The sequence below is a fragment of the Argiope bruennichi genome, chromosome 10 (assembly GCF_947563725.1).
Source record: "Argiope bruennichi chromosome 10, qqArgBrue1.1, whole genome shotgun sequence".
Taxonomy (NCBI): domain Eukaryota; kingdom Metazoa; phylum Arthropoda; class Arachnida; order Araneae; family Araneidae; genus Argiope; species Argiope bruennichi.
Genome location: NC_079160.1, coordinates 85,061,289 through 85,112,821, shown reverse-complemented (window position 1 = coordinate 85,112,821; position 51,533 = coordinate 85,061,289). Strand labels below are relative to the sequence as shown.

Here is a 51,533-nt window from a genome sequence, read left to right as displayed (position 1 = left end):
CTTCTGTAAAAAGAAATGTAAAAATAATGGATATTCAATGTGTTAAATAGCAGTTAAAATGCACTAAATGGCAATAGTTGAATAAAGCTGAAACTAATGCTCAGGGCTTTCATAACCTTACATCACCCATCTTCATTGACCATTCACCTTGGTTTCTGTAGAAAGAAATGGATATTCAATGTGTTAAATGGCAGTTAAAATAAATTGAATGAATGGAAACAGCTGAAATTAGTTGAGTAAGCCCGAAACTAATGCTTAGGACTTTCATAGCCTTACAACACCTAACTTTCTTTCGTCGATCACCTTGGTTTCTATAGAAAAAAATGGGAAAATGGCGAATATTCAATATTAAATTGCAATTAAAATGTACTAAATGACAGGAACCAATTGAAATTAATTGAGTGAGGCTGAAGCTAATTCTCAGGTCTTTCATAACCTTAGATCACCCAGCGTCTTAGGTTATTCACCCAGTTTTTGTAGAGAGAAAGAAAAAAATAATGGACATTCAATGTATTAAATGGCAGTTGAAATGCACTGGCTGACAGGAAGCAGCTGAAATTAGTTGAATAAGGCTAAAACTTTCAGAGCTTTCATAACCTTACATCATGCGGGGTCTTGAGTCATTCACCCCGGTTTCTTTGAAAGAAAGATGAAAACTATGAATATTCAATGCGTTAAATGACAGTTAAAATATACTAAATGACAGGAAATAGCTGAAATTAATTGTGTAAGGCTACTTTTCGGGGACGATCTGTGTTTATTTGTGTTTATGCGTGTGTATGAGTGTGAGAAAAAGACAATAACACTTTGCTTATGTTTTCTTGTGAACACGATGACTAGTGTCATTTTGGATCCGCTTTGAAGTGGCATGCATACATTTCAGAGAGAGTGAAAAACTAGGCTCAAATCTTAGATGAATTGTCAAACTATGATAGGAATTGAAGATTTCATTCCTCCATATTTTCTTTTTGATTGAAGATAGTCCCACGGAGAGGGGGGGCCTCGTAATTGAGGATGAGAAGCTTCTGGCATTGTGGATAGTTCTCGCCACCCTTGTAGGTACACGAAAAAGTGAGGGGGGGGGGTCTGGATTCTCAAATAGATGGCGGGCATACTTTCTTAAGGAAGTGTTGTACCGTAGTTGGTGAAGTCCCTTAGGTCTCAACCACACTTCCCGCCATTGTTGCTGTTGCGGCGGTCAGCTCATTCAAGTTTTTCCGTTTGCCTTCCGGCTGGTCGGAGTAGCCAGTGGTTGTGGTTATGTTTGAAGATACAGAAAAAAATTAAATTTGGTAAATTTGGTTTTATTATAAAGAAAAATTCTTAATCTGAGCCCGAGTGAAACTTTCACACATTCAGCCTCCCCAATCCCCTGTGTTTTGTTGAAATGAAATATCTATACATAATTTTGCGCAGTGAAATGTGTGCTCAAAATAATAAAAACTATTTATTAAAGTAAATACTTTTTCCCATTTACAATACCTCATTGTTTACAGTAATTATATCAAAATCATCTACAGTATTTTTACTAGTCACTTTCGGTAAATGATGTAAACATTTCTTTAGATATAATGGTTCCTGGGAAGACTAGATAAGTCATGCGGTTTAAACAAGTTGAAGCAAAAAGGAATTGTGGGTTTGCTGTGTAATTCCGTGTAATTCTATCTATTCCAATTATGAAAAGGACTAAGGGGAAATTTTTCACGCAAAATAGCAAATTTTATTATTAATACTCATTTTCAGAATACCTCCAACAAACAGCACTGATTGCATAATAGCTACTTTCAAATTCACCATAACGGAAGCTCTTGTTGGTTTCAAAACATGATTCCATTGTTTGCCAACGGATTCTAAAATCTTCCGCTCTTTTGCGCATGCATTGGGATGAATTTAATTCAAAAAATAGGGGTGAGAGGAAATGTTTACATTTAGCAATAAAATAAATTCCTGAAATGCTTACATCTTTCCACGTCTCACTCCTTAGTGAGATAGAACCGTCAAAAAGTGGTCGCCTCAGGACAGGGCTGGCCATCTGGGGGGTGCGGTGAATGCTATGCACCGGAGTCCCGCGATTGAGGGTCCCCGCTGTGATCAAGAATTAAAATAGAGTTCTGAACAATAATAGCGTTTACACATACTGAAAGTATACGTTAGTTTCTACGTGGCTGGCTGAGTTTCGACATACGCTGTTATTGGGCAACGATCGCAGTGATACCTATAAAAAAGGGGGGAGTTCATTTATGAATAAAGAGATCCCATTCGGACATGTTAAGACAGAGTGGCGCGACTTCTCGGAGCATGCGGCTTCGAGAAGTCGAGGATGGGGTTGGGTTCGAATGGACTTGAAAATCATCAACTATCTACTTTCTTTTTACATCTAATGTAATATATTGTATGTGTGCATCTGTGCATATTTCTTTATATTAAGTTGTTGAAACAAAAAGTAAAACGAAGATAAATTAAACGATCAAATCCTAGCAATGCATACTGCAATACTTCTTCATCGGACACGACCGGAATGAGAAGAATCAAGGAAGAAGTTTAAACGGAGCAGTCGACGGATTTGGAAATATGCGAAGTTTACAGTATATATTATAGTCTAGTTCAAGTGTGCAAAACATTATTAATATTGAAATGTTCACAAAAGACACCAAGCATAGCTCAGCAAAAAAAAGTCACGCAACGATCAGTTGCAAAAAGAGAAATGATTCTTAACAGAGCAGCAGAAGATGGATTCATTGTTTCATCTATTATATTGTTTGTATTTTGTGCCTTTGTTTAACATTAAACAGTAATATTTCTGCTAACAACAATAATAAGAGTGATTGTTGAAACCTTCTGCATCCAATAACAACTGAAATACAACCAATGATTAGTACTAAGTTAACAATGGAATAAATCTAATAATCAAGCAGAGAATACTAGAGGGGGGTAAAGAGGGGGTTTATATTTAATTAAATTATGTGGGTTTTAATTCGAATGTTAACTAGATTTTTCATGAGGGATTTAAAACGAATACTATAGATCGAGATTGAAATGGATTAAAATTTGTAAACAATGTGTTGAGTAAAATTTGAGAACAAATTTCCTTTTTACTTAATATTTTAAGAAATAAGCTTCCGCCCTGTGCTGTATTTGAGGTAAATTGCCATCTCATATTAGTGTAGTAATTAGTTAAACAAAGGAAGTGGAAGATAAAAGAAAAGTGAAAGAAAAAGAGAAGAAACGCGCAAAAATATGCTGAAAAATAAAATTCATGCAAAACTAATGCAGAAAAAAAAAACATCAATTCAAGAAGCATCAATTTTCAAAATCCCTTTAATGAGCGTTTAGTGCTTCGTAGAATAATAAAGAAAACTAAATATGCATTTTGGACGCTCATGTGTCAACCAAATGAAATTCAAAATTCCATACCAAACTATTTTAATGATGTAGTCAATTATCAGATTAAGTAGCTGTAACTACATTTACACGCTTGTGAACGAGCAGATCGACAGGCGGTCATTCCAAATTTGAAATACTTTAGATGTTAAATCACCGGCATGCTGGCCTAGGGGTAGCTCTTCTTCCCCGTGATCTGGGCGTCCCGGGCTCGGGCATGGTTGTTTCCCCCCTTGTGTTCTATCTGTGAGGTGTGTGAAAGAGCCCCCATGTAAAAAAGGGTTGTGCAAGCGAGTGTTTAACGTCATCTTTATATGAGCTGGAAGTTACACTTCTGCCCTCATGTGTTCAGGGGCCATTTCCCTCAGAAGCTACTGGACTCCTCTTTCCGTTGTAACGCAAACACGATATCATCAAATGTTAAATCTGAACATCAAATATTACTCATTTAGCGTTCTTCGTTTTGTTGCTATCATGTTAAATTATTTACGGACCACCGAATTGGCAAATTTCCTCTGAATGCACTTCGTTCAAAATTTGATAGAAATTTAGAAATCTGAAGAAGAGACCATGTACAAAATTTCATCCATCAAGCTGAAAACGCTTTTGAATAATTGTTCATAGGCGTGAATAATTGTTCACTCATAGGCGTGATTTTATTTTTAAAAAATGAGATTCTGGGAGATCTAAGACGTGCTGATTCGACAAAATATGGAGTTCAAATTTTTTTAAAACTATTATAGGTGCAAACTATAAAACTATACTTAAACTATTATGTATAAACTATATTTTTTAACTATTATAAATCCTGGCTAGGCACACCGTCAACCCATTCTTATCTGATTGACTGTTGACGAGTTTTCAGAAAGTTGGCACGATTTTGTCATGTTTTGCAAGTAACTGGACATTAATCTTAAGTCTTACCGAACCTTTAATTACTGTGTTTCCAGAAACTGAATTGAAGCTTCAAGTGGCACAAATAATGCTCAAAACCTGGAAAGTGAAATGCAATCATTCATTTTGTTAAAATTTTATAATATGGAATGTATTAAATATGATTAGTATTTTGTAGCTATTTTTATTTTCTGTTAAACTCATCTTTAATTTGGAATCTGTTTTATTCATGAAAAAACTTAATATTTTGAAAAATGATGATATAAATAATTTATATACCTTCTTCTTACATTTACATACTTTAAGCTTTATACATGATTTCAGTATTAAACCTTTAGAAACCACAAAGACGCTAGAAAAATTGAAATTTATTCTTAGTGAGAGATTAAGAGCTATTGAAAGGGTTTGCGTAGCTGTTGTCACGCTTTGTCACAAGACACAAAATATGAATTAGAAAAATGTTCTAAAAAACTTGTAAAGTTTTATACCATCCAAGAAATTTGTTTGTTACGGGATTTGATTTTGAATGAAAGAGATGTAAATAACGCACAAGACATATTGCGAAAGAGATGTAAATAACGCACAAGACATATTGCGAAAGAGATGTAAATAACGCACAAGACATATTGCAATGCATACTAAATAGTTATTATAATGAGTTACTTTTCAATGTATTAACTGTGTTAAAACTTTTCTTTACGTTGCCAGTTACTATAGCAAGTGTCGAGCGCTCTTTCAGCAAATTAAAATTAATAAAGAATTATCTTCGCTAAAAATGCATTTGTGCAAATTGCGAAAAAATTATATTTTTTCTGAAATAATCGATGTAATAGCAAAAAAAAAAAAAAAATCATGCATTAAACAAATATGCATTAATAATATATGTTCAAATTTGTTTTGTTTTTTTTCTTTCAGAAATAATTAGGGTCCCAAATGACTTCTTGCACCCAGGCCCCTTTGAAGAGAAGGCCGTCTCTGTCTCAGGATATGGAAACGAACAGCAATTAACATTGAGAAAGCATGCTTTGATGATGCATGTTTGTATCCTAAAATTTGCTCATTATTACATTTACGATTCATTCCATTATCTTTCATAATTTAATTGTTCTTTAAACTTAAATTAAAATTTAAAAATGCGTTCTAATGCAAATTGAATATAATGTGTCAAAAATCGTAAATACTGATATCTGACTATCTGCTACGAAATTTGCAGTAGTTGAACAAATCAGTGGGAGGATCTCCCCAAAGCGTTCTCATATACTCTCCAATAAAGATGTTATTCCAGAGAACGCCTGGTATGGCATTGGCGCACAATAGTTACGAAATATTAACTTTTTATGTGAAGTTAGCATTTTTACTGAATATTTCGTCCGATCATTGGCGAGTTTTTTGGCGATTTATTCCTGGCTTGAAGCGAACAGTATCCGAAAATGAAATTTTTATTTTACACACGTTTTTCCCAACCGACTGAAACAAAATGTCAAAAAAATGACATACCAAATTTTATACATTTAAGTCATGGCGATTTTGAGTTATCGCGTTTACATGCTTCTGAGCGTACAGACAGACAGACAGACAGCCAACCTCCTCTTGTTTTTGACTCAAAATTTGGTGTCTACACAAGACATGTTAAATCTGTATACCGAATTTTATCTATTCAACTCTCTTCGTTTTGTAGTTATCTTATATTCGAACAGCCGAACAAAAAGACTTCCTCTGAATATATTTTGCACAAAATTTCGTAGAAATATACAAATTTGGTGTAAAAACCAATATATCAAATTTCATCCATTTAGATCAAAACGTTTTTAAGTTATTTTTGTCCCGGGCAGACGGACGGACATTTTCAAAAAAATATGGAGATTCGTCGAAGTCTCGAGTTCGATTGTTTTGATCATTACTGTACTTTTCCCATACTATGTATGCGAGGAAGTTAAAGATAATATTAGGAGAATTGTATGCACAAGTATGCGTGCCTTGGCCCTTGGCAAGTCGAACCATTTGATTAGAGTTACCAAAATTCGTATAGATATATTTTGAAAGATGAAAATGTGCATCGTAGAACAATTTTTCCCAAAATCAATTAAAAATCAAGCGACAATTTAGCCTTCTGCTGCGATACTTTTCGAAAATAGTATAATGCAACAAGTAACAAGTTTTATATAAAACAAAATTTTTTAAGTCAATTCCTATTTAGGTCAACAAATTGTTTTTATTTTAGTTACTTTTTATTAAATAATTACAAAATTTGTAACAAACTTGGCGACTTTGGCGACCAAATAAAAATTACTGGACAAATTTAATTAATTAATTAATATTTGAAAGAAAACTGTATTTACATCAAGTGTCATCCATTACAAGTTTAAAAAATGTATTTGAACTTGAGTGGATGAATAATAAGTATTTTATTAACGATTTCAAATTTGTACAAGATATATATAGAGAGAGAGTGAGTGAGCTAATAATAGGAATTGAATAATTTTTATCTTATAATAAATATTTTGAAACGATATCTTTTTAATGATATAAATATAATTCGCGTGTAATTTATTTCTGAATTTGGCAGTTTTTAGAAAATATCTTTTGCATAATTTTCAACAATATATTTCATAGTTACAGTGAAATTCAACTCAATTCATTGTAATATGGAATATATATTATCGCGTGATTTTCTTTCATTGCTGAAAGAGAATTGTGCTTATCATTTGTGAAGTTTATATGAAGAATAAAATGAAGTTACAGAACTTTGGAGAAATGATGTGCGTTTAGAAAATAGTTTATTCGAGCAGTTATGCTTTTAATAGCACTGTGATGTCATGGAATGTAATTCCATTAGAAAAAAATTATTTATACCATTTAGAGGTCTATAACAAAAGTCGAGAGTATTATATATATCAAAGTTATGAATAAGAGATTTAAAAGAACATCAAACACAATTAAGTATTTCGGCGAACTAGCAAGTATGTAAAGTCATCTAGTATCAAAAATTATGGCTATGCTGATAATGTTTTTGATATCATTGGCCTAATTTAATTGTCATTGTTTTGATTTAACTTATAAGCAAAAAATATGCTTTAAATATGTATATTGTTAACAATGTCATAAAACAGTTTTAAATAAAAAGAAAAGTTATTTAAAGCACTTTATCGATCGTCTCGATGAAGATACTCAATCAGACCCAGAGTTTCCTAAAACTGATTTGCCTGTAAAATAATTATGTTCTGTAAGTGTAAAATCCAAGATTTCATAATTCGGTCAGATTTTATTACAGAAGTTATAAATTTTTAAATTTGAAAGTTGGTACTTCAAGAATGTTTCCCAGAATATGCTTTCTTAGGACCAAAGGATAGTATAAAATTTAGACTTCATAATTTTTGAGGAATATTTATTAATCGAAACAAAATAGCTTTTTATTTACGTCATTTAATCTTTTTGAAAATAAAATTAAGAGTTTAATTTTATGATGAATCAAAGAAATTTTTATTGAATAATTCTATGAGATATTGCATAAATTATGAAAATTATTCTGTAGTGCACATAGGATTTCAATGCCAAACTCTTTTGTTTTGTGCTGCCATATTTTTAAAAAAAATTCAGCAAAAATTGTTTTTATATTAATTAAAGTTTAATTACTTGTATTTTAATTTAAAGTTCAAATTTTACGGCAGCTGACAGAAATTGCTTGTTACAGTGAGTAGAACGTCTTAAAATTTCTATGGGAGTACGAGTCATATGGCTATCAAAATTTGAAGCCCAAAAATATTTTGCTGGTGGAGCCATTAAACGACAAAATTACAGGAAATACTTTATTGAAAATTTTAGCGAAAATTGAACCCTGCGAATCAGCTGGTCGCTAAATCGTATAGTAAATAATAAGAGCAAGAAAATGGCATGTAGGTTAGGGTTTTATATTTATAGTTACTTTTTCCACATGGAATCTTTCAATGAAAGGGTAACTCTATACCGTCTTCTGTTCTTTCTGAGTGTCCATTGATTTTGAGAAACACAGAAATCACACTAAGGCTGAACAATGGATTATATACAACATTTCTGTGATGGATTTACTATTACTTCTATATCTCAAAACTTGGCACTTTTTTTAAAAAATTTCTTAAGATTTTCCTCGATTTGTTATTAAAAGTATGGAAAATGCAAGTAGTTTAACAGCAAGTAGTAATTTCACAAAATAAATAGCAAGTAGAGTTGTGTTACATAATAAGTAGTTTTTAAACAAGAAAATCTAACACTTTACCTTTATCTTTAGCATGATCTCCCCCCCCCAACAAAAGCAACAAAGTTCAACAGGTGCTCTTCAGCATTCCTACAAACTGAAAATTTATGTGAACGGAAAAATAATTTTTAGAATTTTAAGATATGTAAAAGTTATTATCTTATGTTACAATAATAATTTTATATATTGTTTCCTAAAGAAACAGTGAAATTCTGTTTATTTTTTAACTAATTAAAATTCCACTTAATGTTTCGAAATAATATCTTTATGTTGGATATTCGCATACTCTAAAGTACATTTGTTCGTATTTTGATAACTTTAAAGTTAACTCTTTGACCATTGGTTTTATAATAGGCTTACAGACAGAAAAACACACATATGTTCCCTTTTAATTTTATTATAAGAAATTCCACTTAATGTTTCGAAATAATATCTTTATGTTGGATATTCGCATACTCTAAAGTACATTTGTTCGTATTTTGATAACTTTAAACTCTTTGACCATTGGTTCTATAAAGGGCTTACAGACAGAAAAACACACATATGTTCACTTTTAATTTTATTATAAGAAGTGACTGCACAGTAAAAATTGAACATAAAATAAAATTTTAAAAAAAGCAATTGGTTATTTTATCTATAAAGCAATATTAAGATATTTCAGAAAAATGCTTTAAAAACAAATATTATAAAATCGTTTCGAAGGATTTTAACCTAAATAGAAATTTTATGAAAGTGTTGATAAATTTGCTTAAAAAATTTGGTCTTTTTTTAAAAATTATTTGAAGTTATCCTTAATTTTAAAAGGTATCTAAAAATTTGGCCTGTTGCTAAATCACCACGAGGAAATGAAACTGTCATTTAAAAAGCATTAATTGTTGGTTCATTTGCCAGTCCTACTATTAACTGCTTTGTTCTTAAGAACAAATAATTTTTAGGGTGATTATAATTAATTATTTCCGTACATTGTTCTACTATTTGTTTTAGAATTTACTTCTATCACTTTTGGACGCTAAGGCTGATACATTGTGTTACTATTTATTTCACAATCAATGCCTATCATGTTTGAACGATTGGGTTGATACATTTTGCTGCTATTTGTTTCAGAATCTATGCCTATCACTTTTGTATAATTCGACTGATACATAGTGAGTAAGAAGAATTATTTTATGGAGTTCTTTTTTTAAGCTACTTTTCTTTTCGCTGACGATGTTGATTTCCATTTCGTCTTTGAATTGAATTATTTTGTTTTCATTGGAAACTGTGCAAAGTTTCTAAATACCAGTTGATAAAAGAAAAATATCTCCTAAATCAATCAAGTATGTGTCATCTCATCCTATTAAGAGGAAACTGAAACCAAATGGTGCCTATACAAAAGCACGGATTGTTTTCATTTTTGAAAACAGATAATTGTTGTTATTTGTTTTATCTATTTTCAGCATGGTACTAAAAAAATTTTTCATTCTTTATAATGACATAATGTATTTTTTCCCCTATCATCTAGTAAATAATGAGTCTATTAATGTTTTTAAAAGTTTTTATTTATCTCGATTTTTTTTCCATATTTGTTAAAGCGAGTCTATTGTATTATCTGTATATTGATCATATTCTATCTTTGATTGAATCTTTAGTTGATCTATCTTCTAAGAATCATTGGTTCCACAATGAAAAAAATAGTAATTAAAAAAAGAATCGAAATAAAATGAAAATTCATGCTTTTAAATCTCCTTTTTTTCCCCAAATTATAGAATATGAAGGTCCAAACTTTTACAGCAGTAAATTGACTAGCATTGAATCATCAATTATTTTAGTGAATATTTCTTATTATTTTTTAAAATTCAATCTAATGTTCTAAAATATCCTGAAATTAAGTTTCTTTTTTCCTAAATCCTATTTATCTGGGAAAATACATAAAATGACTCAGAGGAATTATGGATAATACATAAAATTTCGCAATGTTTAGTAAAAAAAAATAATACATTTCATCTTTTCCCAATACGAAGTTGTAATAGAACAAAAATTTCGAATGATCAATGAAATATTTTATTACGTCTGATTTCAGAATGATATTATGATTCTTTATTCTATGTACAAAGCAAAAAATTCCTCCATAAAATCCAAATAATCCGAAAAAATCATTTCCAAATTATACAGAATACTCAGTTTGTAAAAATAGTGGTAGCTTATCTTTCAAAAAGGAACAGGTTTTCCATGTTGATCTACAAAAGCTCCATGCTGCGAATCATTAAGTTGTTGCAGCGTTTTCAGCATTTCGGAAATGCCATCTGAGAGGGTTCGTTCGCCTTTATTTGACGCCAAACTATGTTCCATTCGGCCGGCCCAAATGTTTACCACCAGAATTCCATGGCCCTTGATTGTCACAGCAATCAATCGCATGGCCATATTTAAAGCAGCCTGAAAAATAATAAGGAGATATAACTTAAAGTTCGATATAGAATTCAAAATTTAAACTGTTTCCATCAACTTCTTAGTTAAGCAATGAGCGTCTTAATTAAGCTGCATTTCGATTAATTTAACCAGTAGTTTTTACTTTTTAAAAAATATCACAAATTCTATTGCGTTACAGTACAACATTTTTGTCTATGTTAGAAAGGTTTTCTAAAATTATTTCGTACTGTTCTTCCATGCTTTGCTTAAATTAAGGCAATAATTCAAGCAAATATATATTATTTTGTATCAGGTTGTTTTGTAATGAATCGAACTATATATTATGTTTTTGTAATAGTGAAATTTAACTATTTAACACTTCAAAATTGTGGCATAAATATTAGAGGAAAGATATTAATCATGATCGTCGTAAAAGTTAATATATTCAATGAATTTCTTTAAACTTTCAGTACAAAAAATTGTGTTGTCGATTAGTTTCTTCAATTTCTGAAAATGGTAGCATGCTGTAAATCAATGTGAAAATTTCAAAATCAAAATATACATAAGCATTTTGTATACTATAACAAGAAAGGCTATGATTTCTGAATCATATGATCCAAGGAGACAGAAAAATGGATATCGAGTGAATTTGAGTAAAATTAATAATCAGTGGAGTGATGCTACTTATCTTTCATTCCCAAAGTATCCACAAGAACAACACTTTCAAATAAAAAGACAATTATAATAGCTCATTTTTAAAAGAGCAATAATTTACAAAGTTCATATAAGGAGAAATAATATTAAAAGTTTCGAAGCGCAATCTATTGGTAATATGCAGGACCAAAAAACACAAATTCTAAAGAAAGTATAATTAAAGGAAATGATTTTTTTTAAATTTTAATTTAAAAAAAACATTTTACCTATATTTAAAAAGATTGTTTTAAAGCTAATGTGTGTTTGAAACAGAAGTTATGTGTGACAAAATATTTAAAAATAAGAATAGCAAAAATATTTGTAATAAAAAAAACATTTTTAGACATCTCTATTCAGTCCATTTGAATTATATTTTAACACATAAAAACATAACAATAATTTTATTAGTTTAAGTTATTGAGTTGGCTACTTAAAACAGATCTCCAATTTTTATAACGAAATTTGAGTATGGTAAATGTTTCCATCAAAATTTCTCATAAGTCTCTCTAAATTTTAAACTAAATATATCTCTACAAATTTTGTAAATAGAAGAATAATATAAAGAAGAATGCAAATGAAATTGTGAATGCATTCACAATAATACATGTGTGTTTATTCTATATTTACTAAATGATATTTTTACTATATAGGGCAGTTAAAAAAATTTAATTATTAAAATACAACTTCTACAGAAGCCAAAAAAGTTTCAGGTAATTATTTAATCTGTTTGTTACCGTAATTTTAACTGTTTGACTATCTGACATTGTCATTCCTTATCTAGTTAACTAAGTCTTAAAGAAATGAAGCTGGGTCAGATATTCCAAAAGAAATTTTAAGTTTTGAGAGCATATAAACCTAGCCATATCATTATAAGTGCATCTTTTTGTTTTCAATCTCTCAACAATAAGTATGTCATTTTTTTTTTTCATAATAGCTCGACTACAGTAACTCAAAATCATGTAGAAGTGGAAAATTTCTAGTGAACTGCTAAAAACAAATGAGAAAAAAAAAATGTGATTCACTTGTAGACTCTCCTCCTTATTTACCATGATTATTATATCAAAATTTCACGTATATATTTATCAAAATTTTGAGTATTTTACTAAATAAGATCATGATATCATAATGAATAATCGCAACTTAGCAATGGGAAACAAAATGTAAGCATGATGAAACTTCAGTAATTCTTGAAATTTTCAAAATTATATTACATATACTTTTTTATTCACTTTCAAACGCACAAAAAGATATAATTTTCCCAAAAGTGTTTTACTGACTCGGATAGCTCTGAAATGTGGAGATTCGACAAAATAAAGGTTACACTATTTTCTCTTTGTACGAGGGGTGATCCAAAAAAAAGTTTACAAGGCAAAGGAAAAGTGCTTTATTAACAATAGACACAGGATATAAATGGTAATTAAGAGACATATGTGGTGGTCACTTCTCTATATAATCGTCAAACTGCTGAGGCGTTTATCACACCGCTGGACCAATTTGTTTAAATCGTCGTGATAATAATCAGGTCCTGGCTGTTGAAAAAGTTCTCGGCACTTCTTTGAACATCACCATTTGATATGAACTTTGTTTCGGATAAGTGTTTCTTCAATACCGGGAAAAAGAAATAGTCACTGGGAGCCAAATAGGGGCTGTACGGGGGGGGGGGGCTCCAGACCTTCCACTTAAACGTTTCCAGAAATCTCTCTGCCGGCTTCAAAAGAACGACACCATTTCGCCACCTGTTGTCTACTCATTGCTTCGTCCCCGTACACTTCAACGATTTGTCTGTGAATGTCCGATGGGGACACATTCTTGGCCCATAGAACTCGTATCACGGCTCACACCTCTGTGCGAGACCACTTCTCTAGACGTCTGGTCATTACTGCGATTGTTTCAGGTCTCAATACTAACACTATCTGCTCGAACGACCGGTCTAAGAGAACTAGCGCCATCTGTCTCCACTCTGGGTAACAATATTCCCATCAACAATTTCTACTTTCCAAATACTGCTGCTTGTAAACTTTTTTTTGGATCACCCCTCGTATATTTCGTCTAAGAGAAAATAAAATCGAATATACAATACTTTCACAAGTTTATTAAAATAAAGAAAATATTAAGCTAAAACAAATAATTAATTGTTTTTTTAAAAAATGTTGACCTATGAAAGTAAACTGATCAGCTTGTTAAAAGAAGGACTTGATAATGTGAAATGCCTAAAATTACAAGATGTCTAAATTCACCATTCGCTCACTTGAATTCGACAAGACACCTTTTTAATATTCACTGATTGTTACTTCATTTAAAAAATGTTGGTATTTCGCTTCCTACAATATGGGAGAGAGGAGACGAAAATAAGAAATGCAACCGTAAACTGACCTTGCTGATTCTATAACCCATTGCATCTAAAAACCTTCTTGAAAATAAGTTTGACTGCTCAGTCAATCCAGCAATGGAGCCACCACCCGATGCTATGTTGACAACAGCGGCCCTGGAAATTTTCATCCCATTAATATTTCGATCAGCAGATTTCTTCAACAAAGGAAGAATTTCCTGAAAAATAATTTCAAGTGCATAAGGGAACACATAATTTACAGAGAATTTACGTTAAGAAAATATCTAATACATATGCAAATTAGAAAAACCAAAGAGAAACCCAACCAATATAAAACGAGTATGTGCGGATATACATAAATATCATATATATTTCAAATTTAGAATTACTGGGGAATTATAGAAAAATGACAGAAGAATCGTCTGGCTTTCAATTATTCTAGAAACATTAAAGAATTCTGAGATGAGAGAAGAATCGTCTGAATTTCAATTATTCTAGAAACACTGAAGAATTCTGAGATGAGGGAAGAATCGTCTGCCTTTCAATTATTCTAGAAACTCTAAAGAATTCTGAGATTAGAGATGCAAATCCCCGATTTTTTGAATAACAAGTCATTTTGCTATTGTTATTTTTAAATATTTGTTCAAAATATCTGTTATTTCAATCATATTATTAATTAAAAATTATTACTTAGTATTAAATATAAAATTTATTAATTTAATTAATACTTAATTTACGAATTCAATTAATTTATCCATTTCAGTTTACTTCTTAAATTTGATTTTTTTTCTCAAAACTATTTATTTAATTTCTTTATAGGAGTAAACCATTTTCTGAAAAATTTGAATTAAATATATATATATGTCATTTCTTTAAAATGTTTACTTTAGCTCTATATTCTACCAATAGATGGCGCCAGCTGTAAACGGAATATATGCAAAGTCATGTCACAAGCAATTAAAAATGATTTGTGTGGAATAATGCATCATCAAATGCGAATATCGGAAAGTCAAGATCACTTTCATGAAGTGGAAAGGCGACTTCACACTTTCCAGTGAAGTCACCGCTCCGATAAATTTCGGTGATATGCAATTCAATGATACGATAATTCCAATAACCGGTCCGTTCACTTTTCAATCCATTCACAGATTTCTCCTTTTCTGTTTTGTTCGAGAGCTTCCATTGGCCAGATCGTATCGATTGTTACTTTCCCGCGAAGTCACCGCTCCGGTAAATTTCAGTGATATCATATCGATTGTTACTTTCTATCATGATCCAAAACCTGTAATCGAAATATCACCAGTAAGATCGTATCAAGGATTTGAATCACACCCCTCTTTGAAAAGTATTGATCATTGGTATTTGTGACTTTTTGATATTAGTTACGTAATAACCGCTCTTAAAATATTCGTCATCCCTATCTGAGATGAGAGAAGAATTGCCTACCATTCAATCGATTCTTTTCTTTTAAACTGCTGGTTATTTAAATATTTATTTTATGCTCATGAAAATAGGAAATTGTTGTTATTTAAGGGATCTTTTAATGGGCCGAGTACGATAGGCAATCATATAGATACTTCTGCTTTAAAACTACATCGAATGATCATGATTTTCGGCAAGGTACTGCTTTTTATTGACAGTCCAAATGAGGTCATGCTTCTTATTTCTTTTTTCATGGAAATAAGAAAAACAATCACCGATTTTTTTTAATGTGTCTCTGATTAAGTCATGAATATCTGTTTTTCTTCGTTATCTTAATTGCTTTGATTCATTTTCATTACTATCATTTATTTTTATATATTTATTCCAACTATCAACTCTAACAAACCGAAACTAATATTGAATATGGTGTAGAATAAGGTTCTGAAATTCCAAAAATTAACTACGAATGATTCATCTATAGGGATGACGAATATTTTACGAGCGGTTATTACGTAACCAATATCATAAAGTCACAAATACCAGTGATCAATACTTTTCAAAGAGGGGTGTGATTCAAATCCTTGATACCATCTTACTAGTGATATTTCGATTACTGGTTTTAGATCACGATAGAAAGTAACAATCGATACGATCTGTCCAATGCATGCTCTCGAACAAAACAAAAAAGGAGAAACCTGTGAATGAGTTGAAAAGTGAACGGGACGGTTATTCTTGGAATTATTGTATCATTGAATTGCATATCACTGAAATTGATCGGAGCGGTGACTTTACTGGAAAGTGTGAAGTCGCCGTTCCACTTTATGAGAGTGACCTTGACTTTCTGATATGCACTATTCCATACAAATCATTTTTAATTGCTTGACATGACTTTCATATATTCTGTTTACTGCTGGCGCCATCTATTAGTAGAATATAGAACTTAAGTAAGCATTTTAAAGAAATGACTAAATGAGAGAAATGATTAAAGAATATATATATTTAATTCAAATTTTTCAAGAAAATTGTTTACTCCAAAAAAGGAATTAAATAAATAGTTTTGAAAAAAAAATCAAATTTAAGAAGTAAGCGGAAATAGATAAATTAATTCAAACACACGTTACTTAAATTAGTAAATTAAGTATTAATTACAATTAATACAATTAATATATTTAATACTAAATAATAATTTTTAATTAATAATATGATTGAAATAACAGATATTTGGAACAAATATTTAAAAATAACAATAGCAAAATGATTTGTTATTCAAAAAATCGTGGATTATGCATCTGTATTCATCTAATATACCAAAATTGTATATGCATCCAGTCTTTTTGATGTTTACTTAACTGCTGACGTAATTTTTTGTTGGAGTCTTACAAGTGAAAGAGTTGTGAAATCCAATGTAATTGAAAGTTTTTATGATAAAGATCACTAGTTATTTCTCTTTTCTCTGAAGTGTCACTGATCTTCGATAACATTTTTGGAAATAAAACCAATTATCTATCTTGATATCTCAAAAATGTTGATTCACAGATAGGAAAATTTGCTACTTAGATACTTAAACAATAATAAAACTTCAGTAGATAGATGATGTTGATATGTGTATGGCTTTCAGTACTTCAAGATGAAAGCATATCATATTTGCTTTATCAGAATGATTGCGGAAAACTAGCTGAATCTTGTTTATATCACTAAAAAAAAGCCATTGTGACTACACATTTATATATATATATATATATATATATATATATATATATATATATATGAATAGAACAAATACTGTGAACTTTTCAAAGTGCAAAATTAATTAAATATTCAATTAATTAGAAACCATCCGAAATTTTTCCATTTTTCTGCACTAACTTCGAAATGAATAATCTTATAAAAAATTTAATATACTCTCAAAATTTAAAATTTTACAATATCAGTATCAGCTTTATTTTTGCAACGATATTTCTTTAAATATTTGTTAATTTTTTTAAACAAATTTATGTTAACTTTGAACTACTTTACTATTATTTTTAAATTTTTTAACTTATTTTAATACATATTATTTTACTAAGTTTCCATTTTCTTCAAAATAATTATTTAATAATGCGTAAAAGTAGGTATAAGTCAATCGCTTAAATGTAGACCACACAGATGGACGCCGATAACAGCCACTTCGGGACATGAGAAATTAATCCATAATTTGCTTCTTTTTCACAGAAACTTCAGAGAAAAATTATTCCAAAAAAAAATTCATATTATCATAAACTGAAACGCAACGACTTAAAAAAATTCAATTCTATACAATCTTGTGGCTAAAGCTGAGTTCCGTGTCAAAATTTGATTTCAGTTGGTTGGAAAATGGGTTTCTAAAATACATATAAGTACAATAGACTCAGTAAAATTGCTAGATTCACACAAAAGATATATTGTTACAATTTTTTTTTTCTACAAATACCGCCAATCAATCGTAATAACGCAGCGCCTTTAATCGTTTGTTCAGCAGCTTGCTTGCTGTCTAATCCTCTAAAATCTCTACTTGTCGGCGACTCCGATTACACTCACACACGACTTCTCTGCAGCTTCAGAGTGCCTGCCTTTTATAGTTCCGGGAGGCGGGGCTAGAATCTTTCAGACCAATCAGGGCGTATCTGAGTGTATCTTGTTTCCTACTGGATGGATCGTGAAACTTCTCGAACTTTCCAGTATGATCCATTTTGTCGGCAAAGTAGCCAAATTCATCGCCAAGCCGCTAAATGCTCGTCAAGCTCTGAGGTTATTGACGCGGCATCCGCTGAGCATGTACAGGACAGATCGTACAACGGTCTTTCTTATGATGACACTATTCATGCTGGGAAGAAAATTACAGATTTGTAACAATATGTGTTGAACAATTGTCCGCTAATACTATGCAAAGCATTCGCAACCTTATCCAAGATCCACGATTTTATACGGAGGGAAGGGGATATGACTTTTTTTAAATAGTATACTAGAAAAGTTTGGTGAAATCCGTCGCTCTGGTTATTGACAATCGAAATTAAGATTTCAGTAAGTTGATTCCTCTCGAGTTTGTATTTTATAGAACAATTGCTTTTATAGCTTTACTATATTTTCACTCATTTTTATTCAATAATATGTTGCTGTCTTTAGCAACCGGTTGTTCCATAGTGGTCTTGTTTGATTTCCATTAATTCTATTACACATAATTTGATATTGAATACATTTTATCCTTTTCAATTGGCATGCAAATAATTTTTATTAGTCTCGTTCCGTTAAGTCCATATAGTAATTTTGGACGAATAAGTTTTTAAATAAAAGCGTACCATATTGATAGTTTAACAGCCAATATATATATATATGTAATGATTTTCGATTAAATAATATGTAACATATTTTGGTTTAAGTAGAATGCAGGTTAAACAAGCAGTGAAGAGACTTTGTATCTTTAATTTCGTTTTATTCTATTCCGAGTGTCAGGCATGATTATATATATAAGGCGCAGCGCGGCACAAACGCAGAAGACAAAATCACTAGCCTTATATAACATGGGATTTCTGGCCAGGCACCAATGTGGTGACCTTTGACACCTTTTCAAGGGTACAGAAGATATCACTTTCATTTGATACGTAGTACTGATGGCGCATTATTTTTACAAAGGAATTAATTAAACCGAAAGTGGAATTGGATCAAGAAATAAGAGAATATTTTAGAATGAAGTTACGATGGACTAAATTCAGATAAAGTTTTGGAAATTAATTTGGATTAAATTAAGAGTTTAAAATGTCAATACATATATATATATATATCCAAGGATGAAACAGCTCTTTGAGAAAGGTGACTAATTAATTATAGGGTTAGAAATGCTTTATATTAATTATAGGGTTAGAAATGCTTTATATTAATTATAGGGTTAGAAATGCTTTATATTTCAACAGACAATAAAATTCAAATTAAAGTAATTTAAATTTCAATGCAATACTTAATTATTTTTAATAATGCGATGAACTCAATGTGTTCTTACCTTTAAAACTATGACTGGGCCTATAGTGTTGGTGGAGAAATGAAATAATAAATTCTCTTCCGTTATTTCTGAAAATCCTTGCATCTTTAGAACACCAGCGTTGTTGATTAGAAGATTCAAGCCTTTTTCACCAACTTTACTCTCTACGATTTTTCGTGCTTCTTCGATCTCATTCGCTTTTGTCACATCTGAAACACAATCATATTTTAAAAAGTAATAAAAACCAGATAAAATTTGAAATGGATAAAAAAAAAAGAATGATTATTTAAATGTTAGAAGTTAATTTTTTCTTCTACTTTTTTTTTCTTTGCTTGAATTTTGTGATTTAATTTCCGTTTTGTGCTTTATTTTTCCCATTTCCTTCTTTCTCTCATGTGAGAACATGATGTTGCTTTAAGTTGAGGTTTTTGAAGCCACAAAATGCACGGGCAGAAAACTGACGATTTATCGCTTTTGAGGCATAATTTTTTTTTCTTTTAAGAATGGTACAGAAGGCTGTCACAATTGGCGACTCATCTCCAACAAAAAGTTACATCTTGGCGCGAATGTCTGCAATGTACACGATTTTCCTGGTTGGCCAATAATGGGCCGGGTCTTAAGAAGTTATCACCCGAAAAAGCCCAAAGAAGAAAACGGGAATCAACGCGAAACAGCGAGGGGAGGTATCGAAAGGTATGTCTAGCTGGCAAAAAATTTGAGATGAAAAAAAAAAACATTGCATTTCTAAAAATTAACGATTGCGCAATACAGTTCCCTCATTCCAAACGTTAGTTTAAACCAGATTTTAAAAAAATGGCATCGAGAAAAAAGTTTGGAGTTCGACCGATTTTGAGAGGAGGAAAAAAACTATCGTTTTTCTAAATATCGACGCATGCGTAATCTGATAATCACGTGATTGTTTCAAACCAGTTTAAATTAGTTAATGGCTTAATTTAATTAGGACAAGCAATGACTTAAAAAAATTATGCTCTCATATGATAACTTGAAATTTGCAATAGTAGAATTCAATTTTATAAGTTTTTTAATTGAATTTTGCGGTTTACTTTTTCATCCTTAATTGCCACTTTAAAAATTTTAACTGATTATTCTAGAAAATATTCAACCAATGAGGGGAATTTTCATATTTACATATATAGATATGCTTTTTTTAAACGTCCCTTTCTCTACATTGTATTTAATAACTTTCATTTTATTTTTAAATTTATTTCATATTCTTTTAACCATGATATTTCACTTTGTAGTCATAAACATTTTTTATAAATAATAACCGCTTCATTCCACTCACACCCATTCAAAGACTTCGGTAGGATCCTACGCTCGAGGAAAATGCAATACGGCGTAGCGGTGCTGAACGGTTGAAAGTAATTCCAACCTTCAATTGGGGCAGTAAACGATGACTCAGAAATGATTCGCCATAAAACTATGCACAAATTATCTATTGAGAGAGTCCCATTGTGGAATCTATGGTAGTTTATAGATGACTCACAATACACTATAGATTAATTAGACGTACAGGGCGGTTATAATTAAACTTCCCCTATAAGCAGCATCCTACAACGCAAACGGGTGAACGGATTGCAACGAAATTTGGTATGTATACTATACACGAGATGCGCTCACAGAATTTCGAAAAAACTTTTTTAGTTCCAAAATGTTTATATTTTCCCGGAAAAGCATTAATTTTAACACAATAATAGATCAAAACGGAATACAGAAACAATATTAACATTTATTTCTGATCACCTTGTCATTGAACCACATTAAATAAAGGTAAGGGGAAAAAAATAACATTACGCTGTTTGAGAAGGAAAAAAAAAAAAAACAGTTCGGTTTGCAGAAACAAGAACAGATTAGGACGAAATTGCACAAGAGAAGCAGTTGTTAATCGTGTCCAGGATGATGTAGGGAAAGGTGCTCCATGTGACCATCCTCATTCACCAGCAAAATTTCAAGTCGATGAACAGTGTGTTCAACAGCAGATCGTAACTGATCAGTTGCGATGCTTCGCGCATGAAGCGTTATGGAGTTCTTTAAGTCATTCAATGTCGCACCAACGTCGCAACAAGATCCATCATCATTACAGCCGGAAACATCGACCTAAAATATGAAAACGACTTCAAACATTTCTTACCCTAATCTGTTTTCATAAAGCTTCCTCTTTTTCACAAGCATGCAAATCTCAACATTTTTTTCCTAGAATTGACAACTTTTAACGGTTTTACATTTTATTACTTATAATTATTGTTCTGGATAGTTAATATTGTTTCTGTTTTCCGTTTTGGTCGCTTATTGTTTTAAAATTAACGATTTTCCGGGGAAAAGCGCCCCCTGGTGGACATTTTAGAAGTAAACATTTTTTTTTTTTTTTTTTGAAATTCCGCGAGCGCATCTCGTATTTAGTCAATGTACCAAATTTCGTTGCAATCCGCTCGCCCGTTGTATAATGCGGTTTATAGAGGAAGTTTAATTATAACCACTCTGTGGATTGCATAGATTATGCATAAGTGATTAATTATTCAGAATGTCTCATTTTGCTAATTGATGGTGATTCATAAGTGATTCACAATAAAACTATATATAGGTTATTTATTTACAGCATCCCATTACAGTAGTCTATGTGGACTCATAGGTGTCTCACAGTTCAACTATATATAGAATAATAATTGAGAATGCCCCACTTTTGTAATTGATAATGGCTCATAAGTGATACATTGTAAAAGCTGTACATAGGCTCTTTATTCATAGTGTCCCATGGCAATAGTATATGATGACTCAAAGGCGACTATGTAAAGTTATTTATTCAGAGTGTAACCATGTAAAGTTATTTATTCAGTGTTCCTTGTGGTAATTTATGATGGCTCATGGGGATTCAGAGTAAAACTAGGCACAAGTTATTTATTCAGAGGATCTCAATAAGTCAAACTAGAGAAGTCCTGCAGAAATAAATACATACTGTAAATAAATTTCACATAAGAATATGGGGAAGAAAACGCAAAGGATGTTGCTGCAGAAGAAATCTTTTTTTTATGACAGATATTAAAGAAAAGGATATATATGATGAAACAGCACGCTACAGATTTAATGGAATACAAATTTGCACTAAACTCAGTGATCCAGTTGAATGAATAACAGGATGTACTTTCAGCTGTTCAGCTGTATGAACAAAATCGTGTGTGGCTTCAGACAATGATTCCTTTAAATATGCAATTTTTCAAGACTGAGCTGAGTAAATCATTCAAAAACAGTCATAACATCATTAACTTCTAAAATAGTTCTTCCTAGACTTGGACGAACAGTCAATTCCCTCTTTGCGTCAAATGTACTGGCAGTTTAAACCGAACGATGAACAAACTGTGCCGTCATTATTGAATTAATCCGGTTAATCTGATTAATCTGGTTGTAGTATATTCAATGAGTCATGTTTAACTGGTTCGCAGGAAAACAGATAAATTTCCTGGGAGTATTATTTTAGATGTCCATGCTTCTCAATGTACCTAATGCCGATCACTTTTCTCCGTTGCTTTTTTTTTTTGTATATATTCACCGTAGAAAACTCGTTTAATTCGAACCATTCGAAAAGTTGATGATCGGCCGCCTCAGTACAAAGGCGCAAAAGACCACAGAATCAAAAAAGAAGACAAAAACCACGGTATCAGGTCCCTTTATTCCAAGACTTTTCTGAATTTTTAAGAGCAAAAACCAGGATAAAAAAAATCTAAACCGATGATCATCTGTATCACCGACATGCCCTTATTAACACAGAGTTTATATACTAGGTAATTATATATATATAAAAGAAAAATGCTCCGATATATGAGACCGTAACTAACAGAAAATTCACAGGAACGGAATAAAATTTTGGTTCAAGGCATTTTGAGATATGCGCTCAAGAATCATATGAAAAACAACATTTAAACTCTAACAGTTGCGATTACAGTGGCAAAATTTTCAAATGGCAGCACCAACGTTTTTTAATTAGATGTGTTTTCAATAGCAACAAACAATAAATAGCGTTGGAACGGTATCTGAAGCACAAAAATCACCAGCGGTAGGCAGAATAAGAAGAAAAGAAACAACAATCAATAACAGCAAAGAAGCAACACAAAGCAAAGCCTTTTATTGCGTTTCACACGTTTTCTACCTGATCTATTTTTAAGTTTAAAACCAATCTCTTTGAATTCATTGTATGGTGAAATAAAATTTGAGATTAAAAAAGATAAGATGAGAATACTTAACTTATCCAACCTGTTAACTAAATAATTAACTTGTATTCCTCTCATTTTACATTTTAATATTTCGTCATGCCCGGCTAACAGGTTAAAATTTCAATATAGTAAAATAGTCAATATAGTTCAATATAGTTAAAATTTCAATATAGTCAGTAAGCAGGGCTAAGCAATTATTTGGATAAGATAATGCTTTGTTTTTATTGCATTTTGCAATACTTAAGAAGAATAAAATTACTTCAACAAAACTGATAAAACAAAATTGAAATTTGATATGGAAAATGTAAACATTCAAAAATTTATTATGTATTTTTATTTTTTATACCGATGTAAAGAAAAAATTTGACATAATTACTTAAGGTAGTAAATATCCATGTCATTATATTTATAAATATTTTATTCTTTTATTTAATTTCGGTAAAAACAATTATTGAATTGTAAAATACTAATTCAAAATAATTTCAATCTTCATGCAATAAATAACTTTTCTGCATAAACGAAAAAAAAAAATCAGAGAAGACATCTTACCCATTTTAATAAGGACAACTTGTGTGTTTTTAAACGCATCTCTGATCTCTTTCAAGGCCTAAACAAGAGGAAAATTTTGAAAGTGTTTTAGTTGCTGTATAGTAATGAAGGAAAACTCAAATAAATATAGATAATTTTTAACGGAATTTTTGTTATATTAGTTTCAGATATTGATATGAAAGAATAATTCATATTACAGAGCAATTAATGATCTTGCAATGAATTGAAGAAAATTTCTCACTCATTTGAACTATAGTCTAAGATAGATTAGCTTGACAAAGTAAGTAAAGTACAAGTAAACATTAAAAAGAGCCATTTCACATAAGAATGATGTAATTGAATTTATTCGTGCCTCAGGGTTACTTCCTGTTAGACTTCAACAATTAGTAGCAGATTTTAACTTTCGCTCTCAAAATAAAAAGGAAAAATTGCAAAATGATTCATTTTTTTTACATGTTGCATTTATGTACTATCTTGTGCCTTGATTATTAAAACTAAAGTTTGAGCCCCCCCCCCTCCTCGATTTAATAAGAAATGTTATGAAATGTGAAAAAGCATATATAGCTGAAAATTTTGTATAAAATAGAATTCGAATTATTTTGCAACATCAACCTTTCTTTATTAGTAGTATTGTTATCTTTAAACAGATTTTGAAGAATTAATTTTTAAAAAAATGCAAATATTTACATTAAGAAATGATAAAATTTAAGTTATGTATACATATAATATAATTCAATTAAAAAATATAACTCTATACACTCTCAACTCTACAATTTCCAATTGTCAGGATTTTTTTTTAAGCAATGCAATCTGTTCGTTAAACTTTTTCCATTTATCTTAGACAGAATAGCAAGTTGCAAATTTCATACTCCATTTTAAATTTTTTCCGTAATACATTCACGAATTGTCGGATGCTATTTTGCTCAAGTTAAATAGAGAAAAAAAATTTTCTTTTTCGATTTATTAGACCAAAATAAAAATTCATTGTTAATGCATGTATTACAATTATACAATACTGGCAAGAAAAGTTACACAATAACTGGTTACTATGTGGAAAAAAAAATCTTCGCGAAAAAATCCCAAATGTGTTATTGAGAGAAAAAGAAATTGCTACTTGAACACTAACAATATAAAGCAAAAATAATGTATCTCTTGACAATTTACCTGTTTTCTTTTAAATTTGCTTTTTGAATTTTATTCTAAAATCTTTCGCACCGTACACTCACTTTGAAATTCAGTACCTTTCTGACAAATCAAAAGAAATGCTATCATTAACCAACTGGAAATGTTCTTCATGAAGCTTTCTCGCATGATCTCTAATAAAGGTCTTATACCACCCACTTACCCACACTGCATAAAATTGTGGAATTTGAGGAAGGTCGCAAATGAATCGCATAGCATTGGCACACAATAATTATGAAATATAGATCTTTGACAGGAATCTAGCATTTTGAAACTCCTTTTTTCCGACCGATTGAGATCAAAATTTGACACAACACTACATTGTGATCATATGTTGAATTTTATTCATTTAAGTCACTGCGTTTATGCATTGAGTACTGTTTTTATATGCATGCGAAAGTACAGACTAATGGACGATATAGATTTGATAGATTTATTTTAAAATTTAATAAGAATCTATATTGTTACGAACCTGAAATTTTGCTTCCCAGCGCGAATAGTGTCATCATAAGAAAAACCACTTTACAGTCATCTGTATTGGATGCTGTCGGATGCCAAGCCAGTGATCCCAGAGCTTGGCGACAAACTTGGCGAACATTTGGCAACTTGGCAACAAAATCGATAATACTCGAAACTTCGAGAATTTTGTCGATTCGTCCACTAGGAACCGAGATACGTCTGATTGGTCTAGAAGCTTCTAATCCTACCTCCCGGGAATTATATAAGGCCGGCACTCTCAAGCGGTAGTGAGTAGTCGGAGTCGCCGACAAGTAACGAGTCTTCCAGAGAATAGTGAAGCAACGGCAAATTACCAGCGTTGTGTAGAGCGAGTACTGAACTGATGTGTGCCGAATCCCGTTATCTATTGTGGAGGCAGCGTCGTATATTGTGTGTAGTAGCCAGTTGTGAGAAGTAGTGAGTCGGCAGCTAAAGCGAGAAGTTCAGCCGTTGGAAAGACCATAGAGCGAAGCTCCGAGGAACCTCTCTCATGCTGAATTCTGTCTACCCACTTTGTGTGCTGTGGACGATTACTACTGTGGACAACTGTTATCTGTAGTGTGTTACTATGTGCTGTCCAGTGTTCGTCTCAGCTGTAAATATTTGTCGTCTGTGTATTCGTCGTCTTTGTGTACTCGTGTTCTTCGTGTAAATAAACGTCATTGTTTTCTACCGTCGCCTGCTGATTGTGTTTTCACACCATATCACTACCACTATCAAAAAGAACCCGGCTGTGAGGAAAATCTGTAACAATATTTAGATGTTAAATATGCGTACTATTTACCTTGATCTTTGCGTTTTGTAGTAATCGCTATTATTTGTATTCGCTTGTATTTCGAGTATTCATATATTCGATTATTTTATAGTTCGCTTGTACTCGAACAGCCAGACAAATAGACATCATCTGAGAGAATTTTCTTTAAACTTCGATAAGTATATGTAAATTTAATCACAGTTCATATACCAAATTTCATCAGCCTAGATCAAAGCATTTTTGAGTTATTGGATACAGAAGAAAGCAAACACATATAATGTCAAAAATGTGCTTCTCGAACTGAGGGAAGTCTGAGACATGCAGTTTCATCAATCAAATTTGATTAAACTTAATTTCAAAATCTTTGATGATTGCAATACTTTCTATTTCGTGTACGAGAAAGTAAAAATGCCTTAATTGGTATTCTAAGTTCCATTATAAATAAATCATCGGAATATTTTTTAGAAATTGTAAAATAATTGAATAATTTTAAGAATCTGCAAAAGATAATTGAGGAACAAAATTGAATTGTTTTCATGTAACTGATTTACACTTAGTGATTGTCTTTACAGAGCCGGCCTTCTCTATGAAGGGCCCCGGGTACAAGAAGCCATTTGGGCCCCTAATTTTTTGTGAAGCCAATATATATATATATATACAAACCCGAACATATATTATTAATGCATGTTTATTTAATGCGGGATTTTGTTTTTGATAATACATCAATTACTTCAGAAAAATTACAATTTTTTTTTCAGATTCTTTTTCGATGCTGAATATAGCAAGTGCATTTAAGCATTCTGAATGATGCTTGACCGAAGATAATTCTTTATTAATTTTAATTTGCTGAAAGAGCGCTCAGCACTTGCTATAGTAACTGGCAATGTAAAGAAAACTTTTAACGTAGTTAATACATTTAGAAACAACTCATTGCAATTATTTAGTATGTATGCAACATGTCTTGTCCATTATTTACATCTCTTTCATTCAAAATCAGATCCTGCAGCAAAAAAAATTTCCTGGATTAGGTTTTCATCTACATTTTTGTTGTAAAACTTTACAAAGTTTTTGGAACATTTCTGTAATTCATGTTTTTTTAAAGTTTTTATATGAGTGATTAATCTGAAATCAGAAATAATATTTGGTATACTTTTAAATATATCTTCCATTTCTGCAATAACAGTATCAATTACAGTGTTAAAAAAATAAAGCCTAAATTCCACTATCGGGTTTTTTTATAATTTCGTCTTCCGTTAATTCGGAATATAATCTTTTTATCTTTTTGTTTCGAATTCGTTTTGCAGGAAAATGTTCTGAAATGTTCAAATTACGTGTTAGCACTTTTGCTTCGATCTAAAAATGTGTTAAATTTTGTTCTTAAATTTTGGATTTTAGTTTTAATTTTATTGACTAAATTGAAAGCCGAGTCCAGAGCAATTGTTTTTGCTGGAAATATTTTATTGATAGTGTTAATTTTGGACAATAGTGCAAACTATACTATTAAACATAAAATAAATACCATTTCTTGTATTGCATCCAATAAATTTTAGCTTCCTATACCGCTGTATTGTCGTTACTTACATCAATAAATTCTTCTAAGACATTACAAGTTTGTGTAAACTGTGTATACACTGCTTTAACCAAATATATTTTGGCTTCCCAACGAGTGTCACATAATGATTTAAGAGTAATGTTTAAATGCATTTGTAGAATTTCACATCTTTTTGTAGATGCAGAAAATAAGCAATAGAAGCGATGAAATATCCCAATTTTTTTTTTTTTTTTACAATATATACTGCTGAAAGCGGCATCGGAAATTAATAAATTAAAGGAATGTGACAGGCACGAAACATAAATTACATGGAATTAGAGAAAGTATTATAGATTGCACTCCTTTATATTTCCCTTTCATGTTACTACCGTTGTCATATGCTTGCCCTCTACAATTCATAATACATAAATCAAGATCAGTAAATCTTTTCAATAGAGTTTTTGTTAGTCTTTCTCCAGTCACATCAGTTACTTCAATAAACCCTATAAATGACTCGTTCATATTTAACCTTTTCTCTTCAAAATTTACATACTTAATAATGGTTGAAGTTTGTTCCTTCTGGCAAATATCAGAAGAGTAATCCATTTGGATACTATAGTACATAGCTGATTTTATATCATGTTCAATGTTGTTAAAGACTTCATTTCTTAATGCAGAGATAATTTGTTCTTTTGAGCTATGTGCTGAATGATGCACAATTCTATTTTTCGAATTTATTATTTTGTTTATATGATTCGTTAGCACAGGGTCGTATTTACTTAATAATTCGATCAAACATAAATTCTTCCTCTACCTTAGCACTTTTCCATTATTAGGCTATCCTATTTCGCGATTTCCTCGAAGTGGAAGATTAGAAAAATAGAATCATTTAACGTGATTTGTTTTACCAATAGTTGAACATAAATTTAGTCGTTTTAGTAATTCTTCTCAAGCAATAAACGAATTAAAATGACAACTAGAACGCTCATGATTTTGGATTACAGTTCACAGTTTTCTCCAGTTATTATAGCCACCTATAAATCGTTTAGTTTGGTCATTCTTCTTCTTTTGGAAAATGGTATACAACAAAAGCAAAACATGCGTTTCTGACAATAAAAGAAAATACAACAAAACAAAATGTGCGTTTTTGAATAAATTAACTATCTGCGAAGTTGGGCTTCACCACTTGATATTTTTTTTAAAGTAGTACGTAGTGAAAAATGATCTACCTTAGCACTTTAATCAAACACTCCCTTATGTAGTACGGGTCTGCTTAAACACAAAACAATCTAAATTTATCAGTTATAATACTTGGTCATAAACCAAGATCATTTATAGTCTCTTGATTGTATCTGTTATTGTTATTTTCTTCATTATTTTCTGATTCGTTCATATTTGTATGAACACACGGTTCTTCAACAAATTTCACCGTTTCAACATTTTCATTGCAAGACTGTAGTTGAAGTAGAAATTTCTTCCCCAGTTGAAGTTTGAATTGTAACTTCTGAAGTGAAAGCAATTTCTTTGCCAGATTTACTTCGTTGCTAAGAAAACAGATCTACTTGTGACTTCTTGAAGTTTAGCCTTCCTTCTTTTTTTCTTTTCTGATAAATTTTCTTATTTGACACCCAAAGGGATATATCCTTGGCATGGACAGGGTTATATCTAACAGTATTAAGCAATTTTTAGAATGAATTATCAAATTACTATATGCTATACCATACGCTATTACCTAATAGGTGAGGTAAGTGACTGTAAATCTACTTACCTTATATTAACAATATTTTTCACACTTGTACTATATTATAATATACCTATACTGTAAACTTAGTATATTTCTAAATCCTGTCGACTGCTCCATTTAAACTTCTTTCTTAATTATTTTCATTCCGGTCGTGGCCAGTGAAGCAGTAATGCAGTGTGCATTGCTAGGAGTTCATCGTTTTATTTATCTTCGTTTAATTTTTTTTAAACAACTTAATATAAACAAACATATACAGATGCGCACATTAAAGAATATTACATTAGATGTAGAAAAAAGTAAATAGTTGATGATTTACAAGTCCATTTGTAGCAAGCCTCAGCCTCGACATCTGAGCGCCGCTTGAGCCCAGCAGTCGCGCCGCTCTGTCTAAACATGCCTGAAGGGGATTTCCTTATTCATAAATGAAGTTTTTTCCCCTTTTTATAGGTATCACTGCGATCATTGCTTAATAACGATGTCTGTCGGCATTCAGTTAGCCATGTGGAAACAAATTTGTATACTGTCAGAACGTGTAAACACTGTTATTGTTGAGAACACTATTTTAATTCTTAAACACGGTGGGAGCCCCCTTCAGTCGCCGGGATAGGGTGCATGGCACCCCCCCCCCTCCCAGATGGCCGGCCCTGTGTCTTTAGTTTGTATAATATATACAAAGTGTCTCCAAGAAATTGCAACAAATTTTATTTTCTCTAAATATTGCTTCTAGGCATATATTACTTCTAATTATAAAGTTCATTAAATAAGATGGACTATTATATTAAGACGATTTGGATTCTGTAGAAGTTATAGTAAAAGGTTTCGAAGATTAAATTTCTTTTACGCAAATACCGTAAATACCCATAAAGAAAAACTGACAATTAATGAGACACTCTTCTTACATTCTTCTTTATAAGCATAAAATTTAATGTTTCCATCCCTAAAAGTTGCAGAGATATGCTTATTTTTATGTTTAGAGGGACTTGTCTAAAATTCAGATGGAAGCATTTATTTCAGAAATTCACAATACAGAAAACTGTCATCAGTAAATATTGCATATCATGTAGTGTCTAGTCGCAATTTATCCAATCATCATGATTTGAAGGGAATTTCCTGATCCCGAATAAATTATTCGTTTTAATAGGTTAACCGTTGTAATTTTGATTTTGCAAACAAAGGAAGGAAAACTTGAGAAACTGAATGTTTCGTAGATCTCAGAAAAGATTGGAATGCCGAAAAAGAAAAGAAAATCCTTTGTTCTAGTTTGTATGATTTCTGAAAGAATATTTTTCAGTAGCAAGGGATGTTTGGAAATGTTGACAATTTATGCTGTATGTAATCGTAATGTTGATCTAGTTACGTAAGAATGAGGATGTCTGGCATTCTGAATTCCGAGCATTCTTCTAGAAAATATGTTTATAGAACGACTGAGCGAAGACAAACTACAAGATCTTTCTTCGTAAGTGAAGAATTGGGGATTGCATTGGATTGGATTGGATTGTGAGGATTAGTGGCGCAAGAGCCATACCTAACCATACTGCGCCAGACATGTGATTAAAATATTTAAAAAAAACTTGTCTTTATGTAAAAATATGTAAGAATAAAAACTAATTGATAAAATTACATGGCAATGTCTCTAAACATTATGAACCAAATGTAAAAAAAAATGGTAATAAAATGAAAAAGTAAATAAGATAATAAAAACCAATTTCTTTTAAAAATTTAAAAAGATTTTTATGGGGTCGTTCCTCCACAAGCATTTGCATGTTGCTATTGAAGCATGAAAAAATCTTAAACGATGATGAGGAACTTGGGAGATGAGGTATAATCAAAATGGTATGCAAATTGACATTTGATTTATTTTTCATGCACCCTCCTTTTAGTGCATGAACATTCTGATCAGAACTCAACATTCCACAATGAAGAGAATATTTCAACTTAATAACGGCATCCATACAATATTAGTGGAATCCTTCGATTGTTGCAACAACTACACGATCGTTGTCTAGAATTTTGCAATTGTGCCCTGCTTCAGGTAAAATTCCTGCTATACCTGCTTCAGGTATATTTTCTGAGAAATATGATTTGAGCAGACGAACGCCGCTTTGATTGAGAAAGAAAAATTAATCTTTAAAGCGATCACTTTTGGAACTATAAAAATCCATTCTTCTTACTCGAATCATATTATTATTGACAATCTTTTGAGTGTATATGTTGTTCAACGTGACGGTTTTTTTTTTTTTTTTTTTTTTTTTTTTTTTTTTAAACTCTTTGGTTAATCCCATTTTGTAAAATGTGTTGTCAATTTTTTTAATTAGCTTTTACTGCATTTTGTTTGAATTAAGGGATGAATTGCCTTTGGCAGAACGTGCTTCTCAGCATTTTATTGACAAATTCAAAAAGTCTGTCTTAATGTCCCAAATTATGATGAAATGGATAACATATATTGGAAATCGCACATTGTTAAATAAATGTACTTCTACATAGATGTCGAAGAATGCATTATCTATACTTATAATAAAGCTCAATGTGTGTGTGTGTGTGTGTGTGTTGGCGCTCTACAGGCCAGACCGTTTGACATACAGCTACCAAATTTAGCACGTGTATACCTTGGAGGCCGGGAATGTGCCCGTGGGGGTTATTTTTTCGAATTTTTAATTAGAATTTTATTTATTTAAAAATTAAGCGAAATTTTGTCGTGTTTCTGCTATAACTTCCGAAAATATTACTGCACAAAAAATATTTTTACATGAAATTAAAGATCAAAAATTTATCTTTTAAATGATACCAATGTTTTAACCTTAAAATTAAATTTCTATTTTTAATGAATTTTTAAATAAATATTTTAACTATACTTTTCAACAATTTTTTTCGCACAAAATAAAAATAAAATTTAAGCTGCACGAGCATGTTTCTCATTCATGGGAAAAAATTAGCTTTTTTCAAAGTGTTGCCATCACATTGATTAAATCTTCAATTAAAAATAAATTAAATCTTTTTGGAAATGAAATCTGCAAAAATATAATTTTCAGCACGTGTCTGTAGGAAATGAAACAAATATGAAATATTATTTTTTAAAAAAAATAAATTCAAGAAGAATTATTTTATGATCTTTTACACTCTCTATATTATTAATCCAATAAATCAGTTTTATTTTAAGGCAAGTTTTGTTTAATATGAACAGGATATCCTTTCAAATCAGGGCCACACAGCTAATTTGTAAACCTTTAGTAAGACACAGATCTGCTAAAATGGTCTAAATGGAAAATGATTATATTTTATGTAACTTGATTCAATAAATGCTCTAATAAATAACGAATTTTTGATTTTACATAAAGCTTCTGCTGTGGAAATCTCGATTAACAAAATGTTCTTGAAACACTAATATTTTAAATAAAAAGAGTTAATTTCCAATCAACTAAATCAATCACTTAAACTGACTGATTTATGAAAATTTGAATATCACTATTCAATAAAAAAAGGATAATTTTAGATTTTCCATCGATCGTTTCAAAGAAAATACGCCAATCAGCGCGCAGGTTTCTCAAGATTAATTGGCCTAAGATTATGAAAATGTTGAGTTTTTCTAAATTTTTAAAATTCAAAACTTCATAAATAAGTCTTAGTTGATCGTGGAAAATAGAAGCATTCATTCATTTATTTAAAATGTGGTGTGTCCAAAATATTTCTCAGAATATGATACCTTACTGCATTAAATTTAGACTTCGTAATTTTTGAAATATATTTATAGGCCGGAACAAAATATTATTATTGATTTCATTTCATTCCTTTTGAAAGCAAAACTAAAAACTGAATTCTATGCTGAATCTGAGAAATTTTTGTTGAATTATTCTTTGAGATATTACTTAAATTATGAAAAATATTTTGTAGTTCACATAAGACTTAAATACCGAGCGATTCTGTTTGCAATACTCATATTCAATAATAATAATAAATAAATAATAATAAAGATGATAAATAAAATAAAACGCTTGATTTTAATAAAAATATCTTCATATTAATTGCAATTTCATCATTTCTACTTTAAATTAAAGTTGAAGTTTTACTGGAAATGACAACAAATTAGCAAAATATATATAGTAAATTGAACGAAACGATCTAAACTACAGTATAAGTTTGGTATGACTATCAAAATTTGAAGATTAAAAATGTTTTGTTTGAGAATCTATTAAGAGACCAGTTACTTAAAATATTTAATTGAAAATTGTAGCAAGCTGTAATATTGGTGAACCGGCTGGTCGCCAAAGGCGGCTAGTTATTTAATAGTCTTTTGTAATATATTGATAATACAACGGAATCCTGGTTAGGAGTATAGTAAAATGGTCTAAGTCAATAAATTTGCTTTCCAAAAAGTTTATTAATAGAAGCGTCCTTTCAGATGCAAATTTACATCCTTAGAGAGAACTCTTCTTTCATTGATGCTTTTTCGCTATGGAAGCCACATAAAAATTTAATTTAAAAAAATTTTATTATCATCCTTTACAGAAGCCAAAATATGTTTATGCGTTTGGTTCTTTTTTAATGAAACTTTGCGATTATAAGTGTATGTCTAATAAACACTTAAACACATAAAAGTTTTTACAAACCAGCTTAGTGATTATATACTGTAGTGTCTTCACTTTTCTAGGGAAAGAACGGGGAAAATGATACGTTATACATGTGACATAGAAAATGATTTTCGCTTATTTTTCCAGTTATCCTTTACAGAAGTGTAAGGATAACAGTGTACGAATAACCTGTTAAAACTTAAACATTCCAAAACCGACAACGTAGATATTATTTCAATGAAATAACTATTTTTAAGTTAGACTCTTCATTAGATAAAATAAAATATTTCTTTTTAAAAAAATGTAATTTAGGCAGATGATTGTCGCTTTCACATACATAAAAAAATAAAAAGCTTAAAAAATTAAATTTTTGTAAGACTCCCAAAGTGTAAAAATATCAATTAGTAAAATATTTACCATATATTCATCTATGAACACAAAAGTTTCACACTCCCATTTATGAAACTTGCAGACGTTTGCTTAGTTTTAAATTTTACGAGCTCTGTCACAAAGTTTGACGAAAACATTTATTTTAAAAATGCAAATGTATTAGTAATAGGTAATTGTTATTTAGTAAACAAGTAGTACATCATTCAGCCAACATGACTAAAAGGAAATCTGTTAAATATGCATAGGACTGCTCATTTTAATATTCAAAAATTGCGGCTTCGATTGCATAAAGAAGGAAAAGTTGAGAAAATTAAAGTTATTTCAGAGAAGCAGTACAAATTTAAATAAGGAAAGGAAGCTCTTTGCTCGTGATGCTAAGCTTTACTTAATACGAAGCAACGAGGAAAATTTGAAATTCTGATTATGTGTGCTGTATGTAATTTTGATGCATTTGCATGAGAATGTAAATATTATTTGAAAAAAGTAACTTCGCAGAGATATCGGAAACGTTGTTTTTGAAAAATATTTGTAATCATTTCAATGAATGCCTCAATTAACCATTTTTTTTAAATTTTTAATGTGATAATAAATACATTGGTATTGCCCTTTTAATAGTGAGTCCTGATTTGGATATTAACACTCAAAAGTATAATTGAATACTCGTTCAAATACTAGTCAGAGGTATAGAAAAATGGTCTAAATCAATAAATTTTCTTTTTATATCTTGACAAATAGAAAAAAGGGTGATGTTTTGCAAGTAGAAGAATGAAACGATGCATAGAGAGATGTCAGAAATAATATTTCATTAATTGGCATTTGTACACCATGGGAGCTGTATCAAAAATTTATTATTATTTTCTAGTACACGCAGAATACAGAAAGTAAAATAAGCGTCAAAAAAATTCAAACTCTAGATTTTGACGAATCGCCACGTTTTAGACTTCTCTGAGCCGAAAACGTATTTTTGGAAAATGGTAGTCTGTCTGTCTGTGACCAAAATAACTCAAATACTCTTTGAATTAATCAGTTGAAATTTGATATATGGTCCAAATTCGCAAATTTATATCAAATCAGAATAAGTCCGTCTGTTCTGCTGTTGTTTCTTATGGCGCTTGCCATGGACAAGTCCGCTGTTCGAAGACAGCCGATTTAAGCCTGAGGGGGAACGCCTCTTGTTGTTTCTATAGTAGCGCCATCTAGGGCCAAGAGAACGACTTAGCTACACACACGTCACAACCCTTTTTAAGGGGAGGACTTCATTCACGCATTTCATTCACTCAACCCCAGATCGCTATTTAGACCTGAATCAGAGAACGATAACCCCTGATCCAGTACCCCCAGTGGTATTACTCTCGACATGGAGGACTTTGTGACCACGACAGATTTAATGCGCTTCAGCCACCAAGCACGCGGGGAATCTTCGGCTGGCGGGGTTCGAACTCGCAACCTAAGGGACACCAATCTGCCGCTCTACCAACCAGGCTATCCCGGCAGTCTGTTTTAATATAAGCTAACACGATAATTACAAAACGAAAAGAGCTAGACAAATAAAATTCGATATACTGAATTAACATCTGCAGTCTAGACACCTTTCAAATTTTGAGCCAAATCCAACAACCGATTGATCTTCTGTCGGTCTGTACTTTCAGAAACAAATAAACGCGATGAGTTCAATAGATTAAATTTGGTATGGATTTTATGTCTATAGTAGTAAGTCTGTGTCAAATTTTTTTCTCAATTGGTTGAGAAAAACGCGTCTAAAACACAAATTCGATTTTTGGATACTATTAACCGCGTGCCAAAGATTCATCACCCAATAACTTGCCAAAGATGGCATGATAAATTCAAAATTATAAATTCCCGATAAAAGTTAATATTTCATAACTAATGGAATAACAATGCCATGTAAGGCGTTTTCTGGCATGACAAGTTTATTAGAGAGTATGCGAGAAAATTTTGGGAAGACCACTTCCGCTGGTTTTTAATTTTTATGATCAACAGATTTCATTCAGATTCACAACTGCTTATCTTACTTAACAAAACTTTGTAAATATACATCTAAATGCAATACTTAAGGAAATAATATCTTTTTCACATCTCTTGTGGCACCATTTATGTTATACATATAATATTACATCATAAAATATTCCTTTATTTTTTATTGTTTCAAAATTTTCAGATCACTTGATGAAAATGGGGATTTGGGAAACATTAAGTGGGTATGTGCACTCCCACCATCTTCTCTGCCATATCCCTAGCCTCGGCGATTTATTTAATAGTCTAAGAATTGTGAAATTCCAAGAACCTATTAAAGAACATCTTGAATTATAATTCTTTTAAGTTTTTTTTTTTTTTTTTTTTTTTTTTTTTAATCTTTGTAGATGCAATGAGGAGTAACCACAAACCATTACCCTTAGTCTACCTTAGTTTTCGGATTCTGAATGAGCGAGACGCCACGAGAATTAAAATGGGCACTTTGTTGAATGCATTATATCCTTCCTTATAGCTTGGTTCTTTTATTCACCCCTCGCATAGAAGTGCAACCCGTTTTTGGAGTGGAAATAGCAAATCCTCACCATTATTGAGCTTACCAAGAAGGCGAGAAGCAACCAACATAAATGAACTCCTCCTCATGTATAAGAAATAACTCCTTTAGTTCCTTTAGGAGGAGCACCTCATACACGAGGATTTCTCCTGCTCATGTATGGGGTGCTCTCGGTTCGTACTTGGAGGCAAGTACAGTACAAGTGAGTTTAAAGGTTCATGCAAAAAGATCTCCCCCATTTTTTTTAGGTACCCTAGACGGACTGAATAAGAGAGTAGCTAAGAAATGAAAATTCCACCGGTGACTTCTCATCCTTCCATCTGACATGTCCTTCCTTCTAGTAGGATGGAAAAACAAAGAGCAAGTTGGAAATGTTTTGAAATGAACATAACATTTTTCCTTTGCCATTTCGTTCAAGATTCTTCGCTTTTCTATCGATATTTTATAACTTTAAACGCGAAATTCTTTTTTATATAAAAGTTTATTTCTTGTATCTCGGAAACGGCTCGAGCGATTTGGATCAGATTTTATATTTAGATAAGGTTTTGCTTTTCGACTTTATTCGTATAGGTGTCTTTCCTGGAATAAAAAAAGCTATTTTACACATAAAAAAAACATATTTTATAGCTACATATTGACATGTGGCTATATATGAGTTGCATAAGGATATCAGAGATGGAGTAATTGTTAGGATTCGGATTCCCAAGCATTTTTCAATAGTTCGATCCCACGTTTGAATTTCAATTAGATTTCGCCTATAACTTTAAACGAGCTATTAGGATAGGATTTTATTTATAATTTTACAAAACAATAAATAAACTGCCGAGTGACGCTTGGTCTCCCAGGTACTTTAATGTAATAGATTTCAGTTTTATGTTACAGATAAAAAAAATTTGGGTGAAAGTAAGAATTGTCTTTGATAATTTCTTAGCTTAATTAATTAATGCATTATTTTCCAAAATAAACTTCCATCAGAAGTTTCAATGATTTTTTGGCTCTTCTTTTTGTTCTAAATGCAGAAATAACATTAATGAGTTGTATTTTTTCATCATTTAACATAAAACTTCCTTTCATTGACAAAAGCTTATTTTAATTTTACAACAACTTATATATATAAAAAAAATTGTATACATACAATAAAACCATATATATATATATATATATATATATATATATATATATATATATATATGATTTGTAAAACAAGTTAATCAAATTATGCACCAAGAATTATTTTCAAAAAGTGTGCTAAAAGTTCAATATTCAAATTTTCAATTGCGATCAGTTATTCGTCGATTTCATCAAAAATAAAAGAAAGTAATATCTCACCTGTGTCGTACTTTCATCTCTGTAGGTTGCAAATATAAAACGAGGTGGTTTGGGCAATTGCATCAACTGTTTAACGAACTCCAGTCCTATTCCCCTATTGGTACCAGTAATCATAACACTCTCCAGCTCCATAATGGTTATCGAAAATAAGAAGGATAATAGAAAATCCAGAAGAGCTGACAACCACTTCGAAATGTTACAAAGTTTTCAAAATGGATTTATATAGCTAAGCAATGAAAGCTTCGTTATCTTAAAAAGTAATGGCAAACATGCTTGGTCACAAATTTAAATCAGACATCAAGGTGAAATCAGTGTTTAAAAATTACTTCGTCATTTTGTTTTTCTACAAAATTCTACAATTTTCTACAAAATATTTCAAACTTTTTGGTTTTTAAATGCTTGTAGAATAATACTTGGGTATACAGTTTGAAAAATGATTGTACTGTTATAAAAATGGCAATATAATTAATAAAATAATTTAATTTAAGTCTTATTCTTCGAGCTCCATTCTACTTTTTATTGCATTTTTAAAATTTCAATTCATATGTCGATTTCTTCGTTTTCTTTTCGCCATAATGTATTCTCGAGCTCGGAACCTTTAAAGTTCCTATCAGCTGAATGGAAAGATTTATTTCAAAAAATAGGAAAAATTATAAACAAATTATTACATCAGAATGTAGAATATATTTGATGAAGATTAGTAAGTTTATGGACTTTGATGTCGATGCTTTGCTTGCTTGAAGAAACGGCTTAATTGGATTCTTAATAATAAACAGTGAAATGGGTGAATTGATTTCAAATTACAGTAAAGAAAGCATTCTAAGCATGATTCCAGGAAACAAAGTGTTCGTTATCTTGCAAGAACCATGCAGGATTTCTTGCACTAACTTTGGATGATTTGTTTCTCATTATGTTATTCTATCAGATCTTTTCGATGTCCTGGCTTGTTTGTTGATTTGTTGATGTGTGCAGTTGTGGTGAGTGCGCAGTCGGTGGCGTTATTGAACGGAATACCCATCACTCGGCAACTGCAATAGTCAAATTCTTTGATGTAAAAGCATTTGAAATATGAAAGGGATGGGCCGTAATCGGCTGTAACGGTCACATTTTCTCTTTCATGGTTTTGAGTTTAGGAAAACTTTGAGAATAATTCAACTGATATTTTTCCAATCCTGGTTAGTTTGTTGATGTGTGCAGGTAATGGAACACCCACCTTCTCGTAATTGCAGCAGCCAAATTCTTTGATGTAAAAGTATTTGAAATATGAAAAGGATAGGCCGTAATCGATTGCAAAGATCATGCTTTGTCCCTTCCGTGATGCTGAGTTTTCGAAAATTTTGAAAATAATTCAACTGGTGTTTTTTCATTTGAATTATTATTCTATTCTTTTAGCCTACAACGAAAACTAGATATTTTAAGGGTGATCTTGATGGAATGTTTCAGAACCATATGTTGAAAAAGGAATTCTACAGATATGGCCTGCTTGTCACAGAAATCAGCTGCCTCACAGCCTTTTTGATCCACATCTTTACTTCATACTAATAATCCTTTACTGACGATTAAAATTACATGTTTTATTACAATCAAGTTTTCTACGACTTTTTCAACGATAGTTATTGTCATGGATAGCTATATTACAATGGGATGTTACTATTACTACTTTGACTTTATTGTAATTTCTTCCTTTCATTCAACATCTGATGCAATCATATTTAAATAGCAATTATGATTCTATCTGCAAAAGCATTGATTTCCTATACTTTTCAAATCCTTAGAATATTTTGATTTTAATAAAATTGTAAACTATTTCAATTTCGCTTTATCTTGGTACCTTTTTATTTATTATTCGTACAAAGGCTGAGAAATCGTTCGCCTTTACTAATACGTATATTCCATGAATAAAATATGCAGCGTTTGTAGTCTTTGGCGTTTTTTTAAAGGATTCTACATTTTTAGTTTACTTTTTTGGATTATCGCTATTCAAAGTTTTTTGGAACTAAAATCTTATTTTATTACACACTTATCATCTTTGGCAATCAGTTGGTTTTGTAGGAGATATTGGTTATATTTAATTTCAATTAAATCACTTAGATAAAACTTTATGCCCACGATTCCATCAAATTGTCAGACATTAAAGCCTTGTTATTTTAATAGACTTTTATATATTCTGTTAATTATGTATATGAAGTTTTCTAATGAAGATCCATCCCATGAAGGCATAAAGCTATTATGTCCGGTTCAATTACATTCTAAATTTAGCTGTATTGTAACTTCACTTTTCTATTAGCTTTTTTAACTGCTTAGATGTTGAAAAACAGTATCCTTTTGTAAATTTCAGCAGTGGCAGAAAATCAGACATTTGATGGAACAAGGAAAAAAGACTTCTTTTTCATTCACAATAAGGGAAATAGTGTCGCGAAAGATACTTAAAATTAGGTTTGAAAGTTAATTAAATTCAGATTAAAGAATTTCATAGCAATTAAAGTATCCTCATTGAAGAGATAACTTTTTAAATTTTAAAATGGTGTGAAAATTATTTATGTGAGGGAATATATGCATGAGTTTTCATGAAAAAAATTTCAAAATCTCGCATATTTTTTAATTAATAAAAATCATATTTAAAAAAATAAACTTGTTTCAAGGAGTATATTCGCTTTCACTAAAATAAATCTAAGCCAAAAAGACTGGGATGTAGCGTCACATTCGCATATATTCACCTTTATTTATATGAAGGGAATACCGAGTCCATGATCTTCATATTCTAACTGGTGTGATCTAACCAGTTATAACTATGTGGTGATCTAACCTTAGATCACCACATCTCAAGCATAAGCCAAATATCTTATAATCAAACTTTTTAAGAATAAATACATTATGTATTAATCGAATTTTTGGAACTAAAGATTTTTATTAACATTATTATTCTTTTTAATTTATCGCGTACAATGTACAAAGAAAATATTATAATCGTCAAAAAATTCGAGCTCGATATTTTGATGAATCTGCATGCTTTAGACTGCCTGAATTTAAAAAACTCTTTTTTTTAGGAAATGTACGTTTGTTTTTCTTTGATAGAGAGAACTTTTCAAACTCTTTGAGCTAGACAGATGAAATTTTGTATACTGTCTTTACAACGAATTTGTAGATTTCTATCAAATTTTGAGCTAAATCTTTTCAGAACTCTGTCTGTCCGGATGTTCGAATGTTAATTAAAACGATAAATAAGAAACGAAGAGATCTAGATGGATAAAATTCGGTTCACAGATTTAACATCTATAGTGCAGACGCTTATTGAATTTTGAGCCAAATCCAACTAGGGGTTGACCGTCTGTCAATCTTTTTTTTCAGGAATAAATAATTGCTATAGCTCAAAAACGTAATGATTTAAATTTATCCTATTTGGTATTGGATTTTGTGACTACATGCGTAATTTTGTGTCAAAATTTTATTCCAATAAGTTGGTAAAAACGTGTATAAAACACAATTTGATTATACTATCAAATACTATGGACCGCATGCTGACTATTAACCACCAAAAAAAATCAAGCCCAGGATCACACGATAAATTCAGTGAAAATGTCGAATTCAGGCCAAATGTTGGTATTTCGTAACTCTTGTGCGCCAATGCCATGCAGGGTGTTTTCTGGGATAATACCTTAATTAGAATGTCTGCAATAAAGTTCTGCGGAGACTACTAACCATAACGGAATATAAAAAAAGTTTAATGTAAGAATCATAGACTTAACAAAAATGAATTATGTAACTTATAATAAAACTGAAATCCTGATTCACGATGATGAGTAAAAAAAAACTAAAACTGTAATTCAATGTAATAGCTATATTATCTTTCATACGAAATCGCAGATAATTTCACAGGTTGAATGGAATATAAAAATTCGTGAATCAACAGAACTTGACTTAGAAAAAATTTTCTGTCAATATGGACAGTTCAAAAGCATTAAATAAAAGCAGTAATCGCTGTAATATTGATAAAATAATAATTTTAAAATAAACCTAAAACAAAATTGAAGATAAGATGAAATTTAAAAGATAAACGTTTACAATTTGAGAATTAAAAGTAAAAATATAAAGGTAAATCAGCTTATTATACATCGCCCCTCAACCTTTCCCATATATGGTGGATAATTTTAAAAGCTTTGATCATCTATTTAATGGCGATTATTTGTAGAAGATTTCAAAACCAAGATATTGTTTACTGCATTTGTAGATTTAATAAGGTGCTGGCCTTTAGTCCAAACAGTCCAAAGTATTATGATTCTGCAGATGCAGTTTAACAAATTTAACAGATGAAGTCTACTTGAAGTCTACCCAGATCACCCTTCTCTCCAAATGTTTGGTCCCGACGGATTTAACGTGCACTAGACCTATTTACACGGCAGTTCTTAGGTGAAATCGAGTCTCGAACCTGAAAACCGTTCGTTTCTGGCTCCAAGTCGTTACCATTAGGCCACCAACGCTTTGGATACTTTGTGGAAGTCGAAATTTGATGAGCATTTACTGAGGAATAAGTTAGAGCATTTAGAAGACTGTAATCAATGATACCTAAATTAGATGAAGATAAATGAATAACCAAAATTATAATATTGTGACAGATGATAAAGTATATTTCAGTTTAATTCAACTTTGCATTTTCTTCTTTGCAGATCCTTCTTTATAGCCTAGAGAGCAGAAGTTAAGAAGTGATAGTCAAACGACTAAGATCAGAACTTTTTATGACGGCGAATCCAGAAACGATTACTTCTTTTCTTTTCTTTTCATTTCTATGTGAGTTTCTGAATCAGGAAATCTTAGATTTATAGATAATCCAAGATGTGTAGATTTAGAAAGAACAAAGTTGCTTTTTACACAAATAATGAGTAATCATTTTTATAATTGGCATGAAACTAGAAAGTTCTTGCAATTTGTGCATTGATAAGAAAAAAAATAATTGCTTAAGTTTTATAGGATGACTCGTGTCCTCTTTCGATTAAATTGCTATCGTTTTATTTCAGCTTCTGTTATTGTATGTATGCCGTCTTTGCGATCAGTTGTTTCGCCCGGATTAATGGTTGCTAAAATTTTTTATTTATTATTTTACATAACTTAGTCTTAGTAACTTCTTAAGCAAAATATTGTTAAGCGTAAAAAAAGTTAAATATATTATTCGTACCAATTTAAAGGCCTTATGCCATTCCGTTTATTTTACTATACATTTCCATTTTTTTCCTGTCAATTTCTTTACAGTTTATAAAGGATGGATATACTTTGCTATTTTTAATCTTTTTTAGGATATAACCTAATTTTAAACCTAAAACAGTGTAAGAAATTGGATTTTGTTCATGTTAATAACATTAACCAGTAATCAGAGACAGGAGACAAAATAACTCCATGTTCATTATCTCTAATTATCACATAGTATTTTTTCCTTGAATACAATGCCTCCTCTGAATCTTCAAGTAATTTTTTCAACAGTAAGTTGGCAAAAGTCTAAGTATGAGCAGGAGTTACTCTTTATCAAAGTTATTGTTGTTATTTATGGAGTCATTGACTTTTAATTTGAATAATGGAAAAAGAATAAAGAAATGTTCTTAAATAATATGTTAAAATATTGTATTCCTCATTTTAGTTTCTTAAATTCTAAGAGTTACTAACATTAGTATAATTCCTTAATATCTAAACAATGTAAATACTCATTAAAAGATTGTTTAGGTTTTTCTTCTAACATCGTTCCAACACTTAATATTATAACATTTAACATTTTTAATATTAATATTTTTGGTAATTACATGATTTCCAGAATGTATTATGTTTCAAAATAAATTCCAATTCTGTTTACAAAAGACAAAAAAGAAAAATAACAATGGAGTCATTTTGATTAAATGTTTCTGGCCGCGTGAGGAAATGCATGTCTTTAGTTACGGACTAAATAACAATTTTTTTTTCAGATTAAGAATTAATAACCAGATTTACTTAACAGAATTAAGTAAATATATGGCTTTCCTGAAATCTGCTTTGCCAACAATGATTTGTATACAGAATAAGATGGAAATTTGTAATTCGATTGTAAAAAAAAATGTAAAAAAATATCTGCAATTTTATTAGTGATCTTTCTAAACAACTTTCAACTTTTTCCAGAATTCTTATGCGTTTTTATTATCGTTCGTGATACATTTAATATTCTTTCAGAATTCTTTCCATTTTTTTTAGAAAATGTACTTAAAATATTTTTTAAAAGATTGTTTAAATTTAGAAAGAAAAAAAAACTTAAATTATTATATAAAAAATATTATACGAAATTAGTATCATTGAAAAGATAAATTTTTGAATTTTTAGGTGATATAAAATATTTTTTTGTACAGTAATATCTTCAGAAGTTATCCTGTAAAAACATCAAAATTGTACTTAATTTTTATTTAATTAAAGTTATCATTTTTTTTTAAATTCTTCCAAAGAAAAAATTTCCACCTTTTAAAATATATCTGCGCCAAATTTGCATTTCTAGGCTAAACGATCTGGCCTGTAGAGCACTAACTCACTGACAGATTTATAAATAGAGATTGAAAAAACATCTTGTAGGTCATTAAATACTCTATAATTTTATATGTGTAAATTATTTGTTCTGTAGCAAGACATCATAGAATAGAATTAGTGATACAGATAATTAGATGAAAACTTAAAGATTCCGTATCTGGTCTTCGGGCCAAAATAATTTTTCAAACGAATTTTTGGAATTTTGCCCGAACGGAAAAAATTGTTCCTGGAACTTTTTATTATTATTATTAATAATAATAATAATAATAATAATAAGTCAATCCTTGTGCACCGCAAAGTACAGCACAAGGCTTACAGAAATAAGTAGAAACAACTACATACATAGATAAAAACAACAGGAAAAAATAAAAAAGACTAATTAAAATTGAAGCAGCAAAGGCAATAAATTTACAGAATGAGAGAAAAGCCATTTTGTGGTCGACCAAAACATGAAGCGGAGGTGGAAACTTAATATTACAGGCATCGAGATCCACAATAAAATCCCTTCTCCCTTCAGTAAGTTTGGAGCAATCAAAAAGCAAGTGTTCCTGGAACTTGAAGGAAAACAACACGAATTTAGAATCCTCAGGTTTTCACTTGTTCATTTCATGAAGAGGTTCCTCCGTGGTCAGAAGTTTGAGTCTGAAGATGACCTCAAGTGGACAGTGTGGCACCGTCTTTTTTTGGTCTATGAGACATGGATTTTCAAACTCATCCAGAGCTAAACAAATGGTCCAATATGAATAGCAAATAAGTCGAAAACTGGTAGTTTGGCAATACTTTCATTTCCATCTGTATTATCATTCATTCCATTTTTTTTTTTTTTTTTTTTACTATTTTGCTCAAAATAATGCATTAATTATTGACACTTCCTAGTAATTTTGCCGTCTTCTCAAAAATGGTAAGATCTTCACTTTCTCGTATTAAAAATATTCAAAGAATATTGTAAAAGTTAAAAAATCCGAACTCTTTGACGAATCTCCAAGTTTCAAACCGCCCTGAATCCGAAAAGCACATTTTAAAATTTATATTAGTCTATCTGAAAAGACGATAACTTAAAAAAGCGATGAGCTTCAAAGATGAAAAGATCAGCCTGTATTCCAAATTTGTAAATTTCTGTCAAATTTTGAACAAAATGCATGAAGAGGAAATCTGTCTGTCCAACTGTCCGAATATAAGTGAACACTATAACTACAAAACAAAGAGAAACAGGTGTGCAAAATTTGCCGCACAAATTTAATATCCAAAATGTCGAATCAAATTTGAATCCAAATCCGTCGAGAGGTTGAACATCTGTCAGTTTGCTTTTTCACAAATATTTAAGAGCGATAGCAAAAACGTAACGACCTTAATATATGAAATTTCGTACAAGATTTTGTGACTACAATTATAATTATGTATACAATATTGGGTACTTTTCCGTTAGCCGAGCGCAAATGTCGCCAATTGTGAACCAAACGCGAATTTGGCGGAATTCCACATTATTTGACGATTTTTGCTTGCGCCACAGATGATGTACACCAATATTGGGTACTTTTCCGTTAACCGGGCTCAAATAATGTAGAATTCTGCCAAATTTGTGTTTGGTTCACAATTGGCGATATTTGCGCCCGGCTAACGGAAAAGTACCTATGCACATTAATAGGAAAATACATAGTTGGTGCTCTGTTTAATATGTATTTACCACATTCTAGTGATCCTCGTCCAAGATCATATGCTAATAGGTGGTTTCGTAACTATTGTTCCCCAATAGCGTGTAGGTAGCGCATTGATTGCAGTTCCGAATTTCTTACAAGTAATTTCTATGAATCCGACCATCAGAGATGACCCCCCTGGCAGTCAAGGTGTTAATAACACATAAATGCATTTATTAGAGAGTATATGAGACAGTATTGAGGAAGCCATACCTGAAAAAAAGTTTTTATTTGTATATTTGTTTCAATAAATAAAATTTCTCGATTTAGTTTCAATAAATATTTTGAAGAAATGCCGATATGATGTATTTAACATGTCAAATTCTTTTTTTAAGACTGCAATCACATTTATACAAATGTCATCTGTTTATAAAATCAGATATTGCACTAAACATAATTTTTGTTGACATAGATTTATAGCTATTTTGTGTTAACTTTTAGGCTATGTATCCAAATATTATCTCAGATTTTTTTCCTACCATACAACTTTTTACGACACATAGTACTCTCTCCTCAAAAATATAACAATTACATAAATAAAATGGGAATCAAATAATAATGATAAGAATAATATTATTATCATAATAAATATAATTTACAAATCTATAGAAGCTGTTAAGATAAAATTTGTGCTTATTAAGTTTCGTTGAGTGTTCAGTCAATGAACAACTCCACCAGATGTTGAACAGCAATTCAATACCAGCCTGTATTCATTTCATCTACCCTTATAACATTTTTTCATGATTTTCTAAGATTTAGTTAAATCGTTCTCTTGATTCATTACTATTAGCATCATAAAGAATTTTCAGAACATACATAACATGTAATATGATGCCTAGGTACACCTTGAAACTGCAATTGTAATATTCAATGCAACAGGTCCCATTTTTTGTATTTCAGATTAAAAATTTTAAAAATGAGAGTAAGGAATATCTTTTACGACTTATGTGTCTTATTGTTCAGAATATTTGTTCCAAAGCAAATAACTTCAATTTTCAGCCACTTGAAGTCAGCATATTTATTGATTAGCGAAATACCTCAAATTTATCAGAATAGGCTATTTAGAAAAGTCATTAGTTTAGACAAATTATCAATTGAAAACTTCACTTAGAATGAATCAATAAAAAAATACAGAGCATTTTCTTAACTAAGAATAGTAGACTTTGATATTCCTCAAAAATCGGACGCGATTTTTTTTTTTTTTTTTTTCAATAATGACAATATTTGCTCAGTGATTATTTAGTTTAAGACAAGTTAAAATCGGTTCTCCTAATTGAAATTTCAGCTTTTTGTATTTAAAAACTGTTTTAATTATAATTTAAAATTCATCGCAAAAATGATCCTCTAATACTACTATTCTATATTTCAAATTTCTGAGATAAATAATTAATAACATCAATAATTTTTATAAAATAAAAGCAAAAATCTTTCGTCGATAAATATTTATTGTATTTTGACCAGCGTTATATAATGTCTATATATAATCCAATCGTATATATAATTCATAATACGAATGCATTAGTTTGTACGTCCAGAATTAGATCATAAAAGTCTGAGTTAATTTTCATTCCTTGTGTCATATACAATTTGTTAAATGCCGATTATGTTAAAAAATAAATCTCACCTGTATAGTATTTTCATTCCTCGGTTGCAAATGCAAAGTTAGGTGGTTTAGGTATTTGCACCAACTAGGGTTTTTACAAAAACCGACTTTTTGAAAAACCGGTTTTCGATTCGATATTTCCAAAAAAACCGGTTTTAGCCAGTTTTCGAATTTTTGTCAAAAAAAAATTTAATAGGGAAAAATAAAATATTTTTAATAAGTTAAAATATAAAAAACAAAATTAAAGATTACATATACATATTACACAAAATAACGAAAACTCAAACAAAAATTTCAAATAATATTTATATTATTTTCACTAATTTTAATTTTTCCTAAGAAAATAGGATTTAAAAAACAAAATATCCACTGAACGATGGCTAAGTATCGTTCTTATTTTGGACACAATATTGCCTGAAATTGAAAATACTCGTTCACTAGTTACTGAGTTTGGCATCAAATTACAAATCTAAGTTTTTTGTTCTTTTATTCGTTTGTTCAAATAATGAAAATTCAGCTTTCGGTGTGTTTGGATTTGCAAGTTTTTCTTGAGGGTCTTCAAGAAACTAAACAATTATATTATTTCCGACAATTATTTTATGAACTGCTTTCAAATGATTACGTAGATTGCTCGCAGATGATCCTTTGTAGCTCAACATTTTATTACAATGATTTCAGATTGCCTTGTCTATACCGAACTTTTTGAAACTATCCCAAACTTCCGACTTACACACATTTATCTAAAAATGAAATTAAAGTTATTGAATAAATATTTTTGACGTTTATTTTACAATTTTATTATTTTAACTATTAATATTAATGCAATTTAAAATAAACTAATCAATACATTTTCTAGGAATTTTGAAGGAAAAAAAAAGCACTTTTTAATCTAATTCCGATGCTTGCTAAAGACATAATTTATGTTAAAACGTTGCGAAAGAAAATATGGAATATTTTAACAACCTGTGTTTTATTTAAAATTCCATTAAACAGAAGCCAGAACTTCTTATTTTACACTAATTTTTGATAGAAGAAATTTATATGATAAAATTTAAATTTTAAAATGTAAAATAGAAAATACAAACATAAGTATTAAACATACTTAATATTTACGTTATTTTTACCAAATATAACAACTTTATATTTTTGTTTCCAGTTTTCACCTTCACAATATTAAGCAAACCTGTCATGACTCGAGACGGATCGGATTCTGAGACCACATTTCGACAATTCCATTTCATTCAGGGGTGAGACGCGGAACGATGAGCACATTTGACCTCGGATTTCTCGCATTACATACTTTTTTAGTTCTATTTTTTTCCACGTGTATGTGAGTGTTATGTGATTTCTGACAGCATTTTATTTTAACTGAATATTTCGTATTGATATGGCTAGTTCAAGTGGTGTAAAAAAAGGTTTCAGGAGTGGTACGAAGAAAATTTTATATGATATCATTAAATACTGTGATCAAGAAGCAGAAAACAGGGAATTATTTATTCCTTTCACACGTTCTTCGAAACGAGCCAGTCAAATTGCTGACGTTTCTATTAGCACCGACTTCATACCGATAGACAAAACATTCGACGAGAAGCGAGAGATAAACTTTATCAAACTTTTGTTTCGCCTAGAAAAAAAAAATGAAAAGGGATGTTCATGAAAAACATAAATTGACGAATTCGAGGCGCAACTGTGCAGTGCACAAGCACTGGCCAACGCAACTTGCAACGTTGAAAAAATGTATTTGCTGCCCGTTGCATAGAATGAATAGCAAATCAAATAAGTTCAAAATTAATTTTTACATAATAATATGAATTCTTAAAACCGGTTTTCTTAATTTAAAAACCGGTTTTCGAATGTGACAAATTTACTTTAAAAAACCGGTTTTTTAAAACCGGGTTTGAAAACCGTCAAACCCTAGCACCAACCATGTGACCATTTTTTGATCGATTTCCTTATTGACGCTAGTAATCATAACATTGTCCACTTCTATAATAGTTTAAGATATCGAAAGAGCAACCGACATCACGGTAGCACAGATCACCAATATCAAATATTGCAGTCTCAAAATGATTTGAATTGCTCAGAAACTAAGATCAATAACGAAAAGTCTTGTAATTTATTGCTATAACATGTTATGTCACATTACTTGAAATCTTGTTAAATATATCCAAAATACCTATTACAAAAAAAAAACTCCTCGTCATTTTTTTTTAGCGAATTACATCTTTACTGGACATAACTACAGCTAATTGAATTTTAATAAGTATCTAGAAACATTTTGGAGTTAAAATGCCTCAAAAGAATATTATGCTGTCAAAAGAACAAAAATGCTGAGCATAATATGAGTAAAATGACTACTAACCTTACACATTTTGCTGCAGAAGTAAGAATACTGATTCTTATTACAATTCTGATGTTTTTTCCCAATTTTCAATTTAAAAAAATCTTTCGAATGACGACTCATGCAGTCAATGAAATAATCTAAATAAATATGGTATACAAAAATATTTATTCTTATAAGCACATATATGTATTGATGCATCAGCACAAGAGCTTTAAAGTGGTGTGCAAGTTTGAAGAAGGGTTTCCAGCTAAGATTGTACTCATTCCTGTGAATCCGGGCACTCTTTTCCGAGATACTGCTTTCATTCACTTCAATGATAATGTTTTCGAATTTCGTAGTTCTTTCATCATCTAAGAAACGTCATCTTCCTCACGCAACAAAAGCATTTTTTGATTGATATCATCATCATCTAATTTTATGACTTTTGCTACAATTTAAAGAAAAGCATGATTAGTGCATGAATGCCTTTTGCAGTTTGCATTTATTGTTAAACAATATATGTAATAACCAATAAATGATGTTGATTTCCTGCAACTACAGGTGTAAGGAAAAATTCATTTATAATAATGATAAAAAAAAATTCAATTCATGAATGGCAATTTCTAGGATCATTAGAATTATTACAACATTTTCTGCAGTTCTACAGCAGCTCTGTTCCCGCGTATTTTGAAAGAAAAATCATTAAGACCAAATTATTCATAAGGGATTACATTGAAGATTTC

The 51,533-nt window shown here is 30.6% G+C and overlaps 1 protein-coding gene across 2 annotated transcripts; it reads right to left on the bottom strand.

The window, feature by feature from the left end:
• Nucleotides 1-10,582: 10,582 nt before the first annotated feature.
• Nucleotides 10,583-38,809, bottom strand: LOC129989210 (C-factor-like). 2 transcript variants are annotated; one of them, XM_056097589.1, is made up of 5 exons: nt 38,640-38,809; nt 24,102-24,159; nt 19,348-19,535; nt 13,958-14,131; nt 10,583-10,918 (listed from the first exon to the last, which is right to left on the bottom strand). In XM_056097589.1, the coding sequence occupies exons 1-5, from the start codon at nt 38,769-38,771 to the stop codon at nt 10,694-10,696; spliced, it is 777 nt and encodes a 258-aa protein (XP_055953564.1). In that variant the 5' UTR covers nt 38,772-38,809; the 3' UTR covers nt 10,583-10,693. The 2 variants fall into 2 exon arrangements, with proteins under 2 accessions (XP_055953564.1, XP_055953565.1); XM_056097590.1 differs by lacking the exon at nt 38,640-38,809 and adding an exon at nt 34,793-34,902.
• Between the last annotated feature and the right edge of the window lie 12,724 nt (nt 38,810-51,533).

Coding starts and splice junctions, on each gene's coding strand:
- LOC129989210 (XM_056097589.1), bottom strand. CDS start 38,771: ATGGAGCTGGAGAGTGTTATGATTACTGGTACCAATAGGGGAATAGGA. Junction 14,132..19,347: donor GCCCAGTCATAGTTTTAAAG/GTAAGAACACAT, acceptor ATTATTTTTCAG/GAAATTCTTCCTTTGTTGAA. Junction 10,919..13,957: donor TGGGTTATAGAATCAGCAAG/GTCAGTTTACGG, acceptor ATTATTTTTCAG/GCTGCTTTAAATATGGCCAT.